Source organism: Sciurus carolinensis, chromosome 9, assembly GCF_902686445.1.
Source record: "Sciurus carolinensis chromosome 9, mSciCar1.2, whole genome shotgun sequence".
In the NCBI taxonomy this organism is placed as follows: domain Eukaryota; kingdom Metazoa; phylum Chordata; class Mammalia; order Rodentia; family Sciuridae; genus Sciurus; species Sciurus carolinensis.
The window spans coordinates 63,843,752-63,913,621 of record NC_062221.1 but is presented as its reverse complement, the minus strand read 5'-3'; the positions used below and the strand labels follow the sequence as shown (position 1 = coordinate 63,913,621).

The window sequence follows — 69,870 nt, the reverse complement described above, 5'->3', positions numbered from 1 at the left end:
TTGTACACTTTAAAATGGCAAATTTTATTCTATGTGAATATCAATTTTACAAAGTAAATTCCAGGAGAACAAACAGGATCAAGAGATCTTCATTGTAAAAATGACCTACAGAGAAGTAATGTTCTGGTGAGAGGAGGTGAGAGGCATTCATTCCTTCCAAAGGTGGTGCCTGGGTGGTCACCAGGCCCCACCTCTTAAAGGTCCCGCAGCCACCGTGGAGACTGGACTTCCAAGCATATGAGTCTTTGGGGGCACAAGCCAAATCCAAACTATAGCAACTTCTTTTGGGGCTGCCTGAATGTCCTCATGACAGGGCAGCTGACCTCCCCAGAGCAAGTGATTTAAGAGAGAGATACCAAGGCAGAAGCCCACAGCACTGTTTTATGGTGTAGCCTTGGCAATCGCAGTCATTTCCACTATAGCCTCCTGGTTTACACAGGCGCGCTGTGCAGCGTGGGAGGGCCTGACTCAACAAACACCAGGAGGCAAGGTCACCGGGGTCACTTTGGAGGCTAACTGCCGCAGTATACCTGACTTTGTGTGTGCAATTTATCTTAACTACTGATTTAATTTTTTCCCAGTGGTCACAGATCTATTCAATTCTCTCTTTCCTTACTTTTGTTACGTTATTTATTCCCAAAGTGTCCATTTTGTCGTGGCATTTTTATTCAGCCTTAAAATCTCCACTGGGTCTTCAGTCATTCCTATTTAAAATCCCTGTTAATATTTATAGCCATCTTCATTTTGTCTTGTTCACTTTTGCAATATTTTTTTTTCTATTTTATTAGCTTTTAGTAAGGTCAGACTTTGACCTTTGGTGACCCCCTCTATTGTGTCATTGTTTTCTGTATCATTCATTGTCAATTTTTTTTTCTTTCTATCCTTTTTCTTTTGAACTGGGGATTGAACCCAGGGGAGCTTTACTACTGAGCCACATCCCCAGCCTTTTTGTTTTTTATTTTGAGACAGAGTCTCACTGAATTGCTTAGCACCTCACTGTTGCTGAGGCTGGCTTTGAACTCGTGATCCTCCTGCCTCAGCCTCCTGAGCTGCCGGGATTACAGGTGTGCCACTGTACTTGGCCCATTGTATGTTTTCTATTTCCCACTTATTTCTTTGTTCTTTCCCTGCTTCTTTCACGTCCTCGATAGATTGATAAAGTTTGATTATTATTTTTTCTCATATTTTTAAAATTCTTTTTAATGGTTACCTTTTTTAAAAAACATACACATTAATGATACAAATTTCCAAACACCTTGAAAGTATTAAATTCCTCTTTTCTCTTTTAAATGTGGCATAGATTTTATTGTCTTTTCCCCCTTTGGCAATTTGGGTCCCTTTTGTATCAATCACGGCTAAAATTTTGATGATTGTTGAAAAACTTGAAAATGAATAAAAAGGAGTGAATGCCATTGCTTCTTTGGAATCCTTGTTTATTACGGTGTCAGGAGTACACTGTCACTGCATGTCCGTTCTAGCACTTCCTTCATTTTTTGTACAATATCTAGAAACCCCTCTGGGGCTCTGCCAGCTGATTCCTGGAGCTTCTCTTCATGGACTTCCTTAGTTGTGTCTACGATTTCCTAAATTTCATGTTTTCTTCCTCCTTGTTTACCCCTCATTTTTGTGCCTACCTGGGAAGGGGGAGACAGAGGGCATCTCACACTTGACTTCTATTTTAACTGGGAAGAGAATTCTACATTCAAATCATCTTGCCGCGAGAGTGCTGGTAGGAATTTGTTGTCATAAGGTGATCCCTTATTCTTTATTCTTTTACTTTTTTTTTAATACCAGGCATTGGACCTAGGGGCACTTAATCACTATGCCACATCATCACCAGCTCTTTTTTATTTTGAGATAGGATCTCACTAAATTGCAGAGGCTGGCTTTGAACTAGAGATCCTCCTGCCTCAGCTTCCCAAGCCACTGAGATTACAGGCGTGCACCACGGCACCTGGCTCCCTGCGTTCCTTTGGTCAAAGTCTTTGGGATCTTCTCTATGTCCTTTGTGTTCTGATCTCACTTTCACAGACCATGCACACAACTTGGGCACTTCCAGGGTCCTCTGGAGATTTTTGTCCTTGCATTTTATTAAGTTCTCTGATTCTTGTTTTCTCTTTTAATTTCCTCCCCCCTTTCTTTTCACTCATCTTTTTAATCTCTCTTTTCTGGAAGAGTCCTTAGCTGTCTTCCAATGCTAAAATTTTAATTTCCATAATTAATTGCTGATATCAGGGTTTTTTTTTTTTAAAGACATTGTTTTATGAACACTATTTCATAAGATATAGGAGTTAGCGTTTTTGAGTTTTAACATTTTCTTTTACTTTCTGAACTACATCTCTTTTCCTCCAGGATTTCTTGCTATTTGTTGTTTATTTCTCTCAAACTCCTGCTTGTCATATCATATATTAGAAATGAAGCAAGAAAATTGACTGCCATCGGAAGCTGTGTACGCACAGGTGAGAGTGAGTGACCGCAAGCTTCATTTCAGAGTCTTGGCAAGCTCTACAACCCAGAATGCTTGTGGAGAGTTGCTTCTCCAGGACCTGATAATCTTTTGTAACTTTTGTTGGTTTGTTTTCCTAGGGATGGAAGCAGATGCCACTGGTATGTCCTAGCTTTCAAATAACTCCCTGGCTTTTAAAAAAAAAAAATCTTATTTTTCTCTTGATAGTTTATCCATTTTTACTTTTTTCTCTTTTTTAATTTGTTCTTTTTGGATATGCATGACAGTAGAATGCATTTTGACAGATACCTACATGCACTCGCTGGCTTTATGCCCGCATTGCACACCTGGCCTGTGTCATACCTGGTGTGATGAATTATTTTTGAGTTCCGTTAAGGAGGGGTCCGCCACCCACCCAGCCGTGCTTCCTTCTTGCCTTCCAGTCTTTCAGCCATCCTGTTTCATGAACACGCTTGAATCTCCAGTGCGCTGATGATTCTCTCCTGCTCCCCTGACCTGGTGAATTGATACCATTTCAATTCTACTGCCATCCAAGTGGGGTCCCTTGAAGGAGAGGCAGCACATTGCTATTTGACACAGGTGGAGATTTTCCTATTCTGTAAATTTCAACTCTGGACATTTCCTTGACTTCTCTTGGGTTTTCCTTGTCCAGGGTCCCCCACTCCAAGCCCCCTGCTGTGTATCATACTGGACTTACCTTCCTGGAGTCTCTGCAGGTTGGGCTGTGGGCCTCTGCTGACGTTGGAACTGACCAAGTCTGTTTTGGGAGAAGTCACTCTGGGCTTCCCAGCTTTTAAAATTCACATTACTCCCAGGGCGTGCCGAAGGCAGGGAGATTCCAGGACTCAACTGCCAGTAGCTGTGCACCCCCTCATTAGGCACCTGGAATGTTACGAGACGATCATATCAACATCGTAAAGACACAAACATTCATTGAGTTCCGTGGCTGAGCCCAGAGTACGGGAGGATGAGATGCCTGTGGGGGAAAACAACCAGCAGCTTCTGCCCAGTGACACCCCTCCACCCCTTCCACCTCTCTGACCATGCTTCCAGGAGCCGCTTCCTGGATTTTATTACCCCAGCACAGACACTGATATTTCTAAATCCTGCCTCTGGGAGGGTTCCATGTTTCATGGGCCACATTCAGTGAACCTTTAAATAACATCTAATGTATACCTGGCACCATGGGGTCAGTTTGCCTAACCTTTGTAACTGCCCCAAGAAGTAGGTGTTACTGTCCCACTTTACAGATGGGAAAACTGAGGTCCAGAGCGAGGTGGAAAATACCTAAGGTTATTATGGGGAGAGCTGTTATAGAAGCTTAAGTTTCCTGGTTCCTAGAGGGATTCCGAGGCCCCCACCTCCATCTCCTGGTATGGACTGGGTCAGCTGCCAAGCCAGGGCCTGCTGATCAGGGGGATGAGTGCCAGGGGACACTTAGTTTCATGGTCATAGACATCCTGATCCAGCAACTCTAGCCCTTCATGCCTAGTAGGGACTCCCTGAGAGCTGAGCACTGTTTGTGGGGGCCTTGACTGATGGGAAGGAGAGGAATACAGAAGAAAAATGCGTGGGGAGGGAGGTAGATGGGAGGAGAAGGAATGAGAGGAAGGAGGGAGGATCCTGAGTGCAGACCACTGCTGACAGTGGCGACCGGCTCAGCCCAGGGCCCCCTTGAGGTGTCCCGTGTGGCGGGAATGGCAGAGTTGGTCTCAACTTGCCATTGATTCAGTTTCCTCACTGTTTCCAGGTGTTCTGAGTCAAAGGAGGTAATGGACAACAGATGGCGGAGCTCTGCTGGGCTTGAGGGTTCTCTGGAGGGTTTCCTGCTGGTTCACTAGGAGGCTGGGAAATGGGAGGACATGGAATTATCCCTCCACACCCCAAGTGTGACTGAACAGCGCCACTGGCACAAAGGAGTCCAGAACAAGTGTCAACAGAGCCACAGCGGGGAACAGGCATGTGGGCGGTCCTCTGTCTCCCTCCACAGACTCGCAGTCCAACCCTGCCACCCCTCCGGCTGACCTCTGCTGCAGAGACTCCTGCCGCAGCCCCAGCCTGCTCTTAGAAGGCACAGGGTTGGGCCTTCTCCTTGGCTCCAGATCCTAGCAATTTATGCTCCCAGTGGCATCAGAAGAGAAGAGGAAAAGGCCAGTATTTCTGTTTTTGTCCCCTCCAAGCTCAAGTACAAATTCATCCTCAGTTTAAATTCCTCAGTTGACTGTGGAGGAGTAGAGGAGAGGGCATCAGTGAAATTCTGCTGAGCGCCCAGCTTTGACACTGGTACTGCTCTGCTTAATTATTGGCCTCGAAACCTGGACAGGTGTTTAGGAAGAACACTGTCTACCCGAGGGTGAGACCTAGGGGGCCCCTTGGGTATACCAGGTCCCTGCCCAGTGCACCGCGACCCTCCCACTTGCACAGTGCCCCTTTGTGGTCCAACTAGGGTCACTCCTGGGTACCGAGGGCCTTTCTGTTTCCAGAGATGATGAAAATGACAGGGCTTAATTAAAGAAGGTTCCTCTCTGTTCAGAGTCGTCCATGGGACTGGACGGAGGGCTCTCGGAGGTCGTGAGGTTCTCAGCACCACAGGCAAATCAGGAAGATGCTGGCCCATTCTGGAAAAGTACAGCGACCGATCCAACAAAGGACAAGAGCTAGCTGTGGTGGCTTGTAACTTCATGCTTTATGAAAGACCCTTCTTCTTCCTCATAAATCTCTTTTCCTATTTATGCCAGTGATTTTTGCATGGCCTTAAAGAATCACCCCAGATGTAATCATTCCCACAGTCAGAGTTAGCTGTTCCCTGACTGTAGGAGGCAGAATGATGTCCTTCCCCCAAAATGTTCTCTTCCTAATCCTGAACCTTTCTGGATTTTACTTTATATGGGGAAACAAAACAAAACAAAACAAAAAAAAAAAACAAAGCTTGTTACCCACAATCAGGTGAAGACACTGAGATGGAAGATGACCCAGGGTTCTCCTGGGAGCCCAAGGCAGTCCCTAGAGTCCACCTGGGTGAAGGAAGGAAGCTAGAGGCTGCAGGGAAGGAGAAAGAGGCCACGGATGAAGGAACACCAGTCTCTAGTAGCTGGAAAGGGGAAGGAAAGGAGTCTAGATTCTTCTACTGTAGATCCTCTGACAGGAACACGGGCCTGCTGACACCTCGATTTTAGCCCAGTGAGATCCATGTGGGGTTTGTGATAATTTATTGCAGAAGTGACAGGAAACCAAGCTTTCCCCTTTTCAGGTCTCAGTCATGGCAACTGGCACATCTTACCACAGCTCTGTATGTACTGATTTCCTTCACTGGGATCCTGGGAACAAAAACTGCCTATTAATTTTCCTCCCGTGGGGTTGGGGCAGGGTTTGGCACATAGTTGGCATTTAGGGTGGGTGCTCTTCTGAATGGATGCACGTGGCGCACATCAGCCAGCCTGGACCTGACAGAGGCCAGTGACAACACGTGCTGTGCTATTGGGGGCAGGCCTGGTGCGACCCACAGCCCTGCAGAGAGGTAAATCTTTCTTACTAAGATTTTGGAAAATCAGTTTTTCCCACACATGTAATTACTGTGAGCCCCTGAGAAGTATAGTTTTTGTCTCTGAGCAAGTGTGACTTTCCTGTCTTGGATCAGGGAGGACAAGGGGCTTGTGCATAAGCCACCTCCCTAGGGCTCTAGAGGGAGTGTAACTGGTAATCCTGGCCTGTAACTTGACTGTTCTGGTCAATGCTGGGGTCACAGCCATGTGGAGAGAGTTTAGAAGAAAATAGGAAGGAGGGAGGTTGGGAGGGTAGTGGGGCTGAGGGGCTGGAACCCATCCTATAGAAACTGATGAACGAGCAAAGGACCCTGGGGCGCTGGGCCTGGGAGTGAGGGTTCAGGGGGCGCTGGTTACACCACTAAAGGTCGGATATAAGCAGAGGGAGGAGATTTGTTCCCTGTGATTTCAAAGAAGAGAATGAAGATCAATAGGCAGGAAATGAAAGGGTGAAGTTTTCTCTGAATCTGAGGAAAGACTTGAGCATCCTCTAAGGTTGCAGTGGCCCAACATGCGCACCCGGCCTCCCCGCAACCACAGGACGGAAGGAATGCCGGCGCTGGATGGAGACAGGTGTGGGGCTGCAAACTGCTCCTTGAGGTCCCTTCTACCTCTCCCAGTCCATGATTAGCCACCCCTGCCCTGGGTTGAACTGGGTGGATATGGGTGTAACCTGCTGTCCAGACACTGGTCACTTGAGACACTGGCCTTGACCTCATTGAGCTGACCTGTGCTGAGTGGAAGAACAATTTTCAGGGGTTGTTTTGGCTTGGGTGCTTAATGCCCTGGGGTCAGTCCAACCTCAAACAAGCAGGTAAAACCAGCTGTTCCAACGATAGGCTTTTTGTAGCTTCTTGTTTCCAGGGAAGGGGGCCTTGGTTTTATCTTCCCAACTGGCTTTGAGAAAGATCAATTGAAGCTTCCCACAGAGTCCTTGCAGGGCACCAGAGTGTGTGCCTGGCTTTCTCCCCCTTCCCTGTGTCTTCTCCCTGGGGCATCCCAGCCAGGGCTTGGTCCTTCCTTCCTCCCTTTATCCCAACTCAGCTTTCCCATGTCTTCCTCCTTCCCTGCTAAGTACCCCATTGGAGGGCTCTGTGCGGTGATTCCCTACAGTGAGGTGAAGCTTGATAATGCAGTGACCGGTCAGTGGTCCTTCTTCAGTGGAGGAGGGGCGGATCACACCAATCTGCAGACTTCAGATGATGGAGTTAGAGAAGACAGAAAAACGTGAGGTGTTTGTAGATATCAGTTCTGTCATATTTGTTAGCAAGATTCCAATGGTCACTCTATCTGTCAGTGTGACTTTGAGTGAATCCCTTCCCCTCTCTGGGTTTTTAAGTCCCTAGTCTGTAAAATGGGAGTCTGGACCTTCCCACTCCCATGCTCGGAACCCAGAGTCCAGCTCCTGAATCCAAGTGTTCTCACTCCTCACCTCCCTTCCTTGCACACTTACCTGCCTCCCTTCCAGGACACATCCCTGTCACCTGTCGCTTCCCTGCCCCCATGCTGCACCTGAATGATGGCCCTGCTCACCTCCCCTCTCATTCTCAGAAGAGCAGGCAAATCAGTTCAAATGCCAGCCCTGGGGTCTCTGTCCCTTGTGCATCCCCAAAGCCCTTCCCACACCTAACAGAAGCAGGATAGTAATTCTGGTAGCTCCTGGTTGGTGAGTTCCTGGTCCTGCTGTGCTGTGGCTGAGCCCAAGGCTGGCTGCCACCTGGGAGCTCTGTCTATGGCTCCCAGGTGGTTCCCTGCCCCACCTGTCAGGAAGAGAGTACATTCTCAGGAAGAGCACACCATAACAATACAGAGTTCCCTGGGTCACCATGGCCCTGCAGATGGCTGGAAGCAGGCATTCTTGGGACAGTCCTAGTGAGAACTTGGGTGGGAAGGAGCTTTGTGACCTGAAAGCTTGATGTGAGGATTGGCCACACTCAGAAGGTCCAAGGACACCCCCAGTAGCCTTTGGGGGGCACATTAGGTCAGCAGGTGCTACTGTACTGAGGCAGAGGCCTTCCGCTTGGGTGCTCGATAGAGAGGAGAGTGGAAAGCATGTGGCCTCCTGACTTGGCTGTGCCCTCATGCGTGACCTGAGCGCCGCCTTCTGTCTGGACTCCATCCCTTACCTGTAGAGCAAGAAGGTTCATTTCTGCACCATAGTCATCCACATGCCCCCACTGTGGCATGCTTCTGTGGCCCCAAGGGCCTTCTCTGCTTCCCTGAGAGCCCTGGGCCACTCAGCTCTTGGTCTCCACTGAGGCTGAGGCAGCGGGGAAAGCAGAGCAGGCTGAGTGGCTGGGATTGCGGTGGGAACCCGTGGGCAGTGAGGCCCCCTGCTCAGTCTGCTGCCTGGGCCTCCTTACCATAAGGGGACTGAAGGAGCTGGGGTGATGCCCTGGGACCCATCCCCACCTTGGGTCACATGACCTCCCAAGCGTGTCATTCTTCTGATGAAACAGTGTCACCTTCTTAAACAGAACCCAGGCCTTCGGATTTGGCTAATAGATAGTTATGGGGGTCACTGCAGTGCCCGCTGGGTCTAGTCTCTTTATTTCTTTTTCCTCTTGAGGGATTCCTGCCTGTGCATGGATTGACTAAATGGTTCCTTTGTCAGACATTCAAGGACCCTCTTTTTTGGACAACTGACTTTATCAAAAAAGTTCAACTCCAGTGTGGCAGGTTTATGTTTTCTGGACAGGGAAAGACTTGCCTTTTTTTTTTTTTTAACTTTTAAATTTTATTTGTTCTAATTAGTGGTACATGCCAGTAGAATGCATTTATACATTTGGATAGATCATATGGAAATAGAGTGTAATCTCATTTTCTGATTATACATATTGCAGGATCACATCGGTCACGCAGTCATACATGTACATGAAGTAATAATGTCTGCTTCACTCCACTATCATTCCTTCTCCCATACCCCTTTCCCTCCCTTCACTAAAACTTGCACTTTGACACTTGGCCAGAAGGGCAGGATCAGCCTCATGGCCATCTGAGGTTTAAAAGCTCAGATGAAAGGAATGATATTTAGCAAGAAAGAGACGTGGGCTCAATGGCTCCTCCTGATAGTCACAAATGCATCCCTTAGACAGGCTCCAGGTGCAGAGAGCAGGGGTCCTGGCCCTCAGTTGAGCTGCCCTCCTATTCTGTGGTGACCCCATCTGCTTTTGTGGAGAGGCATTATAAGACAAGACCTTGTGGGGCTCATGGCTTTTGGTCATTAGAATGCTTTTTGGGACTGTTCGGACCAACAGTGTCCACTGCAAAGACCCTTAGGAGAAATGCTGATGTCACAGGGTCACACTCTTTGGCCACTTGTCTTGTCTGGATATATGGATGGGCTTGGTTTCCTTTTCCTTATTTTCTGCTAGAGAGAGAAGCATTTGTCCACTCTGCAAGGTTCCCTCCTTGTCCTGCTGCTCTGGCTGTCGCCTTGATTCCCTGCAGGCACGGCTCTCACAGGCTGAAAGCCCTCGACACATTTGCCACACCCTCCTCTCACCTCAGCCCCTGCTCTGTGAAGTCCTTGGCTTCAGGTGCACTCTTCAGAATGGCGAGGGGCTGCAGGTGTCAGACCCACCGCCTGGCCTCGCTGAGTTGGGGAGGGTTGTCCTCACGTGCCGATGAGCTCAGAGACATCCAGGGTGGTGCAGAGACTCCATCATCTGTGTTCTACGGCTGCAGTCTCTCCATCCCAGGGAGGAGAAGAGAAAAGATAAGAACAACACTGAATGCCAGCCAAGTCTATCCATCTAAAAATGATTTTAAAAATTGCCTAACATCCAGACAGAAAAGTGCATAGACCACACGCGTGCGGCTGGGTGGATGATCACAAGTTGAACTCTCAGGTGTTCACTTTCAGCCTCATTCCTCCCTCCTGTCGGTCCTTCGCTTTTGTTTTCCCAGCGTTAACTTACCTTCTCTTGGTACATTTTATTTGAACTGCTAAATCCTTTCTGGAACCAGGGTTAGATGAAGACACAAGTAGATCAAGTAGGTGAATGGGTGGACTGGGGGGTTCCTAGTGCTCTGACATGACCAGGAAGCTGCTCCAGCCAGAACCCAGTCCTGAGGACCACAGCTCTGCCCTTGATGCCTCCTAGGAGGGATGGGGAGCCAGGCAGAGTCCAGGGGTCACCCACAGTCAGCCCCGACCTAGATGTCTCCACGTGTCACTTCTTAACCGGGTCTCCATCACACTCTCCACCGCATGTTTACTGTGCTCCCTGAAGCAGTCAGGACTTTCCTGTCTTCAGAGTTCTGTGCTACAGGAAGCAAGGCTAAGTCCTTTCCCTTAATTTGCTAGGAAGGAAATAGTTAATTCTGGTGAGGAACAAGTCTGTGGCTCCAAGAACCCAGGTGATAAAGCTGGGCATAGTGGCATATGCCCATAAGCTCGGGAGGCTGAGGCAGGAGGAACACAAGTTCAAAGTCAGACTCAGCAACTTAGAGGCCCTAAGCAACTTTAAAAAATAAAAATAAATAAATAAAAAGGGCTGGGGATGTGGCTCCATGGTTAAGCACCCTGGGTTCAATCCCTGGTTAAAAAAAAAAAAAAAAAATCCCAGGTGATGTCTCTGACAGTGGAACCCAGGTGCAGTCCTGTCCCTTTGCATGTATTAAGCAGCGCTCGGGCTGGGCAAGCCAGGCACCGTACTGACACGCATGTGGTGGTCAGCACAGTCAGGAGGGCCTGGGGCTGGACATCAAGAAAGATGCAAACCTGGGCTGCGAACAAAATCCCCCTCCTCTTTCCCTCCCTCCATCCTGTCTCCCTTCTCCTTCTTTACCAAATGAGACTGGGTGAAAAAATAATTTTCTTCATAGCCACGTAGGCTGACAGACATGGTTATCTTGTGTAGAGTCCCCACTTTAGGGGTGAGAAAACTGAGACCCAAGAGGGATGAGACTTGCTAACGTTGGTCTTCGGGGCCGGGGCCCCCCATATCTTCTTGAACGCGGTCATTAGCCTGTTTATCTGGCCGAGGGCATTTCCCCCTGTTCCAGGACTTTGTGGCAGGGGGAGAAGGAGAGCGAGGCAGCCAGCCGAGCAGCAGGGGACGGAGCCCGCGTTCCCATGTTGCTGTGCAGGCTCTGGTCTGGTAGGGCCCGCGGCAGACCTGTTCATTCATGCAGCGATGAAGAAAACACCCTGGCTCTCCGTCCCTGACCTTTAATTAGGTGTGGTGACGCTGGAAACTGCTCCAGCCGTGAGGGCTGTGAGTTGTTCACTTAATCATCTCAAAGGCTGCTCTGTTTTATTGTGGCATAAAATTTGGAAGTCTTGTATTAAAACGAATCATTAAATGTAACTTGAATAAATTGCTTTAGGCCAAAGAGAACTTTTCCCTTCTTCTCCCGGAGACCAGCCCCACTCTGGCCTGCACCCACCTGCTAACCTTCAAACTCCGAACGTTTTTGAGGGAAAGGAAGGGGAAGGTTCTTTGGAAATCACAGTTTTTACAGTCATCTGGCAAGCTTACTGGTTGGGCTCAGATGGTTCTGGAGGCTGACAGGAGGCAACCTCTGTCAGGTCTGCGGGCCCAGGTGGGCTGAGTCTCCATAAAATGAATGAAACCACAGTCATGAGTACAGGGGTTGATTCCCAGGTACTTGTGGAAAAAGTTCAAGCTGCTTCTCCCTCCAGGCATACAGGGCCTCCTGATCCAGTCACCTCTACAAGTCCTCTCCCCCTACCACAGCACCCTCCCCTGCCTCTGGGCCTTTGCTTCTTGCCCGGATGCCCTCTCCTTTCAGAATCCCCTTCCCGGCGAAGCCCTGCAGCCGCCTCACCTCCCCTACCATGCCTTCCTTGGTCTAGTCAGGTTGGACAAATTTCTCCCTCCTTTGTCAGATCAGGGAACATGGCTTGCACGAGGTCAGGACTGGTTTGAGTTTGGGAGCTTCCTGTTTCTGGTTTGTGCATCTCCGGCCCTGAGCTCATTTCAGCTCGACCCTGTGGACTCCGTGCAGAGTGCCTGCCTGGCGTCCGGCGGATGGCCACGGCGTTGTGCAGGACTTGTGTTCACCTAGACAGTCTAGCCTGTCCTCATGAGCCTGCCAGCATGACTCACCCAGGGAAGTAGCACGTCACCAGTCATTCGGGAGCTAATTCCAGGCCCGCTTGAGAAACATTGTCAGGGACGCGTGGGGAATGGGGTCTTTAAAATAGAGAGAGAATTCAAGGAATGTTTTTTCCATTATAAAAATCATCAATCAACTGCAGAAAAATGTGAAAAAATATAAAAGACAAAATTATAGGGCCAGGAAAGATGGCTCATATCCCGTCACCTCTAGACAGGCCAGCCTTCCCCAAAGGCCTGCACCACACCTGCTGGCCAAGGGCAGCAGGTTCAGGCCAGGGCAGAGGGGTGGGTTCTGTGACCAGTTGCTGTCCCTGTGGAACTGAGCACCAACTTGCTAAGAGTGGGTTTCCATGGCCCTTATTTTTTAAATAATATTTTCAGAAGGGATGAATTTTTAATTTCATAGAATGACATTTCACCTGTAAAATGATGATCTCAATTCCAGCACCTTTTCACCTGGAGATTGCTTTGTGTGTGTGTGTGTGTGTGTTAAAATATATATAACATAACATTTATCATTTTCCCCAATTTTTAATGTAGTAAAAGACATACTGTCTTAGTCACCTTTTTTTTTTTTTTGGTACCAGGAATTGAACCCAGGGACACTTAACCTCTGAGCCACATCCCCAGCCTTTTTTCATTTTCTATTTCGAGACAGGGTCTTGCTTAAGTTGCTTAGTGTCTCGCTAAATCTCTGAGGCTGGCTTTGAACTTGTGATCCTTCTGCCTCAGCTTCCCCAGCCGCTGGCCAGGCCTAGCAACCATTTTTAGGTGTATAGTTCAGTGGCATCCAGCAGATGGCCAGCAGCCATCTCCAGTACTCCTTGATTTTCCCAAATGGGAACTGTATGCATTAGGCATCAATCTCCATTCCACGCCTCCCTGGCCCCTGGGCAATCTCCCTTCTACTTTCTGTCTCTATGAATTCCACTACTCTCTCTACTTCATATCAGTGAAATCATGTGGCATTCGTCCTTTTGTGATTGGCTTATTTCATTAAACATAATGTCTTCAGGAATCTGTTTCCTTTAAAAGGCTGAACGATATTCCTTTGTTGAATGCATATGCCACGGTTTGCTCATCCACTCCTCTGCCCATGGACTGGGGCTGCTTCTGTGGTTCGCCACTGTGACTAACGCTGCTGTGAGCACGGGTGTACGGGTTCTGCTTTTTTTCTTTTGGTACTAGGGATTGAACTCAGGGACACTCCACCACTGAGCCACATCCCCAGCCCTATTTTATTTAGACTCAGGGTCTCACTGAGTTGCTTAGTACTTCACTTTCACTGAGGCTGACTTTGAACACGCGATCCTCCTACCTCAGCCTCCCGAGAGCACCACCGCACTGGGCTCAGGTTCTGCTTTCAATTCTTCTGGGTAGAGGTGGAATCCTGCAACACGTGGTGATTTTATGTTTAACTTCCTGAGGAACCGTTGTCCTGCTCCGCAGTGACCACGGCCATCTTACATCCCCACTGGCAGCGTACAAGGGTTCCAATTCCTCCACATCCATGCCGACACGTTACTTTCTGCTTTTGTTTTGTTTTGTTGGCAGCTATCCTAATGGGTGGTATTCCAACGTGGTTTTGGCATGCACTTCCCTAAGGACAGTGACATTGAGTATGTTTTCATGGCTTGTTGGCCGTTGGTGTATCTTCTTTGGAGAGAGGACTATCCGGATCTTGTGCCCATTTTCTTCATGGAGGGTTTGTTTGAGTGTTGCTTTCTCACGTGTGGAATACTCTCTCCTCCACCCACTGCTCCAGGCTCGACACCCCAACCAAATACTCGTGACTCTAAAGTCATCATCATCACCAGGAACAGATGCTGGGGACCAAGGGCAATCTTATGAAACTTGTCTTTGGAGAAACACCACTAATAACTGGGTATGGACAGAGATGAGTCTGGGAGTTGTCACTAGGGATTTTAAAAAGGTGACTGTCTGCTTGTTTGTCCCATTGTTATTATTCTATATATTCTCAGTGTTTCTGGCTTCATTCTTCCAACATGAGAATGGTGCCTAACACAGTCATGTGCCACCTAATGATGCTGCCATCAACAACGGGCCACAGCTGCAACAGTGGTTCCATAAGATGGTATCTCCCAGGGGACGTCTTAGTCTTCCGAGTTGTGTAAGTAGCCTCTAGGATGCTCACTCGATAATGAAATCGCCTGATGCCACCTCTCTCAGAAGGCACCCCTGATGCAAGAGAAGCAGGACTGTTCCTTGCATAGACCTGTTTCTGCCCCTTTGGGACAATGAGAATGGAAATGATAAAGTCACTTCCTTTTCCTGATGAAGGAACATTTCCTTTGTTCCTGGTTGCTAACCGCATTGATCCTACACACAGAGGGGCAGAACTGCAGAGGGCAAGGCCCTTCCACCCACCCACACAGCCTCTGCTGAGATGGGGTCAAGCTGGCCATTTCACATGTGACTTTTCTTCTAATCCCTGTGTCAGTTAGGTGAAGCGGGTTGTCAGGGAAGTTCACACCTGGGGACCAGAAGGCTCAGAGAAGCAGGTCAGAACTGGGCAGAGTTGCGAGTGGATGCTGCTGAGAGCTCAGGCCCTTTCTGTGACAGGGAGCACTAGGTTGGTATTTGCAGCCTGTTTTAAGAAGAAAATATCCTTCACTCCATCTCTTCTCAATCCCTCTCTCTCCACCCGACATTTCCACTCAGTCTTCAGATGTGCTTAATTCCCTGTCATTTAAAAACAATCCTGTGTGCAGTGCTCTGTAGGAGACGGTAATGGCGGGCCTGTCCTTACATGTTTGTCCAAACCCACAGAATGTCCAACACCAAGTGAACCCTGTTGGAAGCAATGGACTCTGGGTGATGACAGTGTGTCAGGGTGGAGTCGTTAGTCCTAAGAAATGTGCCGCTCTGGTGGGGGATGTTGATAACGGGACTGTGGGTGTGTGGGGGCAGGAGGAAAATGGGAAATCTCTAAATCTTTCTCTCAATTTTGTGGGAACCCAAAACTGCCCTAAAAATTAAGTCTAGCCAGGGGTGGTGGTGCATGCCTCTAATCACAGCAACTCAGGGGGCTGAATAGGAGAATCACAAGTTCAAGGCCAGTCTTAGCAACACAGCAAGGTCCTAAGCAAATTTGCAGGACCCTGTCTCAAAACAAAAAACAATGAAAAGGCAGGGGATGTGGCTTAGTCGTTCAGCATCCTTGGGTTTAATCCCCAGTACCAAAAAATAAAATAAAATCTATTAAAAAAGAAAAAAGACAAGCTGAGCTGTGTGATGCGGGCCTGTGATCCCAGAGATCTGGGAGGCTGAGGCAGGAAGATTGCAAGTTTGAGGCCAGTCTCAACAACTTAGTGAGCCCCTGTCTCAAAATAAAAGAATAAAAAGGGTTGGGGGTGTCGCTCAGTGGTAAACTGCCACAGGGCTCAAATCCTAGTTCAAAAAAAAAGGAAAGAAAAGAAAAAAAGACAAAAACCCCATGACCCCATGTCCTCTCTAAGACTGGCTTTCCATCCAGTCCTTTCTCCTGGATCCTGCCTCTTACTCCTGTCCCTCTGCTTCCCTCACACTGATGTGCCTGTCCAAGGATTCCTGATACCCTGGTCTTGGGGGCCGCCTGGGAGCACAGGATCTCCCCCACCCCAAGAACACTCTGCCTGCTGCCCCCGCGGCCCCTCGCTGCTCTTCGCGATTCCTCCCATTGGTTCCTCTTCCTCTACCTGCGGTTGCCTTTCTCAACCATTTTCTTACCTCGCTCTGCACCCAGACCCCTTAAGAAACCGCTGAGAGCAATGGGCTGCCTCCCCAGAAAAGTGCACCCCGACACACCCGCTGACACACTTTTCAGGGAGCTCCTAGGCTGCAGCCTCTCAGTCCTTCAGTTGAGAGCGAGCTAAGGGGTGGGTTGGCGGAGTCCCGACTAAGGAGGCCTCCTCCTCCCTATCCTGGCTTCTGAGTGGTCCCAGGCCCAGGCCTTGCCCTGCACTCAGGTCTGGGATTCAGATTTTGCTGGGCGAGCCACCCTGGGGTCCCTCAGAGCCTCAAACGCCGCATGTCCAGCCCAAGTCTGCTCCCTGGCTCTACGCCTGCCCCTCCTCCTGTGTTCTCCAGCCTCATATGGGGACCAGCCACCCACACAGTCACCCGGCAATTTGCCTTCATGATATTTTCTCTTTTATCACCTATGGCGTGGACCACTGATGCCTCCTAAAAGCTGCTCACCCTGACTTCTACACTTACGAGAGTTTAAATGTGTTGGTGTTCAGTTCCAGACAACACCTCCCTTCCAGGTAGGAGCGACCACATGACTAAGTTCAGGCCAGCAGAATGTGGGCAGGAGTGACTCCTACACCATACCCTCAGAGGGAAGGACTAAGTCTTTTGCTTCCTCTTCCCCTCTCTCCCCTTTGGCTGGAATATGAAATGAGAAGGAGGATCTAGAGCAGCCATTTTGGATAAACAGTAACCATGGATGGAGGATGGCAGAGTAATTAGATGGTGTCTTGGTTCCCAGTGTGGTTAAGCCACCATTTCTCCTCGAGATGGAAAATGAGCTTCCTTTATGTTCTTGTTGGTTTGGGCTTATCTGGTTATGGGTCCTAACCCATATCCGACCAGCCCCACTCTGTCACCCTACTTGCCACCATAATGGATCCACTCCCATGCTTTACTTCTTGTTTAACTCGCTGATTGTGGATTCTCTTCCCATCCCTATGGGCCTGTCTTAGTTTGGGTCTTCATCAACTCCCATCTGAACTCTTGCTACCATTTTCAATCAGGTCTCCCTGATCCTGTCTTTTCTAGCAATCCATGCCCTATACTGCTGCCCAAACTACCCAATCTCTGTATCAGCATTTCTTGACCTTGGCATCCTTGATTCTCTTGGACCAGATGATTCTTTGTTGTAGGGATTGTTCTGTGCACTGTGGGTCTGCAGTATTTCTGGCCTCTTTCTACTAGATATCAGTTACATCTCCAGGTGGTGACAGCAGAAACATCTCCAGACACTGCCGAATATCCCTGGGAAGAGGGCAATATCAGCCTGGTTGAAAACCACTGCCTTACACTGATCCATCACCTCTCTCACCTGCAAAGTGCTTCTGTGGCTTTCCATGAACTTCAGAATGAGTCCTGTTGGTGGACACCATTTGTTGGATTTTGGTCTCTTCCAAAATGCTGTTTCTGTTTGTTCTGCATGTGACCCTGCTCCATGGAATCTTGCGCCATTTCCCACAAACTGATAAGTGATGGTCCTTCACGACTTTGTGCTTTTGCAAATGCTCTTTTCATTTCCTAGAATGCACAGATGCCTCCTTCTCCTACCAGCCAAAGTCCAGCTGTCACCTCCCTGGTGAAACCTTCCTGTGGTAGGCTCAGCAGCTCCGTGTGGCCCTTCTCACACAGGTCTTACACTTGAACATGACTGCCGGTGAGTCTGAGTCCCTTCAGGATGAATTCCCTCCTGCGTGCCAGCACCTAACCCAGGCCACTTACCCAATGCCACGGGGGCCAAGTGGGTGGTTGGGGGAGGGGGCCTGTCCTGTGCCCAAAGATACAGGAGAGGGGAAGGCTTTAGAATGGTGAGGCTGCTCATGGGCCCCACGGGCTGGCTCAGGGGCAAGGACAGGCACTAGGGCCCCCCAAAATGGAACAGAATCCATTGGTGGAGCTTCCAGGGAGGCAGAATTTAATTTAATAGAAAGCAAACATTTTTAAAAATAGGACTTTAGTTTTGTATTTAAAATCATCCTACTTACCTGTTAGATGCCATTCATAATGCATGTGTATTTCAATGAAATGTAAAACTCCACAGAGTCAAAAAATCTCGTTTGCCACTGCTCCCTTCCCAAACTGTACAGTAGTTTCGAATATAGCTCTCTACATCTTTTTCTGTGCGTTTTTAGACAGTTGTCCCTCTGTATCCATGGGGCACCCCATGGATATGCAATCCTTGGATGCTCCAGTCCTTAGATAAAATACTATAGTATTAATCTAGGCACAGCCTCTTTCTTTCCTTTTCTTTCTTCCTTGCTTTCCCTTCCTTCCATCCCTCTCTCCTTCCTTTCCTCCCCTCTCTTCCTTCCTTCCATCCCTCTCTCCTTCCTTTCCTCCCCTCTCTTCCTTCCTTTCTCTCTCTCCCTTCCTCTCTCCTCTCCTCTCCCCCCCGCCCCCCTCTCCCCCAGGGATGCTCTATCATTGAGCTATATTCACAGTTCTTTTTATTTTGAGACAGGGTCTCTGTAAGTTGCCCAGGCTGGCCTCAAATTTTTGATCCTCTTGCCTCAGTCTCCTGAGTCACTGGGACTCCAGGCGTGTACCACTGTGTCCTGCCTCTTACATACTTCAGATAATCTCTAGATTACTTATAATACCTAATACAATATAAAAGTAAAGAGTTGTTACACTGTATTTTTAAGACAGCATCCATGGGCACTGAATGGGGAAACAAGTTCTGCCCCAACCTTTAAACGTTTGTGTGATCATGATCAAAATAAGAGAAATAAACCAATCTCAAAAAACCAAAAACCGATTGTTTTCTCTGATGTGAGGATGCTAATTCACAAAATGGGTGGGGGCTGGGAAGAATAGAGTTACTTTAGGTAGAGGTGAGTGAAGGAGGGGGGGGGGTCTGGGGGTAGGAAGGATATTAGAATGAATCAGACATTATTACCTCATGTACATATATAACTATACACACCTGGTGGGACTCTACATCATGTATAACCAGAAGAATGAGAAATTATATTCCATTTATATGATGTATCAAAATGCATGCTACTGCCAAGTATAACTAAAACAAATTTTAAATTTTTTAAAAAGTAAGATTGCTTTCCATACTGTTTCATATATGTGGAGTTATAATAATACACTAATGTCTTTTTTCTAAAACCAATAAGTGCAACCCTATTACATATATTAATCTATGATTTGCCTCTTCTGCTGATAAATTTTTCTTCTCAGTAAATAAAGATGTATCTCACCTTTTTTTTTTTTTTTTTTGCGGTACTGGGGTTCGAACTCAGGACCTTGTGCTTTCGAGGCAAGCACTCTACCAGCTGAGCTGTCTCCCCAACCCCGTATCTCACCTTTTTAAACTGGCTATTTGTTATGGATTTTCTTGACATATGCAACCTGTCTTTTGGACAGACACATTATTTACAATGATCCGTTTTATAAATAATGCTGCATAGTGCATTGTAGAAAGTACAGCTTTGTGAACAGGCACCAGCATGTCTGGTGCTCCTAACGCTGGTAAATGGGTTTACGTTGAATTTTGGTAGCTATTGATCTACCATTTTTTTTTTTTTTTTTTTTTTTTTTTTTTTTTGTGGTGCTGGGGATTTGAACCCAGAGCCTTGTGCTTGCAAGGCAAGCACTCTACCAACTGAGTTATATCCCCAGCCCTGATCTACCAGTTTTTATTCCCATCAGCATCAGCGGGGTGAGACCACCCACATCCTTGCCAACCCTGGGTGTTCTACACCTTTTTTATTTTGCCAGTCTACCCCCGGGGGGCTTCATGGTGAGGTAACGCAACCCACCCTAAGGTGGATTAAGCAGGGATGAAAATTGCATCTATCCAGGTCCTGTGCAAGATTTCCACCACAGAGGGGAGCTCGGTCCTATGATCTGCAATCCCTGGATTCTTCACTTCTTACGCAGAGTAGAGAGACACAAGGGCAGGTGGGAGGGATCAGAGTTCTCCGAAGTCCTGAGGCAAACTTGGTCCTTCTGGTTCTCACAGGGGGGCTAGAAAGTGTGCCCTCAGGTTACAGCTCCTGTGGGTGATGAATCAGGCTTTTGCTTTCAGTAGTAATCCATCTCACCTGTGGGGGCCAACTGGGGGACATTTTGCTTTCTCTGAGGAGAGGGTGACTTCCCTTTGGAAGAGTGGGTCTCGGTGGACCGAAGCTCAGAACTGTTGCACCTGGATCTCTGTGGCATTGCCAGTCTGTCTCACAGCAGTGCTTGCTGAATGTTCATCCTGGAATGTATTCGTTTCATCCCCATGTTGTCCATAACTCCCGCATAGTGCCTGGTACAGAATAGCTGCAAGTTAGGCTTCAGAAGGAAGAAAAGAAGGAAACGGGAAGACATTTTTATTCTTGCAGATTCAGTGGACAGGAAGTTGTGGCCCCAGATTTGGGATGTGGAGACCTCAGTAGTGAAAGAAGGGGTTCTTCCTGTGGAATGTGATTTGGAAGGGAGGACGAGGATTGAAGGGATGAGACTGGGGGTTATGGTGGGACTCACTCCTAGTAGTGTCTGTCCTGCTTGGGCTCCTGTCATTTATGGTCAGGGTACTTTCTGATTCTGACTCTGAATCACAGTGCCCAGGTGAGAAGGAATGTAGCATGATTCAGGCTGTAGAGCGTGACCACGGCAAGCCACCCAAACGACTATTTCCGTAATAACACTATGCACTTTTATGTCAGCCTTTCATCGCAGATGTCAAAGCACAGTGCAAACATTAATTAAGGCTCTTGACATTCTGCAAGGCACTGTGTGTAATATCACTCTCCCCGCTTGGCAGAGAGGGTAAACTGAGCAAGGGAAGGACCTGGTGGCTTCAGCCTAGCATGTTGAGAATCAGTCTTGGAGGAGAACCTAGGGACAACCTCCTGCCTCTCCAACTGTGATTTCCCCAGGACCATCAACAGAAGTGATGTGTTGGTCCCCTACCAGGAAGGATACAGTGGGCAGACAGGGCATGAGCTGTAATGCAGAGATAGAGGGCAAAGGGGAAGGTCCCATTCTCAGACATGCCCCTCTGACTGCTTTCCCCAGCCCAGAATCATGTGGGGCACCCAGCTCTGGGAGCAGGCAGAACCCTCAAAGGTGGGGGGCATGGGAAGAAACCCAAACGCTGTTTTAAGCAGAGACTCAGTGGGGGTAATTTTGCTTTCCCCTTGTAATTTAAAATAAATATGTTCTCCAAATACTATCAGCAGGCGAACTGAGTTAAGCATATGAGTGTTCCTTGTATTATTCCTGCATATTTTCTGTAATTTTGAAGCATTTCTATATATAAAAAAATTAAAGTTAAAAAGAAAAAATCATCACATTTTCTAGGGCCACAGCGAGCGTCACTTGGGAACGCTCTGCGGGGGCAGCCTCTGAACCACCCGCGGGGGCTGGTTCCTTGGGAGGGTGGGTGGCAGCAGGGTCCGCAGTCACTTAGCGAGGGGTCCGGGGGCGGCGGAAACTCCCTTCTCCGGAGCGACCAAAGCCAAAGCAGCGATGAACCCAAAAGGAACATTGGGGGAAAATAGAAGAAACTGTTGTTTTAAAATGCGCTCCAGTAACACCCCTTAAACTTGAACGCAGGTCTGCGTCCATCGGGTGTCGTTCCGGGACGTCGGGGCGCAGGACCGCGGCCGTCGGTACCCCCGCCCCCACCGCGCGGGGACACTGCCCCCTGCAGTGACTCACGCCCCGGATCGTTTAAATGTCGGGAGGGCCCGGCCAGCTGCACTCATGCTGCAGCCTTGAGCCGTCCCACGTCCTCCTCTCGGGCTCCCTCTGGTCGACTGAGGGCGACGGGCGGGCGCGAGCTGCTGGTAAGTGGGCGAGCCGCCCCTCCCCTCCCATTTTCTGCTGACCCCCGCTCGGTCTCCCCCTGGAGCGACTCCAGAAAGGGCAGGGCTGGCGTGGTGCCTGGCGATGCGCTCAAGACAGGGCCAAGTGGAGCCAGGGCTGGGGGTGCGGAGTGCAGTGTCAGTCTATGCCCCCACCGCCCCAGCGCTGGGGATCTCGGTCAGCCTCTAGATCCTCTTGTCTTTAGCATCTTTGATGTCAACGGGGTGGGGGTGGGGCGCCGGGGAGGGTTGGAGGTGCTGAGAAGCGCTTTGGACTGGCAATGGGTTGAGACTTGACTCCTTTGTCGCATCGCAGAGCTGCCCCATCTAGTCTACCTCTTTCTGGATACTAGATCCATTGGGCAAGGGTTGAATTGAATCCGAGTCCTCTTTCCTTGTGCTGCTTGTTGCCTTCCCTGAATTTGTGTCTGTCTAGGACCTATGTCTTCTTCCTTCACCTGGTTTCCCAGGTGGGAGATCTGTCCGCTGATTTTAAGACTGATAACTGTTATAAATGTGACTTCAGCAGATGTGTTGGTCCCTGGTTGGGAGTTACAGTTTGGAAAACAGATGGTTTGGGTTCTAACTTTGTGCGTGGTTTAGGTGACCCGATTCTGTCTACTAGTCTAGAAATGCCTGGGAGCTAAAGGCTTTGAGGAGGGAGGCAGGGCTGGAGGTGGACCTGCAGGAAGGGTAGTGTGATCATAAAATTGGTCTGTTGGCCCTTTACCTGCATCTCTGCTCCAGTGTAGAGGAACCAACTGTGGAGAACCAGACCTTTTTGTTTTTGGACCTTCCCACCTGTGCCAAAGCTGGGGAGAGCCATTCTACCTCCAGGATTAAATGTGTTACCTCGGGGCAGGCTGCGCCTGCCTGCGATGACACACGCACTCAGATGGAAGGAGCTGGGTGTCCACGTGCCAGGCTCCACCTTCTACTCCAGGGCTATCTGGGATTACTACCTTATCACAGGCAGCACTCAGATGAGTTCAAGTCACTGGCTCCGCAACTTAGAAATTCCCCTGACGGCTGCCACTTCTTTCATTCTGCATCCAGTGAACATCTGGGGTAAATTCAGGGCCAGACGGTCCAATTTGCCTGTGGTATTGAGTCAGCCGGGCAGGCTCAGCAGTGACAACAGCGAGGCAGGCATGTGAGAAGGGTCAGGGACAGGGGAGAACTCTGAATAGAACCCTAGAAAATGCAGGAAGATTCCCCCCGGGGTCGGGGGACACTACCTTGTTTTGTTCAGTAAACGGAGGGAATGGTGAGGCGCGGGTAGAAGTAGATCCAGATGTGGAGAAATAAGAGATGGGAGAGAAGCTGCCCGACTTAGTGCTGCCAGGAAACACTCGGAGGCTGTGATTAGAGATGGTAATTTGCTTCCCTAAATCTTGACCACGAAAGAGCAACTGCAGCTTCGGGGGTTCATTGCCTCACTTGACTTTGGGACACGGCAGTTGGAAACAACTTCCAAGATGCTTGGATCAGGGACTGATCCATTTCAAGCTCCTTGGGCCCCTAGGTGCTGCCCTGAGAAGGGGCGTGTTCCTAGACCCTGGCTTCTCAGGGGAGAGTCCTGTCTGGGAAGTTCTCCCTATTGTGCTGGGCAGCGTGTCAGTAGCTCCTGCCACTCTTGCCAAGCTAATTACAGCCCTGCTCTGGCCTCTACAGGAAGCCAACCTCCCAGCCCTGGGAGGATCCCCACAGAGGGGCTGGAATGGAATTGCTTTTTAAAAAAAAAAAATTAGTTTTCTTTAAAACAATACACAGTATTTTGTTTTGAGGGGCTTTGAGAGATGGGGGTCAGCAATTGAGTGAGCTGGAGGATGAGGGCGTGGCCAGTCTTGCCTTAGGGTTTCAAGGATGCTTGTGTTTGGGCAGAGCCTTCCTAAGTCAGGGACCTGAGAATGGGGTTGTGAGTGTTGGGACTACTGGGGTCAACTCCTTCCCGTGATCCCTTCTGTTCCTTTCCTCTCCTGGTCTAGGGTACTCAGGTGAAATTGAACAAACAGAAACATCAGAGCAGCCTTAAAGAAGAAAGTCCTGGGTTGGGGAGATAGCTCAGTCGGTAGAGTGTTGCCTTGCAAGCATGAGGCCCTGGGTTCGATCCCCAGTACCCAAAAAAAAGAAGAAGAAAGTCCCTGAAACCATGCAGCCCAGGAGTTGGGAGAGGCCCTTTTTTTGGGGGGGGTATCAGGAACTGAACCCAGGGGCACTTAACCAGTGAGCCACATCCCCAGCCCTTTTTGTATTTTATTTAGAGACAGAGTCTTACTACGTTGCTTAGGGCCTTGCTAAGTTGCTGAGGCTGGCTTTGAACTTGAGATCTTCCTGCCTCAGCCTCCTAAGCCACTGGGATTACAGGAGTGTACCACGACAGAAGCAGGGAGAGCACTTGAACTTGGCTGGTAATGCTGGACAGGTGGACAGTGAGTAGCATGTGAACTGTAGATGAGTTTAAGATGGAGAAGTAAAGTCACCTTTTTTCCCCTACAGACAGGTAGTGAGCAAGGTCCTGGTGCCTGGTGATAAGGTTTAGGGGTTCATCCAGCTCTATGGTTAGGGGCCTGACAGGGTGTCAGGACTCTTCAACAGACTGCATGACCTTAGGCAAACCCCCTCTTCCCTGTGGACCTAGCAGTTTTCTCATCTGCAGCCAGATGGTTTGACCAGACTGTCTCAACAGGCCTTTGTATCTCTGACACCCTGTGCTCTAAATGCTGTGTCTGGAAGTGGTTTCTACAGTTGTGCTCAACTGTGGCAAACTGTGGATTCCTGACGGGGTGCAGAATGGGCCAACTGAAGGAAGTGCTGGCAGAGGGAGCTGGGCCAGCCCGTGGCATGACCTTCCATCTCCCTAATCTGGTTCTCTGTGCTCTTGGTGGTAAGTGGTGCAGGCGGTGGGTGTGGGTCCCAGCAGGTCTAGGCTGTGCTAGGTGTTCTGAGAGTGGCATGTGGACACCTGCATTGGAGCTGCTTGGGGTTTATTAATTGTGCAGGGTCCTAGGACCTGCCCAGACCCTGGAATTAGGATCTCCTTGGGTGGAGCTTCCAGAGATCTGATTTTACTCACCAACAAAACAGCAAGTCATCACTCACATTTGTTGTGTACTCACTTTATGACAAGAACGAGTCTAGGGGTTTTCCACATATTAACTCATTTAACACTCCAGTGGCAGATCTGTGAGTTCAGGTCTGGTAAACAAGCCTCTCTGGCCATTTGTACGTGCTGCTCTGGGGTGGGGTCAGTGAGACAGGGAGGTCTGGACACACTGAAGCCTGAACTTCAGGCTGAGTCTTTCAGTGACTTTGGACCCAATGCACCGAGCACCAAAGAGCAAGAGCAAGAGCGTTGTGCTGACTGAGGACGAGCATGGCTGCTGGGAGCAGGCACAGCTCCAAGCCTGGCATCTCCCCTGGGAGCCCTCAGGTTACTTGGGGACCATCTCATTGCAGAGGAGGCCACCATTAAGAAGCCCTCTGAAAAGAGGATCTCTCCCCGGGCCTCAGTTTCCCCAGATGTACCGGGAGAGCGCGGGATCTCTCAGGCCCTGGGTCCCATGAAATGACTGTGGCTATGCGAAGACGTGGGATTAGCTAGTGGATTGCCTTGCCTGGGAACTTCTGAAACAGGAGGGTCTGAAAAGATGAGTACAGGATACGTAAGCCTCAGCACGCAGGTGAGGCCAGGCCAGGTGGTTCAGTGTGACCTGTGGAAAGAAGGAGAGGAGGAAGGTGAGTCTCAGTCACATCTCCTTCCTGCCTCCAGTCAGAAGGCCTCACGAGTCCTCACAGGAGGAAGGGGAAACAGACCTGGAGCACTGAGCTCAACTCACACTGTACCTTAGTGTCCAGTAGAAAGTGGGTCTTCCAGGCTCCTTCCAAATGTCTTACTCTGTGGTGTTGAAATAAGAAGGTGTGTCCTTCCAGGGAGCTTTGTGTTTAGGGAATGTGAATGATGGTATTAAACCAAAAAAGTCCCAACTCACCAACCAACAAAGCCCAAGGCTTCAAGGCTAATTATGTGTTCACTCATGAGTCACAGGGTGTTTCTGTAAGAGCTCCACCGCGCGCCCTGGTTCCATCGCTTCTCCTGGGGAGGGGCCGCGTCAGTGTCCAGGTGAGCTGTCTGTGTGTCCCTCTGTCTCTCTGCCTAGCTCGCTGACTTCATGGGTCAGCAGCAGACGCCAGGTGGACCCCGTCCCGAGGGGCTGGACAGAGGCTGGACTGAAGCTCTGCAGTGATTGACGACGCGCACGGCTGCCTGAGGGAGGAAGGTGTAATTAGGGCGCTTCGTGGGCCTTTAACTGCCATCCCTCGGCTGCCAAGCAGCACTGAACAGCGTGGGCTATTAGGCTGCTGCGTGCTGGACTCCTGAGGGCCAAGGGCCACACACGTCTGCAGCCCTGGCTGAGAATCCAGGGGCCCAGCCCTGGCCGCCTCCTGCGCCCCTCCCTTCCCTGAGGGCCCTGCAGCTGGGCTGAGGTGGGCTCTTCAGAGGTGGTTGGAGCTGTGACAGTCACAAGTGCTGGAAAACAGGAAATGTCTGGCTGTGTGTGGTGCTGGGGTGGGCTCTGCAGACGTGAGGGTTTATAAAAAGACAGTCTGCAAATTCTTGTCATCTTTGTCACGCCGAGTGTGGTCCATTTTAGACGACAGCGAATGGCCCTCTTCCCATATGGAATTCTCTCTCCACTCCCCCTCCCAGACCTTCAGGCACCCTCTGCAGGCCTGACTTGACACCCCCTAGCTGGGGGGTGCACACTCAGAGAAGGCCATCAAGAGGTAGGTCCTCAGAGGAGCCCCCACCTACACGCTCATTTACACGTGGGGAAACAACACAGCTGGTTTCAGGTGCTGGGCTCTTAACTCACTGGGGTATTTGGGCTGTGACACCATTTTTGGAGCGTGCTGGGCCTGGAAAATGTATGATAAAAATAAATGAGCACAGGATAGCACCCACCAGGGACCATCAGAGCCTCTCCTTCTGTAAGTCAGTCCAGGGGGTCAATCTGTCACACACACATACCCAGGGGAAGGTCAGACACCCACATCTCTGCACAGAGCCCTGGAACACAGGCACGACTGTCCTGTAAATGGATCTCATATCCACACTCTGGAACTCGGCCTTAGGATCCTGCAATCTTAGGGGCGAACGGGACACTGGCTGTGTTCTAGTCCGATACCTGACCAGGTGTGGAGGCTTCTCTTGCCTCCAGCTTCCTTAAAGGAGGTGGTTCAGCTCTACTTCAGCACTGCCAGTGGAGGGGAGCCATGCTGTTGCCATTGACTTTGCAGAGCTCTCTTTGGTGGTGAGCTGAAACCCTAGCTGTGACCTCTGGAGCCGCTGAGTGTGGTTGCTCTCTTTACCCCAGGGCAGCCCATCGTGTATGCTGGGGAGACTGCTCCTGGACTCCCCACACCTTCTCCCTTTCTGTCCATTCATCTGCAGCTCCTTCAGTGGATGCTTAGATGTTCTGGGTCCCCTCATTATCCTCTAGAGAAGTTCTTCAAGAAGCCAGTTTGTCATTGGCCTTCTTGAAGTTCAGAGGGGAGCTGAGCATAGGACTACGAGTGTGGCCTGACCCTGGAGTGTAGAGTTGAGACTATCATCTCCTTTGTTCCACGCTTGGTGCTTCTTTTAATGTGATCTCAGGTCACGGTAGATGTTGTGGGCAGCCTCTTTCTACGTGTATGTTTATAAATAAAGTGCTTCTTTGGGGTGGATGTCAAGCTGCTTTTTCTGTGGTCCCTGCTTAAGTAATTAGTCTTCTGCTTTCAATTTTAGGGCCTGGCATTTTTCTCTACGAGTTCATTTTTTAGATCTGTCCACAGCTTCATTTGGTCCCACTCTTTCTCGTCTGAATTCCATTGGCCAAGTGATTCTTTTTCCTTTCTTTATGCCACTGTTCTGCATACTTAGCCAGGTTCCTAATGAAATTATAACAGGTCAGGGCTTGGATAGGCTGTGAATACGTGAAAATTCAAGGCCCGAGGAGGTGGGGATGAGCTTGGGGGTTTTCCTCAGACGCCTTGTGGAGAGGTGGGGAGCAGCGTGTGGGGTGGAGGCCGGGATGGGAAGCCTGCATTATTTTGATTATGCCCCAGGCTTAGGACCCCATGATTCTGGGCATAGGGAGATGCCAGACAAGGGCCTTTTCCACCCAGGTCATGTATGCCTTCTATGCCATCATTTCAAATTTCTTTCTCTGACTCAGGTGTTTTACTCATAAAGAGAGAGAGAGAGAGACAGAGAGAGAGAGAGAGAGAGAGAGAGAGACAGAGACAGAGACAGAGAGAGAGACTGCATTAACAAAGGACTCACCTGGGAGTCTGGGCACTGGAATTTAAGATCTGAGTCTCAGTTTCCCTGCTCCCCTGTAAAATGATGAGCAGCAGTGACTCCTCAATCCTTCAGGAGTTACAGGGCCCTTTGAACCTTGGGCGGAGGTCACGGATGGCCTCGGCTTCACACGGCAACCCTTGGTGCCTTGACAGGGAATGCTGGGAGAAGCACGTGGAGGCCTTGGGTTGATGCTGTGGGTGAGGCTGGAACAGCCGCACACATTTGTACAGCCCCGTTCAGGACGTCCTCGCCTCTGTTCTCCCATTCGATCCTCACACAGCCAAGAGGGGGCAGAGGTTATCATCCCACTTAGCAGAGGAAGAAGCTGAAGCTCAAGTCTCATTCAAGGTCAAACTTAAGACTACTTCAAGGTCAAACAGCAGTCCTTAAATATTCATGGAGGGACCAGGACCCATGTCCCGAGTCTCTGTATGCACACAGATCTGTATATATTTACCATCATCCTGGGTGACTTCAAACACCAAACTTTCGTGAGTTTGGCTGTTTTCCTAGTGCCAGCTCTGTGTCTGAGGGGGCATCTATACCTACTACATCCTTCAACTCTTAGTGTGTCTAAGTTTTCTGGAACCTACTTCAGGCCATCCAGTGTTTTTTCCAGAAACTGGGACTCAACATCTGGAAGGCAGGCCCCAGGCATCAGCTGGGCCCAGCAGCTTCTCCCGGCTGCAGACAGTTGCTTTGCATCGGGAAGGTGGTTTGAATTACACCTCCAAGAAACACATGTGGATGGGTTGCTGGTGGTAGTGATGGGCTGGGCAGGGCCAGGCGGAGGGAGGAGGAGCCGGGCTTTGCCACAGTCTTTGTGCGTACCAGCAGTGTGTCCTCACCCTGTTGGCTGCTGCTGATCCTCTTGACGGGCCACCACGTTTGTAGCCTGAGTATCCTCCCTAGGTTCAGGCCCTATTTATTTGATTTTGCTTCCTTTCTGTTCCTCCTGACAAGGCCATGATCAGACATCCTTTTCCATTGCTGTGAGGGTGAGGGAGATGGATAAGATGTAGTTTCTGCCTTAAGGAATATGTAGGCAAGAAAGATGAGCCCCTTGTCCTTGAAAATCGTATTAACTTGGGAAGGAGAACACAATGCACGTCTGCAGTGGCATGCCCATGGGGGAGGTTGGGAAGACCACCTGCCTGCGGGGTAACGAATACTGATTTGTGGTATTGGGAAAGCCTCCCAGAGGCAACGGCATGTGAGCTAGACCTAGAAGTACGAGGAAGATTTGGGTGAGGATGAAGAGCACTCTGACTCGGGGAGCTGCCTGAGCAAAGGCTTGGAAGTGGGAAGGCCTGGGGGAAGGCCAAGGGGCTTGCTGACCAGAGCAGAAGAGCACTGAACAGGGCCCATGATAATAGCACTTGAGGCCAAGCCACTACTGAACTGAAGGTCGGTGTTGGCTTAAAACCAGCCACCGTGTCAGTGAGGTCCCCTGACTAACATGTGCTGTCTCCTTGCAGAGGCCATGCTGCTGAAACGTTACCTCCTTTTGCTGGTGGCCTGCCAAGCCTGGGCTGTAGGCTTGGCCTACTATGGCTGCCCGAGTGAGTGCACCTGCTCCAGGGCCTCTCAGGTGGAGTGCACGGGGGCACGCATCGTGACAGTGCCCACGCCTCTGCCCTGGAACGCCATGAGCCTGCAGATTCTCAACACGCACATCACCGAACTCAATGAGTCCCCATTCCTCAACATCTCGGCCCTCATTGCCCTGAGGATCGAGAAGAATGAGCTATCGCACATCATGCCCGGTGCCTTCCGCAACCTGGGCTCGCTGCGCTACCTCAGCCTCGCCAACAACAAGCTTCAGGTTCTGCCCGTTGGCCTCTTCCAGGGCCTGGACAACCTGGAGTCCCTCCTTCTGTCTAGTAACCAGCTGGTGCAGATCCAGCCTGCCCATTTTTCCCAGTGTGGCAACCTCAAGGAATTGCAGCTTCATGGTAATCACCTGGAATACATCCCTGATGGGGTCTTCGACCACCTGGTGGGACTCACCAAGCTCAATTTGGGCAAGAACAGCCTCACCCACCTCTCACCCAGGATCTTTCAGCACCTGGGCAACCTTCAGGTGCTCCGGCTATATGAGAACAGGCTCTCAGACATCCCCATGGGCACTTTTGATGGGCTCAGCAACCTCCAGGAGCTGGCCCTCCAGCAGAACCAGATTGGCATGCTCTCGCCTGGCCTCTTCCACAACAACCGGAACCTGCAGAGGCTCTATCTCTCCAACAACCACATCTCCCAGCTGCCTCCTGGCATCTTCATGCACCTGCCCCAGCTCAACCGACTTACACTCTTTGGGAACTCCCTGAAGGAGCTCTCCCCGGGAATTTTTGGGCCCATGCACAACCTACGGGAGCTCTGGCTCTATGACAACCACATCACTTCTCTACCCGACAACATCTTCAGCAACCTCCATCAGTTGCAGGTCTTGATCCTTAGTCGAAACCAGATTAGCTACATCTCCCCAGGTGCCTTCAATGGACTGATGGAGCTACGGGAGCTGTCCCTCCACACCAACGCGCTGCAGGACCTGGATGGGAATGTCTTCCGCATGTTGGCCAACCTGCAGAACATCTCCCTACAGAACAACCGCCTCAGACAGCTCCCAGGGAATATCTTTGCTAATGTCAATGGTCTCATGACCATTCAGTTGCAGAGCAACCAGCTGGAGAACCTGCCTGTGGGCATCTTTGATCACTTGGGGAACCTGTGTGAGCTTCGGCTGTATGATAACCCCTGGAGGTGTGACGCAGACATTCTTCCGCTCCGCAATTGGCTCCTGGTCAACAAGGCTAGGTTAGGGACAGACACTCTCCCACTGTGTTCCAGCCCGGCCAATGTCCGAGGCCAGTCCATCATCATCATCAATGTCCCTGGTCCCAGTGTTCAGGCCCCAGCCATCCCTGAGGTGCCCACCTACCCAGAAACACCGCGGTACCCAGACACACCCAGTTACCCAGACACACCCAGCTATCCTGACACCACATCCATCTCCTCTACAACTGAGATCACTAGCTCTATGGAAGACTACACTGATCTGACCACCATTGAGGCCACAGATGACCGCAACACGTGGGGCATGACCCAGACCCAGAGTGGACTGGCCATTGCTGCCATTGTAATTGGTATTATTGCCTTGGCCTGTTCCCTGGCTGCCTGCATCTGCTGCTGCTGCTGCAAGAAGGGAAGCCAGGCGGTCCTGATGCAGATGAAGGCACCCAATGAGTGTTAGGGAGGCAGGCTGGAGCAGGGCTCAGGAAGGGAGAGACCGGAGGATCTGGGAGTGTGATTGTTCTGCCTCCAGCCCTGGGTCCACAGAGCAAGGTTCTGATGGCTCTTTCCAGGTCCTAGAGAGAGGTGCCCCCCACTTGTCCTGACCTGCTTGATTCTTCTGTGGTGAAGCAGGTCTCACAGGACCTTCTTACCATCTGGGAGCTCACGTGGCCCTAGAAAAACCTGTGGCAAATTGCCTGTTTACATGCCTGAGCTTCCTTCAGAGGGGGCGCTTCCCTAAAATCCTCACCACCTTTCCTCCAAGAACAGCCTTTCCTGTACCCAGGTCCCCTCCTGGCCTCCATAGACTCAGTGGTGACAAAACCTGCTCACTTTGTGGGAACAGTTCTCCACCAGGACAGTCCCTCTCCTCAGAGTATTATGTAAGTTGATTTCCCTTCTTTTGCTTCTCTTGTTTGTGCCATGGCTTAACCCTGTCCCCTCAAATGAAAGTTCTCCCCTTCATTTTCTGCTCCTGAAGGCAGGGTGAGTTCTCTCTTCAAAGAAGGCTTCAGATCATTTAGCTGGATTCTTAAGACCTGCTGAGCACCCTGGCTTGGAGGATGCTCTGTGAGAAAGAAGGAAACCCGTACTGCTCAATTCCTGGACATAGGGTTGTCATCAACATCTCTCTTGTGATTTTTATCTAGAAAAGAAAGGCGCACGTGCAACATACTCGGCCTTTTAGAAGATGATAATTCCAAGCTGCAAAGTTGGCTTTGAAAATTGTAATCCTTTGTGGAATAAAATCATGTAGAATTTTTGACTTCTAAAAACATTTAATTTCTAAAATCAGCTTATTGGTACTGAATGGAGAAAGAAACCTGGTGCCTGGGGGTCCTTTCAGTCACCCCTAGGATTTTCTTTTCAATTTTTTAAATTGAAGTATAATAGATACAGAAAAGTGGGAACAAGATAGTATACAGCTTGATGAATTGTCACAAACCGATCACATCTATGTTCTATGTGATCGGCATCAGATCAAGAATAGAGCATCACCAGCATCCCCAAACCCAAGATTTTACTGAAGGACTGGGACTTCTGAAGATGGCATGGACTTACCTGGATTCCCACAAGGGGTCTTACTGCCCGCCATGGCCAGCTGTTGCAAAGGACCAGCTGCAGCATGAAGAAGATGTGAAATGGACAGCACAGGAGATTGACCTAGAGAGGAGATCTTATTGAACCCTGAAATCTGGATGGACCCAGGCTGGCCGGGTCAGAAGTGTCCTGACTACAGTGGCCCATGCAACCACAGTCCCTTCCCTGCTGATAAGCTGCAACTCATTGGAGATTCTTTTGCCTGGGCCCTTTTATGGGCATGACTTGCCTATATCTGTTTTTAATTCATTTTCCATTTGGGGGAAGTGAAATAGCTCAGAGATGAGATCTTTTAATTGAACATTCAAGTGTAATGGAAACCAGGGATCCCTCTAATGTTGTGGCAAAATTCTCCATCAACATTAGTCAGCTAGCAGCTAGACTTCAGGATTTTCACCGACAGCAGATATCAAGGCACACTGACAGGTCCCACGTGGTGGGGTCATTCTCTAAAGCTCCTCCTGCCTATAATCTGGTTATGAGTTAAATCATTGGATGCAGGGTTTTCTCCTCCTTGATTACAGTTGCTCGAATACCTATCTTCATGCCTTTCCTGCTACACACATATTCACACATGTCAAAGAAATTATGTTCAAGGCAATGCATGTCTTTCTCTGGACAGCAGGCCCACCAGTTCAGAAATAAAAGCAATAAAATTGGAGAATTTCAGGTCTTCATATCTGCCCAAGAGAGAAATTCAGCTGACCTCAGGGATTTAGAAATCTACCAGCAATCCTGATTGACTTTTGTTAGTCCCTCTACCTCACAAGATGAGTCAGCAGTCCCCTGATGCCTCAGCAGCATCATGGTGACAGGATGGCCAGGTCCCCAACACAAAATATCCCAGAAGGAATGTCTGTAAAAACTAGTGCATGTCATAGATTTTAACTTTGTCCCAGAGAATCTGATGTCAGACAAAAGATATCATGTCCCCAAGGCAAGTCTGGGTCTACAGATGTTTTCAAAATATTCATAGAATGAGTACATGTGTACTAAGTAATGCTTACCAGGACCCAAAAGGAAGGGCCCCAAGCTTGGGGCATGACTGTCGTTCTGCTGACAGTGGCCTGCTGTGTGGGCCCTGGGGCTGAAAGGGAATCCAGGTCTGCCTTCCTCTAGACAGGAAGCCTGGTTTGGCACCACATTCCTCAGAATCAGAACAGCCTGTGAGTGGGCTCCAGTGTCACACTGTGCAAAGGAACAAGTGTCTAGGGATGGAAAGAGTAGAAGCCCTCAGCATTCTATGCCCCCCACTAACTTTAACCCAGAACCCAGGGTGTTTCTGACATTGGCCATGACATTGGAGTACCTTCCTCTCTGGCCCAAGTGCTGGTCTGAGAACAGGTGTCTTCAGATGACTCACCCAGGTGGACCACAGGTGCGGGCGATGGGCCTCTTATATGACCCTTCCCAGCTTGCCTGTTCCCTTCTCCCACCAGAGTGGTTGGGTGGAACCATCAGGCCTGCTGTTCCTTGACGGGATTCTCAGCCCCTCTGGACTTGCTGTCTGGTCAAGGAGTTGCCAGAAAAGCTGAGTGGAATGCCCTTTTCAATAGGGCACTATTGAATGATCTATTTGCTCAATTCTTGGGACTGGAGTGAGCTGAGTGGTCCCTGAAATGTTGGGTAGGGTACTTCCCCTCCACTGGTTTCTAGGTCAACTTGCCATTCACCAGCAAACTTCATGTGGCATGGAAGGAGGGAATCAATGTTGGAGGAAAGAACCATTTTAAAACGTGCTTACTGTGCATGTGCCTTCCAAAGCTCTGGACACATTCCCCTTTAACCCTCTCAGTGCCTCCTTGTGACAGGGAAGACCATCATGATAGGTTCTCAACAGGCTGAGGGTTTGCTTCTCCCTTCAGCCTTTACACAAGACCTCATGCTCTGTCTAGGGCTTTCACCATGAGAATAAAGCAAATGGGAGTTCCCTTCCTGGTGCCCCCCATTCTCTCAGTCACTGGAACCTCACTTAGTACTGTATGGATCAAAACTTTGTAAATACAGGAAACTTGTCCAGCCAGGAAAGAAAAACTGGCCCCTCTCATGGGAATTGTTGGTCTGTGTGGATAGTGTTGTTCCTTCCCTTGAGAATGTGGAGGCAAAGACAAGTTCTCAGATCTTCTCGTGGGCAACCACACAATTCCCATACCTCAGACAGCAGGGTAGAGTTGATTCAGGAATCTACTTCCAAGCTCAGGAAATGTGTGGAAAGCAGACAGCTAGCAAGTAACTAGATGACTGGAGGTGGTAGCAGATGTGGGGTGCATCCCAGCGTTTAGCTATAAGCTACTCAAATTTGGCCCATACTGATCCTGCGGTCAGAACCTAATCCAAGGAAGCCAACACTGTGGCTCAGAGAGGGTGGGTGGCAGGCTGCTTCCAGGTGAAACTCCTCCCAGTTCCGGGTTCCTTCTTCTATGGAGAGATCGTTCTCACCACCTGTTGCCTTCATGCTGCCTGCAAAAGTAGATCACGTTTGCCTTGCTTAGAGAATCACCGCAATAGTCCCAGGTGCTTGTCAGTGCATGTAGAGATTTCTAGGCCCCCAGGGTTTTATAGAGTGTGAGCCCTGGTGGGCAGGGTTGGGAGTCTGTCTTTTGCTGGATGCTGCTTGTAACAAATTTGGTGTACAGAATCAGCAATAAAGGGTATACCCAGGACACATGTGCCCTCTCTGGATGTCTTGGTGAGGGGGTCTCACACCTGCAAATTCTGCTCTTGCCCCAGAGATCAAGGCTGACCTGGATAACACCTCACAGAAAATAGATTCTGAGTCGAGAACTGGACTTTGGAAAGTGAGTGGGGACCAAAAAAGAATAACAAATGATGTCCATAGGCTACTGCAACTGGAAGGGACCTTAAGAATTGGTTCAACCCATTTTAAAGATGAAGAAAGCCAGCCCAAGAGAATTTCCCAGAATCGGCTGGTGAACTAGGGGTTGAGCTAGCCAGAGACCTGGGCTTCCAGTTTCTTCTGTGCCACCAGGAGGGCATTTCCCCCAACACATTCATACATTCAGGATGCCCACACACACACACCGTGCAGGAGGGCAGGACTGTGCTCCTGTCAGAACTCAGCACAGGCTCAGTGAGTCACAGGCTCCCAGAATACACCCTCTGAGTGAGGTGTCCCCAGGCCTCTCTAAGGCCGCTAGTCCCAAGGGTGCCACAGCCGCTGGTGCAAGAATAGTAGTTCTGAGGGATGACCCCACTGTTCCTATCCCTCCGTCATCTCAGGAAAGGGGCTTTACACTGGACTTTCATATGTTCTCTTACATTCCTGTCAGGTGTAAGCTTGTCCCAGGAATTTGGGGCAGGACAGAGGTCAATAATGTTCACCATATTGCATGGCTGGACCCCTTCGATGAGAGGGGCAGGGCCTTGCTGTGCTTCCCTGACCACTGAATCTCAGGCTACTGGGACAGCTACTCAATTTTTTGGAATTTGAAATAATAGAGTCTTCATCCTTAAAGTCCTGGAAGATCTCTGGAGTTCTTGAAGCAAATCTCCCTCCACACATGACTTGCATACCTATTAGGTGAAGTTTGATTATGCACGCTGCACGCACACACACACACACAAACACACACACACACAGAGCTTGTTGAGCCCTCAGCCATACCCATCCCACAGAACAGAATGAAGACTTGTAGAGAGTAAATCATGGTCTAAGAACTGACGAGTTATGCCGGACACAGTGGCTCATGCTGGTAATCCCAGCAGCTTGGGAAGCTGAGGCAAGAGGATCATGAGTTCAAAGCCAGCCTCAGCAACTTAGTGAGATCCTGTGTCAAAATAAAATATAAAAGGACTGGGGATGTGGTTCAGTGGTTGAGCATCCCTAGATTTAACCCCCAATATAAAAAAATAAAAAGATGGCTAGTTAGTTGAAGACCCAAATTCAAACCTTGATCTAATGCCCAATTTCTCTGGTTCACCACTGCACACTGACAAGTGCACCAGCTGTGTTTGGAGGTGTGGATGCCCTGAGAGCCTGCTTGGACCACAGGTCTGTTCTCTCGCCTCATAGCCAGGCTCCCAAAGTGCCTGTTCCTCCCCTTCCACTCCTGAATGCTGACACCCTGCCCTTGCCAGCCGAGGTGCCATCCAGAGTGGGGCTGGGTGCACTCTGTTCACTGCTTCTGTCCCTCTTAGAAACGCCTGCATTCCTCTGCCAAGTGTGGGTTTGTAACCTGTCTGTATTGAAAAAATGCTTCTTTGCTACAGCCGGTCAGATCTTGGTAGCGTAGCTAAGGCAGTGCGCTCATGTGCAAAAGAAATATTATTTTGTCCTGGTAAAAAGAGTGAGATAAATATTAATACCATGCAACAAAGGTAAGACGCCATCAGACTGCTTTGAATGGAAGACTCCTGGCATTGCGAATGATCTTAGATTGCTTGCTTCCGGCTGTGCCCCTGAAATCGCATGGACACTCATGCACACATGCGTGTACACAGTGGCCACATCCCCACCCATTCTCACAGTTAATCTCACACAGGTTCTCCACGCATGCTTAGACACGCATATACCTTCCCTGTACACTCAGACTCACACGTGCATGCTCGCCACACACACTCTTCACCCCACTCTACAGACCCTAGTTGAACATCTCCAGAGACGGGAAATCACTCTCTCCCAAAGCTGCTGGAGAGCCTGAGTGGGAAAGGGTTCCACTTTATACTGAGTCAAAAATTCACTTCCTGTAGTTTTTTCCCCTTTTAACTAAGAAAGCGTTCAGAGAGTGAGTGCATTCAACAAACAAATCAACAAACAAAACAACACACCCACAACCCTTTTAAAAGTACTCCAGTGGCTGTGTACAGAGTGGAGTAGGTACCTGTGGCCAGGGGAGGTGGACCCTGGGCCGGGCCCTCACCTTAGTGCAGCTGCTGGGCGTTTTCCAGGGTTGGTGGATGCCCCTGGGTCCCCAGTGTGCCCAGCCTGCCACCTTAGTGGGATTTTGGCCCCACCAGGCATCTGTCTGTGGGAGCAGCTCAGGGTCATTTTGTAATCTTCAGAGACCTTGCCCAGGTTCTCTCTCTGCCCTGTGACCCCAGTGACATTCCCAGAACAGGTCACGTGAGGGGAGGAACCACTGTCCAGAACTTTGATCAGCGCTGGGGCTGGATTCGCCGAACACAGGCTGCACCAGACTCCCCACTGGTCTGGAGGAAGAGCCAGGGCTGCCTGTTCCACCTGCTCCGTCTTCATGGTAGGCCTCCCAGGGCCACGTCTGGGTCTGCGGGGAGGTGGGGGCATCTGGCCTGGAGTCCTAGTGGGGATGGGACAAGAGAGGGGCTTGCCTCTCTTCCCCATTTCAGAGCACTCCTCAGCTCCAGCGGCTGTAGTACCTGGGTCCCCCTCCCCTGGGAGGAGCAGCAGTGAGGGGCTCCGTGGGCTCCCTCAGGCTGGAAGGAGGCCGGAGGAGGCCTGGGCAGGGGGTTCTGAGATCACCACCTGGTCCTGCCTCAGGTAAATGGTCCCTGCCTTTGGTAAATGGTGAAGTCAGGGTGACAACACACCTGGGGTCTGCCCTGGTCTATACCTGTCTCCTGGCATAATTATTGCCAGCTCCCCCTTTCAGTCGCAGAAGTGTCCAGGTTTAGATGATAAAGTTTATTGTCACCCAGGACTGAAAGTTCACTGCACGCAGCTGCCTTTTGTTTTGAACGCCTGCTAGTGTCCAGTGCTTTATTTTTACTGTCTAATCGAGTGTGTTTATCTTCCAATTGAGTGCTAGCCATGACCCTGAGGGCTACAATGGTGGATGAGGAATTGGGGCTGACAGGGATGGATGACCCGACAGAGCCCGCCCGGCTGTGGCTACCAGCGCAAGACTTCAAACTCAGTCTCTCTCTGCACTGGCAGAGTCAGTTTCCCTGCTCCACTAAGCAGGACGAAGAGCATGGCTGGAAATTAGGGGGTCCCAGAGAGCAGTGCCATCTCTGTGCCAAGCCTAGGCCAGGTAGTGAATACAGAGCATTGAACCCTGGGACCCCAGACTCCAGTGAGGTGGGTGCAACTGACTAGAATGCAGCGCATTCAACAGAGGACAAGAGACCCAAGGATCCAAAGGAGAGGCAGTCAAGGAGGGCTTCCTGGGGAAGTGGGACTTGTGCTGGCCTAGGAGGGTGGGTAGGACTGAGTAAAGGACCAATAGGAGCCAGGCATGGTGGTGCATGCCTGAAATCCCAGCGGTTCTGGAGGCTGAGGCAGGAGGATCATGGATTCAAAGTCAGCCTCAGCAACTCAGCAAGGCCCTGTCTCTAAATCAAAAATACTAAAAAGGGCTGAGAATGGGACTCAGTGGCTAAGCTCCCTGGGTTCAACCCCAGTACCGAAAAAGAAAAAGAAAAAAGGAAAGACAAAGGCGGCGCAGGTGCTCCACAATGCCAGCAGGGCCTGGGGTGAGGACTGGGTGGGTGAGTGCTGGCACCCAATTCACAGCCTCCTCTTATTTCAAAATTCTGGCTGTCTCCTCTCCCAGAACACCCACACAGCAGACAGACAAGCTCCCCTGAGCCTCACAGTGCCACGCCAAGAGGTACAGAGCTCCAGGACGCCCCCGTCGGGCACCTGGGATGGCACATTTGTGTGTGCACTGTGAGCCAGTGTGACCCACCTCAAGCCTTCCAGAAGGGGCCGGGAGCTGTGCCTCGTGTTTTACATGACTACCTCCATTTTTATAATAAAATAACTTCCCCATTATTACCAACGCGATACATGTTTATCATTTCAAAATGTAGAACATATAGTTTTAAGCCAAAGGGGAAAAAAATCACCCACAATGCTATTTTTCAGAAATAGCCACTACAAACATTTTGTGTATAATCTTCTGTTATGTTTTCTATGCCCGAATGTACCTTAAAAATGGAAATGTAACATTTTGGGATTCTACATAGATTTCATTTAAAATACTGCAAACATCACTAAATACATACCTATAATTTTAAAGATAGCAGAGAAGATTCCTAACTACATCTGTGCAGCATAACTCACTTAACCAAGCCCTCATGTTGCATATTTAGGTTGTATCTATTTTCTTTTCTTCAATTGTACTAGGGATTGAACTCAGGGGTGCTTAACCACTAAGCAACATCCCCAGGCCTTTTTTGTATTTTATTTAGAGACAGGGTCTCACTGAGTTGCTTAGTGCCTTGCTAAGTTGCTGAGGCTGACTTTGAACTTCTAATCCTCCTGTCTTAGCCTCGCAAGCTGCTGGTATTACAGGTATGTGCCACCATGCCCGGCTTCTCAGTCCTTTTCATTTATTTATTTTTATTTTTTTCATTTTGAGACAGGATCTCACTAAGTTGCTTAGGGCCTCACTAAGTTGCTGAGGCTGTCCTTGAACTCTGGATCCTTCTGCCTGAGCCTCCCGAGTCACTGGGATTACAGGTGTGCGTCCCCAAGACTGGCTGTTTCTAGTTTTTGATAGTCTGGTGCCTGTTGTCTCATTTCAGTGCCACACTAGCCATAATAATGCTGAACTCTCGGTGTCCTGATTGTCGTTGCCATGGTAGCTCTTTATTTACAAATGTGGAAGCAGGGACTCAGAGGGGACACACCTGGACAGCAAGGTGTGTAGGGCTGGTGGGATGGGAGCCCAGGCTGGATCCCAGCCCCAGTCTGTCACCTCAGTCCCTTGTCTGACTTTGTTGGGTTGAGAGGGAAGGAGACCAGGGCTGGGAGCAGCAGGTCTTCCTGGGGAACCAGATGAGGCCACCAGGGGTTTCCACATGTTTCACAAGTCCCAGCCTAAAAAGGGCTTTTTCTTCCTGCTTCCACATGAGTGGCAGGCTGAGTGGTGAATTCAGCAGTCAGTATTGGGCGTCAGTACTGGGCAGCAACCCGCCGGGACCTGGGGCCAGGGTTCTGGGCTCACATCCCCCTCTGGAAGGAGTGAGGCTTAGCTCTGTGGTGGATGACAGATTGGCTTGGGGCACACACAGAAATGCACCAACCCACGAGCAATTTGAGAGGAGGAAGGAGTCCATTTGCACCCCGTCAACCAAAAAAATAAAAATAAATAAAGCTTTAAAATCACAGAAGAGGCCAGACTTCCTTGGCTTGCTGAGTGTGGAACATTTTTGAGGACATGTGCTGGTCTTATTCCCAGGTGAAAACCAGTAACCTCCTGGCTGCCTCCCCAGGGTGGCCCTCTGGTGTCCATCTCCACCATCCCTCTGTGGGGGTGCTTCTCATCTCCAGAGCTTCCTAGTGACCTGCTGTCTTGAGGGTGGGTTGGGAAGCGCCCCAGTCCAGGGCAGCATGGCCAGAGCCCTCAGAGTCAGCTCCTCTGAAACAAGGACAAAAATGCCATTTCACTTGGTCAGAGAGGAAAGGGCTAGAAAAAGTGCTGTCGAGAGGCATCTCTCGGATCCACAGTGGGGTGGTTGGATGATCTCATCGGTTTTTCCAGAGTAACCTCTGTGACTACTTCAGAACAGAGCTGGGGCTGGCTGAACTCGGGAGAATCAGGGTCACTAGCATGGCTAGGTGCTCGCAGTGTGCCAGGCTCTGGGCTTGGAGTCTTCTGTGCATCCTCTCACTAAATCCTCACAACCACTCCACAGTGAAGGTAGTGTTGTGCTTGTGGTTTTGAAGATGAGGAAACTGAAGCACAAAGAGGTTAAGTAATTCAGCCAAGACCACACAGTTCATCAGGGATGGATGTAGGGTTTGAGTCCAGATTGTCTGACTTCAGAGTGCAAACGTTTAGCTAATCCACAGCAATGTGAGAGTGAGTCTTGGGCTGGGAGTGGGTCATTTGGAAATTGCTAGTGTTTCTATACCCTTATTGCTAGTACCCTTCCCTGCATCCCTGTTGACTAGGGCAAGAAGGGTCTTGCCCTGAACTTTAAAAGGCCCTGTTCTTGCCTTCCTGTTCCCATGAAACCCTCAAGGGTTTAGAGCACATGCCCACTGGAGGCTGTGTCCCCATCTTAAGCCATGTTTCAACTACTGAGGACCAGGTCCATATTCCCCAGGGCGATCTCGCCACAGAAGTGCACACCTTGGCCTGTGGGATCCTTGGAATGGCTGTGGGTAAGGTCTTAGTTCCAGAAAGTCAGGTGGAAAGAGAAGGGCACAGTGGGTGAGATTCCCTGGTATGTGTTTGCCCTGGGACCTGCAAATGTGAGGAGCAGCCCTGTCCATCCCAGCCATTCCACTGTCTTGGCACAGAAACCTGTGGGGTCACAGCAATGCCCTACTTTGAGCAGACCTTGGGACTGATCCTGGCTCCTTCGTTCTGAGTGTGTGCCACAGGGGCCTCCATTTCCCTGTCCTAGATACTTCTAGGTTTGCTCTGATGCAGGTGGGAGCTTTGAGAGCTGGCAGGTGGGAAGACCCCTGGGCTTGGCCACCGTGTCAGCAGACACCTCCCACCATGGCTGGAGTTGGTTTTCTTTGCCAACAGTGCCATGTTCTTGTGTCAAGGCCTGAATTAAAGCAACTACCTTTTCTGGAACCTTTAAAAAGTGTTATTTCCAGGTGACAGGGGATTGAAGAGACCCAGGCAATGGGAGAGAGGACATGGTCTGGGATGGGCTCAGTTGGGAGGCACATGCTGCAGAAGGCTCCGGCCCTCTTCATGGTGCTTCTCCCAGTTTGGCCATAGCTTTCCTGGCAGGAGCAAGTGGGAACACAGGAGATCTGGGCTCTGCTACCTAGCCCTGCTGCAGACACCCTGGGCTGGCCTCCCTCTCCTGCAAGGAGGCTGACCTGACAGTGTGCAGGGATCTTGGGTCCTAGTGTTGAATGGCTCTTCATTCTGGAGGAGTTATTTCTGGAAACTGCCTTTGAGAACCGAGGATTGAAGGGGTTAGCCAGGAAGAGTGACTGGTCGCTGGATGCCATTATGGCATTGACAGTAAGAAGAGCTGGCTTCTTATTCTGGGGAAGATTCCAGGCTTTGATCCTGTCCTGAAGGGTGGTTGGTGGGTCTGTGTGGAAGCATTCCAAGGAAGGACAATTGTGCCTCCAAGCAGCTCATCCCTGTCTGGAGAGCTCCACTCAGCAAACCCTGGCTGAGCCAACAGGAAGTCAGTTCTTCCCGGGATGCCAGGCATAGAGAGATGAGCACACTCATCTTCTCACAAAAAGGACAGCCAGGACTAGTCTTTCAGCGTGCCTGGGGGTTTTACCCACAGGGGTGGCCCAGGTGTGGGAGATGCACAAAACCATGGTTACTCCATTCTCCTGTAGCCAGAGTCCACTGCATTTAGGTTTCTACACACGTGGGCTCACAAGAGCAGTCTCCTTCAAAAGATGAGCTCTGTACCTGCTGGCCCAGGGGACACATACTGGCCTGAAGCTTCTTCCTTTCCTTCTTGTCTCAAATTGCCATCGCAGGAGTTCTTCGAATCCCACCGCCTGGAGTTTATGTAAAGGGGCCTGAGGGATGAATGCATTTTCCCAGGGAGACACTGTCCCTTTTCTATAAGTTAGGAAGAATATTCTTGGGAAAACTGGGAGTCATTGAGTGTCTCGTGTAAAAGTGCTCTGTGTGAAGGAAGATCTTGGGAACAGCCATTCAAAGCGGAAGCTTGAGATGGAGGAGGCAGCCAGCAGAGGGCAGCAGAGAGACAATCAGTGAGTCTTGCCAGGGGCCTGGATGCTTTCAGGCTGACCAGGGTAAACTCCAGTAGAGAAGTAAAGAGAACAATTAGGGTTATGCTGCAATTTCTTCTTAAAAAATTTTTGTTAAGGTCAAATGTATTCCATCTAGAGGATATTGTGTTCTTCCTACTTTTTTGTTCAAATAGCCTTTTCTGTAATGATTGTGGCTTGCAAGCTTTAACAATAATTAACAAAGTGGACTAATCTCTTGCTCTGTCAGACCCTGGTCTAAAACCTTTATCTATATTTACTCATTTAATTCTCCCAATTACCCTAACACACTACTATTATCTTGCTCTTACATATACAGAATTTGAAGCACAGACAGGCTAAATACCATGCCCAAGATCACATGGCTAGAAAGTGATGGTCCTAGGATTTGAGCTTACTACAAACCTGTAGGTGAATGACGTGATCAGGATCACGGCCTGGAGAGCACATATCCCCTAATGGGGCTGAGACACTGAGCCCCCGTTGTTCTTGCCAGGTGGGAATGTGAGCCCACTGCCCCCAGATCATCCCAAAATGTGAACTTTTAATCTGACGTTTCCCAGTCTTTGTGTGTGAGATACTGATTAATATATAAAAATGACCACAGAGGAATAAACAGAGTGTACTTGTAAGCCTTGCCACCTATTTGTGATTCATCAGAGGATTCTGGCAGGTTTTTCTTTGTTTTGCTTTTTGATTAATATTTAGCACACTGGAAGCTTGGACCCCTTGGTCTATTGGTTTGTGGAATTTCCAAGTCTGGGACCCTCCTATCCACACAACACTGGAAAGATCCTGGGCTCCATCATGGTCAGGTGGGGAGAGACAGGCACTGGTTGAGGAGAGCGGTTGGTGGCAGTGCCGTGTGGCGCTGCATCACCCTGGATGGCACAGGGAGCAGGCAGTAAGGTACCCTCACAATCAGGCCTGTAAGTGCGCTGAGATCTGGAAACTCGGGAAGAGGTACATTTGGAAATTTCCAACTCAGTGACGATCCTCCTACATTTTTAAAATTTGTTCTTTTAGTTATACATGACAGCAGAGTGTATTTTGGCATATCAATCATACATGGAGTGTAACCTCCCATTCTTGTGGTTGAACATGATGTGGAGTTATACTGGGTGTGAATTCATATATGAGCATAGGAAAGTCATGTCCATTTGAGTCTGTCTTTCCCATTCCCATCCCCCTCCCTTCTCCCCCTCACCCCCTTCCTCCCCTATCGTGTCCCTGCCTCCATTGATCAGAGAAAACATTCAGCCTTTGTTTTTTTGGGATTTGCTTATTTCACTTAGCATGACAGTCTCCAGTTCCATCCATTTGCTGGCAAGTGCCATAATTTCATTTTTCTTAATGGCTGAATCTTCCCATATTTTTACATTGTATCTTGAAAAATTCCACACTACCCATGGTCTTCTTTCATGCATCGTTTCCCTGTCTTTCTGTCTCCTTTCCCCCTTCCTTTCTTCAATCTGGAGAGAACATGGAAAGTCCAAAAAACTTGGATCTTGGTCCTGCTGTGGGTACTAACCTGCAGGTGTAACCTGTCAGACCACCTGATGCCTTCACCTTCAGGAGATGAGAACCCAGCCCCACCTATCTTGCAAGGCTGCTCTGGGTGTTATGAAAACAGCTGCTAAAACTATCAACAGGGGCTGGGGTGTGGCTCAGGGTGGAGCACTGTCAAGCATGTGTGAGGCCCTGGGTTGGATTCTTAGCACTGCAAAAATCAAAACAAAACAAAACAAAAACCTGTTGCCACATGTAGCTTTCCCAACCAGTGGATCCTCACTCACGACCTCTTCCTGTCTTTGGGATCACTGTCCAGTGTTTTGGGCACTGTGCCATGCTGCCCTTGATAGAGGTATCCTTTCTGTTTTCTTTCCCTCCTCGGACCTGGAAGATGCTCCCTGGAGCCTGGCTGTTTTGGGCTTCCCTCCTGCTCCTGCCCAGGCCCACCCAGCCCTGCCCAAGGGGCTGCGACTGCTTCATCCAGGAGGTATTCTGCTCAGATGAGGAGCTGGCCGCCATCCCACCAGACATCCCACCACATGCCACGGACATTGTCTTTGTGGAGACCGCATTCACTACAGTGGGAACCAGGGCCTTCAGCGGTAACCCCAACCTGACCAAAGTGGTCTTCCTCAACACTCAGCTCCATCACTTTGGGCCAGATGCTTTTGGGGGGCTGCCCAGGCTGGAGGACCTGGAGATCACGGGCAGTACCTTCTCCAACCTCAGTGCTGACATCTTTTGCAACTTGACCTCGCTGGGCAAGTTCACCCTGAATTTCAACACGCTTGAGGCTCTGCCCGAGGGCCTCTTCCACCACATGGGTGCCCTGGAGTCCCTCCAGCTTCAGGGGAACCGGTTCCAAACCCTGCCTGGGAGGCTCTTCCAGCCTCTGATGCATCTGAAGACCCTGGACCTGGCTCAGAACCGCCTGGCCCAGCTTCCCAAGGGGCTGCTCCGCTCACTCACCAGCCTGCAGACCCTGAAACTGAGCAATAACATGCTCTCGGGGCTCCCTGAGGGCGTATTTGGCAATCTGGGCAGATTGCAGGAGCTCTTTTTGGATGGCAACGGCATCAGGGAGCTGTCCCCGGAGGTGTTCTCCGGGCTCTTCTGCCTGCAGAAGCTGTGGCTGCAGCACAATGCCATCCACCACCTGCCGCCCTCCGTCTTCGCCTCCCTGGGCAATCTGACCTTTCTGAACCTGCAGGGGAACCAGCTGCGGATGCTGCCCGCAGGCCTCTTTACCCACAACCCAGGCCTGGTGGGCCTGTCCCTGTCCCACAACCGGCTGGAGACTATCCCTGAAGGCACCTTTGCCAACCTGTCCAGCCTCGTTTCCCTCACGCTGTCTCACAACGCCATCGCCCACCTCCCCGCTGGGGTCTTCAGGGACCTGGAGGAGTTGGTTAAGCTCTACCTGGGCAGCAACAACCTGACCGTCTTGCACCCTGCCCTCTTTCACAACCTGTCCAGGCTCGAGCTGCTCAGCCTCTCCAGGAACCAGCTGTCCACTCTCCCGGGGGGCATCTTTGACACCAACTACAACCTGTTCAACCTGGCCCTGCACGGCAACCCCTGGCAGTGTGACTGCCACCTGGCCTACCTCTTCACCTGGCTGCTCCAGTACAGCGACCATCTCCTCCACATCCACACCTACTGTGGGGGCCCTGCCTACCTCAAGGGGCAGTCAGTACTCGCTTTGAAGGAAGAGCAGCTGGTGTGCCCTGTCACCCGAGACCGTTTGGGCTTCCAGACCCCGGGGATGGGTGACAGGGAGCTAGGGGACATCTGGGATCTGACGGTGGAGGAAAGGGCAGTCCAGAGGCGGTGCACCTACAGTAACCCTGAGGGCACTGTCGTGCTGGCCTGTGATGAGGCCCAGTGTCGCTGGCTGAACGTCCAGCTGTCTCCTAGGCAGGGTTCAGGCTCCCTGGCGATGAAATACAATGCCAGTCAGGAATGGGACTTGAGGTCCAGTTGTGGCTCTGTGAGAGTCACTGTGTCTATTGAGGCTCGGGCAGCGGGGCCCTAGGTACAGATCCAGGAGCCTGGACAGTAGCTCCTTGGGCCTGACCAGGCAAGGGGCAGGAGAGGGGTTGGGTCTCAAGTTTTGGCTTTTCTGATGCAAGGGACATGGTCACATGAGGTGGAGTTAGACTGCTCCGCCCAGCATGGCTTTCCCCTCTTCTTCCCTCATCATCCCCTCTCAGGGTCTGTGACCTGACAAGGTCATCCTTATGCCTTGCAGAGCACCCTTGAAAGCTGCACTGTGCTTTGGAGAATAAACCTCCCCGCTCCGGTGGTTTGAGAGTCTTAGTCCCGCCCGCTCCGCCCTGTCCAGAGCTCCAGCCCCGGAGCATTTCCGCCACTTCCAGCTCAAAACACACACCTCTGTTTCAATGCCTTGCCTGAAATTTTGTTTTATTGGATAGAGAGGTGACAAAGGAAATGGCAGAAGTAGAGGTGGCCAGAGAAGCAGGGCCTGGGTTCCTGTTAGGAAATCGTGTCATCTGCGCCCAACTGTGTGCAGGAGAAATCAAGATGAAAGGGCGCCCTGGGAAGGTCAAGGCCAGCTGCTGGCTCTCATGACACGAAGCCACAGAGGGCAGAGGTGCTTTGCTGGATAGGCACACAGGGCCACTGCATGAGGATGCAGGAGGGGGCGAGGGGAGGAGAGGGAGGGACGGTGAGCTGGGTGGGCTGTGGCCACCTGCTTTTCTCACAGCCTGACTCTCTGGGCTGCTCATTCTCTGGAATTGTTCCTCCTTGGTCCCTGATTCTTTGTCTACTTTTTTTTTCTAGGTACTAGGGATTTAACCAAGGGGTGCTTTACCATTGAGCTATATTCCCAGGCCTTTTTATTTTTTATTCAGAGAAAGGGTCTCACAAAGTTGCTGAGGCTGACCTTGAACTTGAAATCCTCTGTCTCAGCTTCCTGAGTTGCTGGGATTACAGGCGTGTGACACCGTACCTGGTTCTCCCTTGGTTTTAGTCACTGCTGCCTACCCACCCCACCACACTTCAGTGTTCCTCAGCCACCACCTACACACCAGCCTCCTCTGGAGTCCTGTATTCCCACCTCCCAGTAATCTCAGTTGGAGGCTCCTTCCACACTGATGACCCCAAACTCCTTTTGGGGCTCAGCTCACCTTGGCTGCTCATTGGCCTGTGCCTGCTTAGCAGTCCCAGGATCTACAGCCAGCCATATGCTGATCTAAACCAAGCTGTATCCCCAGCTCCTCCTGGGTTCCTGTCCAGCAAACTGGCAAGCTGACAGTATCCTCCAATCTCTTCCCCTCCTTATCCTGTGGCCAAATAGTTAGTCAACGAATGTTCCAGATTTAGCTTCCACTTCTCAATCCCCAGACTCTATCTCCTTGTCTTCCTTCCTAGTTTCCTGGCTGTAGAGGGAGCAATGAATCAGCAGGTCCCTCCAGCATCCTACCACTGGGGCAGAGATCAGACAAGAGTGCAGGGCACGGCATGGCAGTGCATACCTGTAACCCAGCTTCTCAGGAGGCTGAGGAGGAGGCTTGCAAGTTTAAGACCAGCCTGGGCAAGTGAGCAAGACCTGTCACAAAAGAAGAAGAACTGGGGATGTATCAGAGTGGTAGAGAGCTGCCTAGCACACATGAGGCCCTGAATGAAAAAAAAAAAAAAAAAAAAGGCAAGCATGAAGGGAAGAACAGAACACAAAGCACAAAGAGGGGAGCGTTGGCAAACACTCGGGAGTCAGAGAACACCCCTCAGACGACAAGAACCTCGGATCGGTTGGTCCTGGGCCTTGCGGGGGCGGTGCACAGGAGACATGTGCAGCAAGAGTGGGAGCTGAGGGCTAGAGACATGCAGGGCTGTGGGACTGTAGAGCAGGCCACTCGATGGGGGAGAGTGGAGGAGGGGAGCAAGGTTGGGGGAACCCAGAGGAGCCCCATTCTGCAGGGCCTCTGGGTGTGGAAAGAGAGGTTTGCATACTTAGTTAGGATGCTCCAGGCAGCTTATGCAGAGGGACATGTTCCTGCCTGTGCTTCAGGTAGGTGGCCCAGCAGTTTGAGGGGAGCAAGAGGAGGGTAAACAGTGAAGGCTCTTGGATGGCGTGAGATGGAAGCCATGAGGGTCAGCATGCTAAGGAAATGGAACCCAAAGCTAAAAAGATTGAAACAGCTAACTGCGAGTTACAGAAATGCAAATTACAACAAGATATCACGTGACATCTATTAGACCCACAAAGACTAGAGAGTTGGATCATGCCAAGTGTGGGCGGGGTAGGGGCTCCAGGGCCTGCTGGTGGGTGCAGCTCTGGGAAATCCAGCAGTTCTGAGTTGAAGAGGGTTGGGGAGGGAGCTGAGTGGGTGAGGTTGGGCAAAGTGGAAAAGAAGCATGTGGTCAGTCTCAGGAGTTTCCCTCCTGGGTGGCTGAGGATAGCGAGGGGTCCTGAACTGAGGGCAGGGGCAGGTTCAGGAGAATGAAGGGGCAAGATGACCAGACAAGGAAGCACAACTCCCCTGGCTCCTGCAGGGCATTTTACAGACCAGTTTCTTTTTCTTTTTGACCCTAGCAGTGCTTGTGTATGCTGGGCAAGTGCTCTGTCACTGAGCTACATCCTTGGCCCACAAACAGGTTTCTGGACACTCAAACCAATGAAATGTTAAGCTGATGGACAGTAGTCAGCAGATTCACAAAGCATAGATTCTCAAAGACACTCGGTTCCATTTCCAAAATCATTTGGCTTAAGAGTGCTCTTGGGCACATCTTCCAAGGGTGGAGAACTCGGCCTCAGAGAGATGGAGGAGGCTGGGCTGTGTTAGGCTGCTGGCTCCCATCTAGGTGTGCTGACCACCATCTGGGAAGTGACATCACCCTGCACCCCAGAGGAGTTTTGTGAATCTCCATCTAAGGAATGCGTGTCTGAGCTATAGACATGGCCCAAGTACTCATGTGTCCCCTGGCGGGATGGAGGGGCAAGTAATCTAGCAGATGTTTCTTTCAAGCACACTTTTCCCCCAGAATATAACTCTGGATTAAATTAAAATAATTTTTCTCTCTGCCACGTGATGCTGAGGAAGCAGCCCGCACAGATGGAGTTATGGTGAGTGATAGGCGGCTCTGAGTGAGCCAAGGCACCCCAGGGTCTTCGGGTCTTGTCGCCTTACGGGGTGTTCCAGTTTGGCCCAACAGTTGAATTTTTAATGGGTTTTGGTCTAGAATCAGTGCAACCCCTCACTTCCTTAATGCTTGGCATTTGGTAAATCATGCCTTTTCTCTGGGCCTGTTTCTTCATCTGTATAATAAGGTTGGTTGAACCCTAAAATTATCTGGGAGATTTAAAGAAAACAGTAGGGGCTGGGGGTGTAGCTTAGTGGGGGAGAGCCTGTCTAATGTGCCCAAGGTCCTGCTTTCAATTCCTAACACTGGAAAAAATAGAAGGTTAAGCTTTAACTGGGCGTGGTGGTGTGCACCTGTGGTCCGGGCTCCCCTGGAGGCTGAGGCTTGAACCCAGGAGCTAGAGAGCAGCTGGACAAAGTGTGGAAACCTCTATTTCAAAAAGCAAAATAAAACAAAGTCCAGTAAAAATCAAACTGGAGTGCTTGGACCCCATCTTCTGATATTCTGATTGATTTCCTTGGGACATAGAGGGGAACACAGATATCAGCTTAAAAAAAAAAAAAAAAAAAAAAAAACCCAAAACACAAACCCCAAACCAAACTCTCCGGGTGATTCTAACACAGCCAGGGCTGAGAACCCAGGGCTTGGTTTTGCCTTGGACACTAGTCAGGTCCGGGTCTCACAGTGGTAATTTGCACCCTCCCCAGGTCCCTCAGGTGATGCTGGCTTTTTCACAAACATCTCCCAGGTGTTCTTTTGCTTCCTTGCTGATGTTTTTAATTTTATCATCTTCAGTGCTCTCGGCAGTTTGCATTTTTGGAGAAGTTACAGCTGCCCTCTCTTCTTGCTGTATAAGGAAAGTTGAGTTATTTGGAAGTGTCGTGAGACTCCTTCCAGGACACTTATGCCATTTGTTGTCCAGGGATTTCCTGCTACTTGGCAGCCATGGAACTCTGGGCAGGCTACTAAGCTCTCCGTGCCTCAGTTTCCTCGACACATGGTCCGTCACCTAACATTTTCCACCTCATAGCATTATTGGCTGAGATCAAACTTGTGTCTTCACGTGAAGTATCCAAGATGACGGCGTATGCTAAATTCCCAATAAATGATACCTTTCAGTATCATGGTTCCTCTCTGAGTCCTGTGCTGCATGTCGTTTCGGTCAACGGTAGAACACATGTACAATGGTGGTCCCATAGGATTATAACAGAGCTGAACAGTTCCTATTGCCTAACGACACTGTGGGTGTCCTCACGTCAGAGGACGTCACTCACCTGTTTGTGGTGATGCTGGGTTAAACAAACCGACTGCTCTGGCAGTCACATAATAGTGGATAATGATAATGACTATGTTTCTGGCTTATGTATTTACTATATTTTTTATCATTATTTTAAATCATGCTCTTTTTAAAAAAACAACAAAACAAAAAAAACCCTTTACTGTAAAACAGTATGCCTTTAGGCCACAGCAGGCCTCACATCTCGTGTATCACTCTCCTGGTTACATCAGCAGGCCAGGAGGAGTGACTGACCTGTACCTCTTAGGTCTGCATAAGAACAACCCTTGATGTTCGCAGGATGACATGACAAAATTGCCCATGCATGCGTTTCTTCAAATGTGTCCCTGAGGTGAAGTGAGGCAGGACTGTATTTGTAGAGAAGTGTGGGTATGGGTGGGGGTGGGGGTGGGGTTAGACAAATTCTGGCCAATTGCTTGACTGTCAGATTTGTTTTTCCTGCTCCTCTTGGCTTGTTTCTGGGAGAATGTGAAAACTACTGTCTATATATCAAAATTATATTCTTTGGGAGGTCAGGATATGCAATTTGCAAAATATTTCGCTGTTAATAGTAGTTATTGGAAAAAATGAACGGTGCTGTCAAAGATTAGAGAATCTAGCACAAGTCCATCCGTGGGTTCTTTCCCTGTTTTCCGCTTTCTTCTTCCATGTGGACATCTGCAGGTTTTTCTGGTCCCAAACCTGCAAATGTTCTGATTAGGTCTCAGAACGCCCCCTAGTGGCCCACATGCTTTTGCCCACTCCTGCTGTCAGCAGCACAGAAAGCACTTGGGGGACAGTTAAATTGGCCCCACCGTTCTTTTCCCCCATACGCCTGGGACTTTGATGCAAATGATAATCCACACCTGTTGGCCTTGTTTTTACACCTGGACCTGGAGCTTGGCCCTTTTGTGCGGTTCATCACTGTGATCAACAGAAGCCTGCCCCTTGTGCCCCTGGGGTTGAGAAGGTTGCAAGGGGGGTAAGTCCCAGAACAGAATTCCACTCACACGAGAGTTCCCTGGGGTCCCCCCAAGTCAATGTGGGCACATACCTCCTCCCACCCATGAGATGTGACTTTTCAAGAGAGGAGAGGGGACCTCTGGGTTAGACTTGGAGGCTGAATGGAAGGATTTGTATTCAATTCCTGGACTGATTTTTATTTTTGCTCTGAAATCTGTGTGTAAGCCACTGGTTTTTGGTGTGGGATATTGTTTTGACATCTGTGAAACCGGCAGACGCCTGGAGTCTTAAAAACTGATCTATGAAATTGGTGTATCCAGATACACGGCAAGCCAAAAGCCCCAGGGCATTTGTGATAAGTATTATTAGACCCAGTGAATTCATCCACAAACATATCCCATATTTAATTTGAAATGTTAGAACTCACTCATATCAAATTTCATTATTTAATTTCTATATTCTCCAAAATACTGTTCTAAACCAGGGAAAAATAAAAATATCTCCTGAAAAGCCAAAATAAGTTTCCAGTGCTTTCAGTAAAAGCTAATGCCTTTGCTCAAAAAAAAAACCCCCCCACTCCCCCTCAGAATCTGCTCATCTTTATGAAAGACATAAGCCATCAAGTTTGGTTTTAGGATTTCCAGACTACAGATTAAAGACAAAAATGACAAGTTGTGGCAGTTCTGCTGGAGGAAACTTACTACCAACAAAGAAAGTGATAGAAAGATGGTTAAATCAGACAGAAGGGCAGCCTGGGCCGCCGAGGGGAGTCACCCAGCAGCTCCGGAGATCCACGTGTTGACGTGTTGTTAAAGTTAAGAATAGGGCTAATGCTGACGCCAGCTACCTGGGAAAAGGTGACGTGGTGTAGAATGCTGGCTTGGTTTGCATTTGCTTAAAAGCAGAGTTTAGGACCAGGACTTAGATGCAGATCAGGGGGAGGTGATTTCAGGAAGCAGGTCCCGGAGACAAGGAAGGAGGAACACTGGAAGATGCTCTGAGGAGGCTGTTGCTGCAGCCTCCTAAGAAACATCCAGAACGTTTTGTCTTCCTAAAGGACAAGAAGTAGAGCATTTACCCACCAGCTCCTGCTCCAGCTCCCGGTTTGGGCTTATTGCACGGAGGCCTCAGGGAAAGCAGAAAGCTGGGCTTACACATAACCCGCACCACAGCAGGTGCTGGGCAAAGGGTGGGTGGTCAGCACCCTGCTTGGAGCGGCCACAGCCAAGGGTGGTGCCCACTCCAAAGAAGAAGCTCTAAGGGTTTTGTCAGGTAAGAGGCCATCACTCAGTTATCCAGGGGTGAGCCCATCCAGATTGCTTGTCACGAGGGCTCGTTGTTAGCAGAGTGTCCCTGGCAGCCACAGGCAGGCACCAGGTGGCCGCATGCTCTGTGACTGCGCAGTGCATGCTGTGGCTGCGATAGCCCACCGGAGCCTTTTTAAGAGGCAGCACCTGAACACCCCATGACTCCCAGCTTCAGCACTCAAGATGCGGAAGTGAGCTTCTACTGCTCACCCTACCTGGGTCAGGGCTGCTCACTGACTGTGACCTCTTCATTTGCACCTCTGTCCACTGGGGTTGGGGTTAAGAGCTACTCATTTATTCTACAAATGCTCTATGACCTTAGGTCAGACTGCACAGAGGCAGACTTTGAGATGAGGATCCATTTGCAGTTGATGTATTAACAGGAGGTGATCCCAGGGACTGGGGGCTTTGGTGCGCAGGGGTGAGTAGGAGATCCCCAGTCAGAAGGAAAGCTCTGATATGCAAATTATTTCTCAGAGTTTGCTTCAACTCAGTCCAGAGAACTGGCTCCTGATAGTCAGTTACTGGCTGAAGAATGCCCCCGTCATTCACCACAATGGCCCAGAGACAGGTCCCCAAAGAGAGTCACGAGTGCCTAGTTTAGACATAAAAGCACCCAGAGGCACTAGACTAGGATGTGGCTTCAGCGTGTGTGCTCTCTGCTCCCTTGGAGGAGGACTCTTTTTGGATGCTCCTGTCCTAAGTGCACTGAAGCCTAGATGCACTGGGTCTCCACCTGACCCTTGACCCTAAGGAAGTCACTTTTTTGGGCCTCCGTTTCCAGGTGTAGGTGAAGAATTTGGTTTCTGTGAGGCCCAGAAGCTCATCACCATGGGGGATTGAATGCAATGGCTAGCAGTCATTTTGTCCTTCCTTATTTTTATCTAGAGATATAGGATTGAAATTCTTTTATAAGGCTGTTAGTGAGATAGCCAAATTGTCTTGTTAAGATGGTAGAGTCATGTGACTTTTATGTAACTTCAATCCCAAGAACTTAGGAGAGGGTGAAAGAGAGACAGACAGACAGGGAGAGGGCAAGTGTGTAAGTGGTTTGTGATTTTAGGTGGAAGTTTTTAGGGCGTGAGACAGTTGAAGCAAAGAAGCTTAATGACAAAGGGTAGAAATAAAAAGTAACTGCCACTTGAGACTGAGACAAAAGATGTGTAAACAGTTCAGCTGCCGCATTCTCTGGCTTTTGCCCACCCACATTGCCAAAAGCACAAAGGCCAGCTTTTCCACAGAGTGAGTAACTAACTGTAATGTGGCCCCAGGCAATCAGGCTGTGTACTGTGCAGAATCCACCCTGACCAGATCAGCAGGGCAGATGCTACTGCAGCCCTACTCCGAAGGGGTGGTGTTTCAGACTTTTCCTGCCTGTCTCTGGCATCCAGAAAGTATATTGGCAGGACGTGGGGGCCTTGCCACTCGGTGTTCCTGGTTGACCCCTCCCGTGCCTGGGAAGGGATGCTGTGCTCCAAAGAATGCCCAGGGCCGGGGTTGGGTCAGGCGGAAGGCTGGATGCAAGCTGTCATCCTAGGAGATGGATGGACAGCGGGTGTGCTCTGGGGGAGGCCAGAGCCTGCTGCGGTTTTATTGCTGTTATTTATGGCCAGGCTGGGATATCAGTCACCAGGGGGACAGCTCACTGTAAGCTGACCTGGCTGCTGCACAGCCGGCCTTCTGCCTGCCCATCCCAACGCTTGAGGGCTGTCAGCCTCAGAGACAGTGACCAGACCTAGGAGGTGTGGACAGCGAGATTCCAGAACGCATCCTAACCCCGAGGGCTCCTCATCCAGAGAGAGGCGTGTATGTCTGCGTGACACATGCTTGTGTCCCTGAATATTTACATAGCAGACATTTGTGAGGTAGACATAGCACAGCTAACTTGATTCTTATTTTGGTGCAGTAATTTGTAGTCCAAAATCTGTTCTTTGAAATCCATTTGGGTAATGTACTTAAAGGATTTTTGTTTGTCTTTTTGGTGTGTTGTTTTTGCTGTGTGTGCGCATGCTTCCCAGTGTGGCTTTCAGGAATGAGAGTACCAGCCAATCTGATGTGAAATGCCTGAGCTTACACTTCCTTTGCTTACCTAATGCTGTGGGTCAAGGGGTCCAGAAATGTTCTGGGTGCTAAGAGGTAGTGGGATGTCTGGGTGATTCACTCCACACACCCCCAAACACAGCAGGACTCTTCCTGTGGTTGGTAGCCACCCCGCTGACCGTGGCCAGACTAGGGGAGAGGCAGGGATATGAATTCATAAGTAGAGGCTGGGATCCTGGTGTGACCATTTCCCTTATTGATGACAAGGGCCCGGTTATCCTGTGTGAGCTGCCTCAGTGGAGGGTGTGGAGATCAAGTGAAATGAGGAGCAGAAAATGTTCTAAAAACTGCAAAGAGTTCCTGGTGGGGTCCGTGGGGCTGCGAAGCCCCAGCCTGGGGGCCCTTGGGATGGCAGCGTAGGCCCAGGAGGTAGGCCAGATTGCACGTGGAGTGCTTGGGTGGACGGCTCCCATGGTGGGGGAAGGAAGGGAGCAGGCAGAGTCCCAGGAGGATGGGGAGGAGGGAAGTGATGTTCCTCAGGTGAAGGGTGCCTGCTCTTGACCAAGCTTGGGAGTCACAGTTTGAGAAGTGACTATGTAACTTGGTGGTCTCATGAGGTCAGCTGGGTCAAAGGGTCATCTTGCCATTGGGTCCTTTTATGGTTTGGATATGAAGTGTTCTCCAAAGACTCGTGTGTTGAAGGCTTGGTCCCCAGGGCAGCAGGGTTCAGAGGTGGGGATTGGGGAGGTGACTGGATCATGATCATCAGTGGATTGATTCCCTGAGGGATTCACAGTTGAAAGCATTATTGGGAGGTGGAACAGTAGGAGATGGGGCTAGTTGGAGGTCAATAGGGATGTGCTCTGGCAGGGCATTTCTTGTCCCAAGCCCCTTCCCCATCCCCTCTCTGCTTTCTGGTTGCCATGAGGCGAGAAGTTTTGCTTCACCATGTCCTTCTGCCATGACATATCTGCAAGGGAGCCAGCCATGGACTGGAACTGTGAGGCAAACAAACCTTTCCTCCTTAACAAGATTTTCTGAAATATTCAAACAAACCTTTCCTCCTTAACAAGATTTTCTGAAATATTCATCACAGTGACAAAAAAAGATCCCTTTACTTGCCTTCATCTGCTCCACAGATAAACCTCCCCAAGCCCCACCAGACCATGGCCTCACATGACCCATTCATAAAACCTTAAAAGTTTACATGGATCACATTCACTAACACTTCATTCATTTAAAAAATGTCATCTGGTATGGTCAGAGCTGTAGCTCATGTTTTTGTACCTGAGAGTTCACTTTTGACACCCGATTCTCTCATTTCCTGGGTTTCACTGGGCACACCCTGGGAACCTGAGTGCCCCACCCAGAGATGTGCAGATGGCATGCTGGTCCCAAGTGCTCACAGTCGAGTAGAGGCAGAGCTGTCAGCCGGCTTTACCCCTCGGGAGAAACTGCTGTGACAGTGCATTTCACGGGGCACAGGGGACTCCAGGGGGGCATTTCTGCCAGTTGCTGCATTACAACTGCCCTAAAGTATAGCAGCTTAAAACAAGAGGGATCATTTAGGCTCTCTTTGGGTTTCTGTGGGTCAGTAGGCAGAGAGGGCATTATGGGGACAGTCTGCCTCTGTGCTGCCAGGTGTAGCCTCTCCCTCTGCCCTGTGCCTCCTTGCAGAGTGGAGGCTGGCTTCCAGGGTAGGGTGAGGAGAAAGACGTGCTGTCCATTTTGTGACCAAGCCTTGGAAGTCACAAGTATCATCTCCCCCGCGCTCCATGGGTTGGGGAGTCACAAGTCCCGTGTAGATCCCGGGAGACACAGACTCCACCTCTGGGGCAGGGTGAGTGTCACACTGCAAGACCATTTTGCAGGATGGGACAAGCATATTGGAGGGAGCTTTGGAAAATACAACCTGGGGCACCTGTCTAGGGAGGCGGGAGGGACTCAGGGGAAGCTTCTCGAGGAGACGGTGCTTGACCTGAGTCCTCAAGACTGGAGGAAAGAAGATGTGGGGGTGGGGAAGGAGAGATAATCTGTGGTGGGTAGGGGGAAAGCACCACACAGGCCAGGGTGTTGAAGAAGCCAGGAAAGTCAGAGGGACAGGCGACTGCCTGATGCAGGAGAGCAGGTATACAGCAGGGTGCCGGTGGGCTGCAGGGGGAGCAGCTTAACCTGTGAGGTTCATGACCCCCTCCTGGGGCTGCTGACCACCCCGGAGTTGCCACCCCTTCCAAGAATCAGAGCAAAGATACCCACAGATACCCAATGCTATGCTTTGTATAGCATTTCAAAGACTTGGCTCAAGTCCCCACCAAGGTGGTCTCAAAGATCCCTTCCCGCCTCGCCTTGTGGGCCCCATACTCACCAGTGACGGTGAAGAGGACTTGAGGGAGGGGTGGAGAATCCCCCTGCACTGCATCAGGAAAGGAAGTTTGAAGCCTAGGTGGGGGCGGTGACCATGGCCAAGGCCTGCTGTGGAAAGGCCCAGATGGGAGCTCTTAGCTTCGCCCCAGGCTCCAGGCATCCTGGCTGTGTGACCTGGAGAGATAGGGCGTGGCTCGGAGAGGCGGGGCGTGGCGGGGAGGCGTGGCGTGGCACGGGGAGGCGTGGCGTGGCGGGGAGGCGGGGCGTGGCTCGGAGAGGCGGGGCGTGGCATTGCGCTGGATAAACTGCGCGGGAGGCTTAGGGCTCTGGGGCAGGCCTCTTGGAAGTACCATGGGAGGCATGGTGTGTGACTCACTCAGTCCCCGTCAGGATGGCAGGTGGACACTCGAGGTCAGTATTTCAGTGCTTAGATTGATGGACTAGCAAAGATACAAAGTAGGAGTATTTTGCCAGTTAAGACAATTGACTACCAAGGATACCCGTTATCTGTCTCACGAAAGAAAGGATTTTTGAGACTCTGAGAAGAAGAATGGACGTACTCTCAATTAAGCACTCCTTTCCTAAGATCAGCCCTGAGGCCTGCCCTCCAGGTGGTGTCTGCTCAGGGCTCTCTTCCAGACCCGTGGGCTTGCCTGGCCCTGCAGGGATCACCCTCAGCTCAGTGACCTCCTTGCCGTCTATGACAAGGTCACAGGCCCAAGCCTCAAAAGGACAAAGCCTGTGGCTGTCCTTGGGGTTCCACCTGCTGCTCTGCTTTTTCAGTCATATTAAGTGTGAGTGGCTAGTCACAGGGGAATGATAGAAGATAGGACCAGTCAGCTGAAACCACCGGGAATTAGCCTCTCAGCAGCCTCAGCAGCGGGCAGTGCTGTCTGCTTCTGCAGGTTATGGAACCCCAGGGAGCTTGCCAGACTGAAGCCAGCTCTTGCCCAAATGCCTTGCTCAGCCACTGGCATTGCCACACTCTGGCTGCACCTGGCATTCACTTGTCATTCTTGTCCTCCAGGTACAGACACAGTGTCACTATTCACATAGTGTGATTTGGGCTGGGCGCAGTGGTACACGCCTGTAATCCCAGCTACCCAAAAATTAAAAATAAAATACAAAAAAATTAAAAATTTTTTTCTTAAAAATTAAAAATAAAATAATTTTATTTTAAAATTAAATAATTTTAATTATTTAAATTAATTAAATAATTAATTTAATTATTTAAATTAATTAATTTAAATAATTAATTAATTATTTAATTAATTATTAATTGCCCCTGGGTTTAATCCTCAGTACCAAAGGAACACACACACACACACACACACACCCCAAACAAAAAACCACACACACACATACACACACACACCAAACCAAACAAAAAAACCACACACACACACACCAAACCAAACAAAAAACCACACACATACACACCCACACACACCAAACCAAACAAAAAACCACACACACACACACACACACACCAAACCAAACACAAAACCACACACATACCAAACCAAACAAAAAACCACACACACACACACCCACACACACCAAACCAAACAAAAAACCACACACACACACACACCAAACCAAACACAAAACCACACACACACCAAACCAAACAAAAAACCACACACACACACACACCAAACCAAACAAAAACCACACACACACACACCAAACCAAACAAAAAACCACACACACACACACACACACCAAACCAAACAAAAAACCACACACACACACCAAACCAAACAAAAAACCACACACACACACACACACACACACACCAAACCAAACAAAAAACCACACACACACACCCCCACACACACCAAACCAAACAAAAAACCACACACACACACCAAACCAAACAAAAAACCACACACACACACCCCCACACACACCAAACCAAACAAAAAACCACACACACACACCAAACCAAACAAAAAACCACACACACACACACCCACACACACCAAACCAAACAAAAAACCACACACACACACACCCACACACACCAAACCAAACAAAAAACCACACACACACACACACCAAACCAAACAAAAACCACACACACACACACACACACACACACCAAACCAAACAAAAAACCACACACACACACACACCAAACCAAACAAAAAACCACACACACACACACACACACCAAACCAAACAAAAAACCACACACACACACCAAACCAAACAAAAAACCACACACACACACACACCAAACAAAAACCACACACACACACACACCAAACCAAACAAAAAAACCACACACACACCAAACCAAACAAAAAACCACACACACACACACACACACAAATAAATAAATAAAACCAAAGTGTGATTTTGATTCTTGAAACTAAGGAGGTACGACTTTCTATGAATAAATACAAAGGCCCAGAGAGCTTTGTTCACTTACCCCAAATCACACAGCTTTGCTGCCGGAACTGGGATGATGCTGCAGGTCTGACAGCTTCTCTGGGTCAGTCTCGTTTGCACTGCACCATCCTCTCTTCTGGTCCTGAGGCCTGGCATGTCACTGGGCCACCAGATGCCACTTTGCTGTGCTCCCCCAGGAGGCTCAGCTCCAGGATGGTGTGACTCCAGCATGAGCCAGCCTTTGTCCTGGATGGGAAAACCTGAGGCAGAGAGGCACCCTCGTGCCCACTGTATCTGTTCATCCTCAAGCCTGTTGTCAGCGGCACACCGGATGTCCCTTTCTGGGAGGGGCCTCCCAGGTTCTGTGATCAAATCTGACCTCTCCTGTCCTCACCTCGGCTGCCTCCTGGTGTTCCAGGGCTAGGCATTGGCCACTGCCCTCCTGTCCACCCCCGTCTTCTGGTTGCTCTCTGTCTTGGGGTACGTTCTCCAGGTCACCTGCTCTCTGGACTTCCAAGTGGTTTTGGCTGATAACAGGTGAAGGCAAGAGGGTGTGCAGAGGGGAGGAGCCAGGGCATTGCCCCTCCCACTCTTCACCCCTCCCTGGCTCCAGTGCCCACTGCCCAGCCTGCCCTGTGTCAGCTTGGTCAGCAGCTCCTGGCCTCCAGGCACCTACCACCCTTTTCTGTCCCTCCTAGTCTAGCTTCTTCCATTGCTGATCTCTGGTGCCCCAATGTCTGGTTTGGCTTCTCAGGCTTTACAGCACCTAGGTAAATCCTTCCTTTAGTAATCATCCATTGCTGGTGGGACTTCAAATTGGTGTGATCACCCTGGAAAACAGAATGGAGATTTCTCAGAAAACCTGGAATGGAACCACCACTTGACTCATTTAGCCCACTCCTCAGCATATACTCAAAGTACTTAGAATCAGCATATTATAGTAACACAGCCACATCAATGTTCATAGCAGCTCAGTTCACAATAGCCAAGCTATGGAACCACTTTCAACATATGAATGAGTAAAGAAAATGTGGTACATATACACAATGGAATATTACTCAGCCTTAAAGAAGAAATGAAATTATGGCATTGGCAGTAAATGGATGGAGCTGGAGAATATCATGCTAAGTGATATAAGCCAGTCCCCCAAACCAAAGGCGGACTATTCTGTCTGATATGTGGATGCTGACTCACAATAGACAGCGGGTAGGGAGGAGTGGAAGGTCACTGGATTGGACAGGGGGGAGTGGAGTGAAGGGAGGGCAGATGGGAATGGGAAAGACAGTGGAAAGAATAGGACATAACTTTCCTATGCCATATATGAATACACGACCATGAAACCTCACATATCATGTACAACCACAAGAATAGGAATTATACTTCATATATATTTGATAGGTCAAAATATGATATATTTTCAGGTATAACTAAAAAGAAAAACAACAACAAAAAGAAATACTAGTGTGGGCCCTGCTGCCTGCTGGACCTCTGGTTGGTGCTGTCCCTTCTTGGAGGGCAATATAGAGTGGCTGACATCAGCTCCCTCTGCCCAGTAAGTCAGAAGACTGAGTCTCTGGAGCCCTTCCAGGATCTCCTCCTGCCTTGGCCTTGGCAAGTACTCATCTCCACTCCGGATGATCCCAGCCGCCTCCCTCCAGGGCTCACGGCCTGCCCAGTGGCCCACCCTCCCCACCACTGTTCTAGGGGGGCATTCTAATATGTCAGTCGGATCATGCTTTAGATAAGCTCCCCTCCCCGTCACAACTTTATGAATCAAGCCTGCACGTTGGAGTCAGCCTTGCCAATTTGGTCTCAAGCTGCACCCCGCCCCTGTGTCCCCCCTCCGTGCCCACCACCACACTAGTCATTTCCCAAACACACCAAGCAATGTCCTCTACCCCTTGGTCCACATGGTTCCCTTTCCTGGGCTGCCTTCTCTTTTCACTAGAGAAAATCTATTGATTCTTTAGCTCCTACAGCAAGTGCTACCTCCTCTAGGGTAAAACATGTCACCCCCATTCTGTCTTTCATGGCCCCACTCCTTCCTCTTGAGCAGTCCTTCTTGCAGGCAGGGATTTCTGTTGGAGCCCTCCTTGTAGCCAGGTACTGAGAACCCCGTGGCAGAGCAGCACGGCCAGCCCAACCCAGGAATTCAGCAAACGTCTGTGCACTGGAATGCTCCTTTGGAATCTGCTGGCTGTCCTTGCCCCACACTCTTGAGACGGGGCCTGTCTCCAGGTCCCGTTCCTGTTTGAACAATCAACCGGAGAGTTACGGGCCTCCCCTCTTCTAACACCAGGGCTGTGCATTTCAGTAACATTCTTAGTGATCCTGGTTAATGTTTAATTCCAGCGTCTCTGTTTTCTGTAAAGTTGATATCGGGGTAGTCTAGCTGGGAATGCAAGAGCAAGACCCACAAGAAGAAAACAAACACCCACCTTATTTTTACATAACAATTAAAAATTAATTATTTTCCCAGAGCTTTTTGGGATGGGTGGAAATGAATTTGAGATACTAAATGTAGTTCTCCAAAATAATATAATCAGATAAAGACCATTAGTGATGCTTTTATCACAGGCCTCTGTAACCAGAGCTTTGTACATCGGTAGTATGTTTGGCTCTAGAAAGTTTGGTTTTCCTGAAACTTCCATCAGTGTCACTTTCCTACATCACAAAACAGATGGTTTCCTGTGGGATCCTGGATAAAGCCAGCATTTATCAACTGTAAATCCAAGGTCCTCTCTCTTGGCCCCTCCCTCCCTCTTCAGCCTTGATTGTCTGGGTGGGAGCCCTCTTTTCCAGTCAGACATTCTGTTTAGAGATCTCAGGTCTGCCATGAAGTAGGGCTCGCTCCTGCCCCTGTGAAGGCAGGGTAGACTAGTGGTTAGGAGTGTGAAGTTCAAATATGGACACCCTGGGATTCATGACCAAGCTCCACCATTCGCTGGCTGTGATAGCCACCCACCACCTATGGGAAGCATGCTCTGATTTCCCTGATTTCTAGCATGCATTTCTCCAGGGTCTACCCGCTCCCAATGCCATCTTACTGCCCTCTGTGGACATTTCAGTCTCCACAGTCTTGTATGTATTTCATTTCTCATTTATTCATGTGTTTGTCTAGTCTGTCCACTTGGACTATAAACTCTGTGGCCAATACAGGTCTATTATGGGTCTCAATGTCCCTGAGGCTGCCTTCATAAATAGTGGCCACAGAAAGTGCTCGCCATTGGCTCACTGACCTTTACATGAAGGCAGCATCGCCCAGAGGCCAAGGGAGCGTGCAGAACTTCATTGGACATTGAGCTTCAGTCAAGATAGGCCTCTGATTTCTTTTTCCCTGAGAATTCAGACATATGATCATGAACAAGAAATGGGTATGAGTCTCAGCACTAGGTCAGTGGCTAACGTTCCTTTTCTCCTTTCAAACCCGCCTCTCCTGAGCCCTCCTGCAGGGCCATCTCCCATCATGTTGTCTCTGGTGGTTTTCCTGTGTCCCTTCTTGCTGCCTCGGCCCCTCCCAAGCCGCCAGGACAGAGCCTGGGCTCCACGTCTCTTTGAGAGTTTGCTGTCTGACTGGCAGATGAAGACCAGGACCACAGGTGCCACCTTCTGGGGTGACATTTGCCATTATAAGAGATCTGGGGTTCACAAACTGATAGGTCACCCTGGAACCCAGGACCTTGGGCACGTTTCCTTCTGTGGACCTGTTTCTCCCATTAGTTATGCAAGATAATTGGGGCAGATAATCTGGAAAGTTCTATGCAGTTCGCTGACTCAGAGATTTGGAGGAGGCTGTGAAGAGATCTTGCTAGCCTGAACACAACTTGGCTAAATAGCATTTAGAGTAGTGATTCTAAACTACAATAAATGAATCACTTGTATCTAGATAAAATGGATCAGTGAGTCTGAAGAGGGGTCTAAACCTGCATTTCTAACAAGCTCCCAGGTGATGCCAAATCTGTGGACCCTTGGTGTATTTGGGAAGTGGAAGTTTAAGACGTGGTCCGGGGACTGCAGCATCAGCATCACCTGGGAACCGACTTGGGTCAGGATCTCTGGGGTAGTGCCAGGCATTATGTGTTGTAAGTGGCCCTCCAGGTGGTTCTGGTGCAGCTCAAGTCAGAGAACCACAGATTTGTGAGAGCTGCTTCTGAACTTGGAGGCAGGTCGGAAACTTTTGCTGGAGTTTTTGAAATATGGGTAGCCGAGTCCGGCTCGCAGGGGTTCTAATTTAATTGGGATGGGTTGCCTTCTGGGCATTGGGATTTTTAGAAGATCTCCAGGTTGCCAGCCTGGTGGTGGACACTTGTAGCCTGTAATATCAGTGACTCAGGAGTCTGAGGCAGTAGGGATCAGTAGGAGTGCTCAAGGCCAGTTTCAGCAATTTACTGAGACTCTCAAAATTAAAAAAAATTTAAAAATTAATAAAATAAGATTAATAAAATAAAATTTAAAAATAAGATTAATACATAAAAAAAATTAATAAATTAAATAGAAAATAAAATAAAAAGGGCTGGGGATGTAGTTCAGCGGTAAAGCGTCCCTGGGTTCAACTCCAGTACTGCAAAAGGGAAAAAATATCTCAGGTGATTCTTACATGAAGTCAATGAGCTTTGAAAGTATTGAAGATACTAAGGGCTGCAGGCTCCTTAGACCAGTGTGCTGGCGATTTCCCGGAAAGCGCTCTCCAGGCCATGGCCACTAGGGCGCGCTGTCGCGCCACCTGGGAGGCGGGCGGGTGGCCGGCGCCTGGCGGAACTCCAGCCTGGGAGGCGGCGCGCTGCGCCCGCCCGGGGCCGGCGCCTCCGGGAGCGGCTCCTGGCCGAGGCCTGCCCTGCTGGTGCATCTGTACCTAATTAATGCTGCTGGCCGCGGCCTCGCCGCGCTTGACGTCAGCGATGTGCCGGGTGCTGAGGAAACGCGCGCTGCAGCCGCTCCGTACAGGTCGCTTCACCGCGGCCAGCCCTGCAGCTCTCCCTTCCAGAAGGAACGCCGGGTTCATCTCTGGCACCGAGCCATTGCTCGTGCTGCTCATATGGCCCGGGATCCTCTCCCTACTTCCACCCGACTGGGCACCAGTTTTCTTCTCCATGTTCCCTGGGGGCCCTTGCTCCTCCCCTGCTTTATCAGGACACGGAGGTCAGCTGTAGGAACCAACTCCGACCCTTTGCTTTGCAGGTTTCCTTTCCTTTCACAGCTGCCCTCCCTGGGTTCCCTTCCTGCTGCTTGCTCTTCCCTTTTCTCTCTGATCTGAGGTGTGTGGGTCAGATATTTCCAACTAAAATGTTTTCATACATAAGGCTGGAAGAGATGAGGCCAGGCTTGCCTTAGTTTTCTATGCCAGGTAAGGCAGTGCCATGTGGAAGGAGCATTGTATATATGTGTTGCAGGTTGGGGGGTATCTGGTTGTTGATAGAACTTCAATTAAAAAAAATTACTCCCTTTAAGTAGGGGTGGGAGTTTTTTTCTGGAGTAGGAGCCGGTCAAGCAGTAATGTCTCTTGTCTAGCTTCCCTAGCTGGCTGGAGACATCCTCCTGCCCCCTCTCCCGGGGCTCTGCGGGCAGTGCGCCAGCGCTGCCTTTATCATAAAGCCCCACTTCATACTTCATTCCTGCTTATAAACCATCCCCCATCTGTTTGATATTCGGTGTCACTGGTGTGAGGCTGCTTTTGGAGAAAAGCCATGTGGGTAAAAGAAGCTTGACTCCCCTGGTCTGGATGATGCCTGATGCCCCGCTGGTTTCCACAGCTCATAATTCTGAGAAGAGAGGAGGTGGCAATTCCCGGGAGCAGAGGCAAGCTTCCTTCCTGTCCCTCCTTCTGGCCCTGACTTCAGGGTCTCTTCCTGGTTTCCTCATGTGAACTCCAACTCCACCTGCAGCTGGCGTGGTCGGGTGGGCATTTCCTGAAACCCAGAGGGCAAGGCTGTCAATACTGGACAATTGGCAGGGAGCCAGGCCAGCCCAGGGGAAACAGAGGAGAGGGGCCTTGCTCAAGGTCATATACCTGGTTTCTGGCAGATCCCTTTTCCAGCTAATTCCTCAGAAGCTCTTGCTAGGACCCAGGTGTGACACATTTCTGCAGTGTCGACAGTGTGGTGGCCAGACCCAGGGGGAGCTGGTTAAATTAGAAAAGCACGATCTCCCCTTGAATCTAAATGAGATCCTGCTCCTGAGGGGCAAATGTCATTCAGGAGGTCAGGTTCACCCTGGGTGCCAGCAAGTCACAGCCTGGGCAGGGGCTATGGGTGGAAACTGCCTCCTAAGGGTTTAGAGGGGAGTTCGCCTCTCAAGATAGAGGTTCTGACAGGGGCAGAGGCTGGGAAAGAGGTGTGTCACCTCAGAACAGATTCCACTTCTTCCAACATGGACTCTGAAAATGAAGGTCCAAGTCTTGATCTGGGTCTCAAATGGGGCTGGGGACTGGCCCGGGAGCTTTACGCAGCCATCAGTTTTCCTACTGCCTTGAGCATGTCTGGCCAGAACTCAACTGGAAATCAGAGACTCATGAAAGATCAGCTCCAGGAAGACCAGAGATTTGTGCTTGTGTTTTATGGGTAACTCAAGAGTAGACCTGGAGAGGGACTGGCTCAGGATTACTGGACAATTGGAGCACAGCTGGAGCTTGGATGCAGGCTTTGGACACTGGGCCATGTGTCCCCACCACTGTCCTTTCCTTGTGGATAGATGTTCTGATCCCACTCTGCAGAGGCCACCCTCTTTTCCTGCCTTTGGGGTATGTACTGTGTGTATGTCTTTGTGTGTGTAGATATTTCCAGTTTTGTCTCTACCTCCAATCCTAATGACTTCCTAAAACCCAGGAAAAATGATTCTATAGCCTCAGTCAACTGTTCCAGGATCACTATCAGGAAATTTTTGTGCCCACCTCACACAAATTCCCCATGTTCTATCTTAAACCCCTCTGGGTGGGCTGGCAGAGCTCTGTGGGACTTACTCCCGCCCTCCTGAACCCTGAACAGTGGGACGCTTGAGGAAGAATGGTTGACCCAGGGTGTGCATGCTGGACAGGGCTACCTTGAATCCAAATGGCAGACCCAGAGTATGCCTGCTGTCTCTGCCTGAAATCCTGACTGATGCTGCTGTGGGGGGTGCTGGTTCTAGCCAGTGATTTATCATCTGTTTACTCAGAGAAACTGCCTGTTCATTTCTGCTGGTGGGAGGGATGGAAGAAGGAGGGAGGGGAATGTGTGTCCTCTGAGCTGCAGAGGTGGCTGGCAGGGATGACTTATCCACTCCCCGGACTGGCGACCTCCATTAACTCTTTCTCCGGGCTGCTCTCTACCTGATGAGAAACAGTGACTGCCCTCCCTCCCACCAGGGAGGCTTCAGATTCATTTTCTGTCTGAAGGCCATTACTTGCAAAATCCCACCCACATGATAAGCCAGGAGAAAAGAAGTAAGACCGTGGAGTCCCACTCTGCGCCTGGTGATCTTACTGGATCCTTGTGTTGCAACCCTAAGATTCAGGCATTGTTTCCATTCCACAGATGAGATAAACCTCGCTGACAGAGCTTCAATTGTCTGAAGTCATGGAGCAAGCAAGTAGAGCTGAGGTCCAGACTCTCGCTCAACTACTGCTAGAGTTCATGCTGTCTCTGGACCAGGGCTTCTGAAAGTGTGTAGGCATTGCGGTCACTTTCTCACTCAGGTAGTTGTTTTAGACAACTAGTTGTTGACCCAGGCACTGTTCCAGGCTCACGGGATTCAGCAGTGAACAAGACAGGTCCTGCCCTCATGGACTTTCCATTACTTGGGAGGACCAAGAACAAGTATAAAAAACAAGTTGATCACATGGTATAATTTCTATTATATCATTTCTGTGATAGCATTTGGAGGGAAAAAAAGGAGGGCGGGATAAGGAGATGGGGCGTGAGGAGGAGGGGAGTGGGTTGTGATTTCAAACACAGTAGTCTAAATGCAGCTTAATGAGAAGGTGAGACTTGAACCAGGACTTGGAAGAGATGGGTGCTTTGCTACTGACACTGCATTTCCTTGCTCCTTTCTACTTGCTAGTTCCTGGGCACAGGAAAATGACTTTACCAAGTCATTTATTGCACACTGAAGTTTGGTAATCTCTGCTTCTCACCCTGGTGTGCCTTGTCTATGCGAAGGACCTTTGCCTAAGAAGGCAGGAAGTATTTCCTCAAACCTAAGTGTGACTTCAGAGATTCTATCAAGAATCCTGTTGATGATTCCCTTTGTGACTTGGTAATTAGCTAGTACATAGTAACTAAAACAGGCAAGATGCTCCTGTGACTGTGACTGAGTTGGGAAAGTTCCTAGTTGGTATGGGGCAGAATGAGTGTCTGGTCAAGGTGCAACGAGGTTACTGAAGCAGCAAGTTAGTGTTGCTAGAAGAGTGTGGCCCAGAAGACTTAGGTTCTAAGTCAGGCTCACCTCCTGTGAGCTTGGGCCAATCATTTGCTTGGGGATTTGTAGCTTCCAAGGTTGGGAACTGAAGATGCTCAGCCTTCCCTGTGGCACCCCACAGTGCTGCCACCACCTCTGCCCCCAGCCAGTCCTTGTGTCTGTCCACCCCTCCATCGTTACCACTATCTTCAGTAGCCTCATTTCATTATCGTCTGCATTTCTGGTGTGGCCTATACTTAGATCAACACAATTCCAGCCTGGTTAAATAATTGGGAACTTGCCTAGGACTTATGGGAAAGCAGTTTGACCTGAAATAATAATGGAGAAAAACTGTATGGGGAATCATTTACTGGGATATCGAAGGCTTTCATCTTGGAAGCTCTGTTCACTGAGATCCAAAGGTGGGGTTCATTTCGCTCGCTTGTCTGGGGGAGCCAGACAAGTGTCTTGTAGCTTTGGTGGCAGTAAAGGCTGCCACAAACAGCAGCCACAGACTTCCCCCAGTGGCAGGGAGCTGCCTCCGTGCCCAGCCCAGCTGTATTAACTGTTGGCTTCCCAGTGGCTGGACCCAGCCAAAAACATCCTCTGCCGTTTGAAGTGCTTATTGGAAAAGCAGATTTGGTCTTGGCTGGAGCTCTGAGCAGTTCCTTGTGTGGGGTGCTCCCCAGGGCTGTAATTGAACACAAGAAAGCATCGCCTACTTTTGGCATTCTTGCTTTCATCTCAAAGTCACATTTAAAATTTTATATTTAAAGAAAGTCAGGGAAAGGGGCCAACACGGCTCACACAGCCACTGGTGCCAAAACACCCAACACAGCAGCTCCAGAAATGAGGCTGCAGAGGGTTAGGGGGAATTAGAACCATACCACGGGGCAGTGCTGCTCGCCAGGCTTCCGGGAGCTCGGCCGTGCAGCCCAGGCCGTGAGGTGCCTTTGAGGCGGGGCCGCGCTGCCATCTGGCCTTTGCAGAGCAGGAGCTCTGAGAGTTCGACTCTGACCTCCCTCACTCGGTCCAGCGGGGGGGGGGGGGGGGGATTTTCTAAAACCCAAGGGGACAGGGCAGTCTACCGTCTGCGTGCATGCTCGCGTGGAGCTGACCAGCCTGGCCCACGGGAAGGGCACTCTTCCAATCAGCTCCATCGTGCTGCTGGCCCAGGTGACACTGGTGTGACTGTGAGCCCGGGAGAGTGTTGAGAGAGAGACCAGTGGGTGTCCCTCTCCTTCAACTCCTGCCCCTCCTGACTGGATTCTGAGAACAGTGGGTGGATGTTCGTTAGCACGCTCTCACCTGTGAGGATGGAAGCAGACACCACGCAACCCTTTCCCTCGGCTCTGAGGTGTTTCCGGGGCCACAATGAAGTTAGGACATCGAGGCTTTTTAATGATTATTTTTTACTTTTTTGTGATGCTGAGGATGGAAGCCAGACCCTATCACATGCTAGGTAAGCACTATCACTGAGCTACATCCCTACGCCTTCCAGCATCAAGTTTTGTGGAGGAT

General features: G+C 50.0%; 2 protein-coding genes and 2 long non-coding RNA genes across 7 annotated transcripts; 2 read left to right on the top strand and 2 right to left on the bottom strand.

Moving 5' to 3' along the window:
* Nucleotides 1–21,583: 21,583 nt before the first annotated feature.
* Lrrc15 (leucine rich repeat containing 15) lies at nucleotides 21,584–31,254 on the top strand. The gene is made up of 2 exons (XM_047564900.1): nucleotides 21,584–21,637; nucleotides 29,483–31,254. The coding sequence occupies exon 2, from the start codon at nucleotides 29,488–29,490 to the stop codon at nucleotides 31,252–31,254; it is 1,767 nt and encodes a 588-aa protein (XP_047420856.1). The 5' UTR covers nucleotides 21,584–21,637; nucleotides 29,483–29,487.
* Nucleotides 24,781–32,438, bottom strand: LOC124993209 (uncharacterized). The gene is made up of 3 exons (XR_007110268.1): nucleotides 32,358–32,438; nucleotides 25,502–25,922; nucleotides 24,781–25,368 (listed from the first exon to the last, which is right to left on the bottom strand). It is a non-coding gene; the product is annotated as an uncharacterized LOC124993209 (long non-coding RNA).
* Nucleotides 32,439–33,769: 1,331 nt separating this feature from the next.
* LOC124993208 (uncharacterized) lies at nucleotides 33,770–60,476 on the bottom strand. 4 transcript variants are annotated; one of them, XR_007110265.1, is made up of 4 exons: nucleotides 60,020–60,476; nucleotides 57,959–58,022; nucleotides 57,584–57,756; nucleotides 50,214–51,610 (listed from the first exon to the last, which is right to left on the bottom strand). It is a non-coding gene; the product is annotated as an uncharacterized LOC124993208 (long non-coding RNA). The 4 variants fall into 4 exon arrangements; XR_007110266.1 differs by lacking the exons at nucleotides 50,214–51,610; nucleotides 57,959–58,022 and adding an exon at nucleotides 33,770–34,856; XR_007110264.1 differs by lacking the exon at nucleotides 57,959–58,022.
* Cpn2 (carboxypeptidase N subunit 2) lies at nucleotides 37,490–50,181 on the top strand. Its single transcript, XM_047564901.1, has 2 exons — nucleotides 37,490–37,612; nucleotides 44,918–50,181. Exons 1-2 carry the CDS (start codon nucleotides 37,610–37,612, stop codon nucleotides 46,559–46,561), a joined length of 1,647 nt encoding a protein of 548 aa, XP_047420857.1. The 5' UTR covers nucleotides 37,490–37,609; the 3' UTR covers nucleotides 46,562–50,181.
* Nucleotides 60,477–69,870: the final 9,394 nt, after the last annotated feature.

Bases quoted from the DNA above. Each gene is read 5' to 3' on its own strand.
- Lrrc15 (XM_047564900.1), top strand. From the start codon at position 29,488: ATGCTGCTGAAACGTTACCTCCTTTTGCTGGTGGCCTGCCAAGCCTGG.